This window comes from Vigna umbellata, chromosome 1 (genome assembly GCF_029865625.1).
Source record: "Vigna umbellata cultivar VRB3 chromosome 1, Vumbellata_1.0, whole genome shotgun sequence".
NCBI classification, from domain to species: domain Eukaryota; kingdom Viridiplantae; phylum Streptophyta; class Magnoliopsida; order Fabales; family Fabaceae; genus Vigna; species Vigna umbellata.
Window position 1 is genome coordinate 88,712,499 of NC_142165.1, and position 72,089 is coordinate 88,784,587.

The 72,089-nt window shown below is 32.8% G+C and overlaps 6 protein-coding genes across 8 annotated transcripts in view; 5 read left to right on the top strand and 1 right to left on the bottom strand.

The window, feature by feature from the left end:
* Window positions 1–1,782: 1,782 nt before the first annotated feature.
* LOC148206718 (extra-large guanine nucleotide-binding protein 1-like) lies at window positions 1,783–7,089 on the top strand. The gene is made up of 8 exons (XM_088104635.1): window positions 1,783–3,503; window positions 3,603–3,740; window positions 3,895–3,999; window positions 4,074–4,265; window positions 4,605–4,782; window positions 5,174–5,415; window positions 5,975–6,138; window positions 6,267–7,089. The coding sequence occupies exons 1-8, from the start codon at window positions 2,403–2,405 to the stop codon at window positions 6,856–6,858; spliced, it is 2,712 nt and encodes a 903-aa protein (XP_087960761.1). The 5' UTR covers window positions 1,783–2,402; the 3' UTR covers window positions 6,859–7,089.
* A 5,847-nt stretch (window positions 7,090–12,936) lies between these two features.
* On the top strand, window positions 12,937–18,817 carry LOC124831797 (uncharacterized). Its single transcript, XM_088104636.1, has 10 exons — window positions 12,937–13,494; window positions 14,128–14,350; window positions 14,586–14,727; window positions 14,803–15,003; window positions 15,209–15,340; window positions 15,443–15,571; window positions 16,082–16,494; window positions 16,618–16,834; window positions 16,926–17,116; window positions 18,342–18,817. The coding sequence occupies exons 1-10, from the start codon at window positions 12,999–13,001 to the stop codon at window positions 18,517–18,519; spliced, it is 2,322 nt and encodes a 773-aa protein (XP_087960762.1). The 5' UTR covers window positions 12,937–12,998; the 3' UTR covers window positions 18,520–18,817.
* A 1,472-nt stretch (window positions 18,818–20,289) lies between these two features.
* LOC148206719 (uncharacterized) lies at window positions 20,290–24,363 on the bottom strand. The gene has a single exon (XM_088104637.1). It carries the CDS (start codon window positions 23,475–23,477, stop codon window positions 20,676–20,678), a length of 2,802 nt encoding a protein of 933 aa, XP_087960763.1. The 5' UTR covers window positions 23,478–24,363; the 3' UTR covers window positions 20,290–20,675.
* A 20,939-nt stretch (window positions 24,364–45,302) lies between these two features.
* On the top strand, window positions 45,303–47,267 carry LOC124831725 (GDSL esterase/lipase At2g23540-like). The gene is made up of 5 exons (XM_047305802.2): window positions 45,303–45,681; window positions 45,971–46,101; window positions 46,203–46,451; window positions 46,532–46,787; window positions 46,879–47,267. Exons 1-5 carry the CDS (start codon window positions 45,423–45,425, stop codon window positions 47,100–47,102), a joined length of 1,119 nt encoding a protein of 372 aa, XP_047161758.1. The 5' UTR covers window positions 45,303–45,422; the 3' UTR covers window positions 47,103–47,267.
* A 9,056-nt stretch (window positions 47,268–56,323) lies between these two features.
* On the top strand, window positions 56,324–57,757 carry LOC124831726 (dof zinc finger protein DOF3.4). Its single transcript, XM_047305803.2, has one exon. The coding sequence runs from the start codon at window positions 56,796–56,798 to the stop codon at window positions 57,492–57,494; it is 699 nt and encodes a 232-aa protein (XP_047161759.1). The 5' UTR covers window positions 56,324–56,795; the 3' UTR covers window positions 57,495–57,757.
* Window positions 57,758–66,147: 8,390 nt separating this feature from the next.
* The window catches only part of LOC148206720 (uncharacterized), a 7,236-nt gene continuing 1,294 nt past the window's right edge, over window positions 66,148–72,089 (top strand). For 2 of the 3 annotated variants that reach the window (XM_088104638.1, XM_088104639.1), the window contains exons 1-10: window positions 66,148–66,404; window positions 66,515–66,580; window positions 66,881–67,021; window positions 67,110–67,196; window positions 67,299–67,904; window positions 70,089–70,571; window positions 70,963–71,024; window positions 71,108–71,213; window positions 71,334–71,413; window positions 71,795–72,089. The exon at window positions 71,795–72,089 is cut by the window's right edge and continues 35 nt beyond it. In XM_088104638.1, coding sequence (XP_087960764.1) covers window positions 66,339–66,404; window positions 66,515–66,580; window positions 66,881–67,021; window positions 67,110–67,196; window positions 67,299–67,904; window positions 70,089–70,571; window positions 70,963–71,024; window positions 71,108–71,213; window positions 71,334–71,413; window positions 71,795–72,089 — 1,992 coding nt within the window. In that variant the 5' untranslated portion in view covers window positions 66,148–66,338. The remainder of the gene's footprint in view (window positions 66,405–66,514; window positions 66,581–66,880; window positions 67,022–67,109; window positions 67,197–67,298; window positions 67,905–70,088; window positions 70,572–70,962; window positions 71,025–71,107; window positions 71,214–71,333; window positions 71,414–71,794) is intronic. The other variant, XM_088104640.1, reaches the window with a different exon arrangement.

A 72,089-nucleotide genomic window follows, 5' to 3' on the forward strand; every position in this document is an offset into this window, starting at 1 on the left:
CAATTCCTTGGAGTCGTTTCGATAGAAATGTTTCTTCAGCTGCTAAGCCTTTGATAGTAGGTAGTTCTTTTGTGGCTAGGAGTTTTGACACCCCTAGTTTCATGTGTAATCTTTGTAATGAGCATCATTTATTTTGAGTGTTCTTACTTCTAGGTTTTGGTCTTAGATGTATTAAATTTTTTCCTAGTTTTGTTTCGATTTCTCCTGATAATATCCTTAACCTTATTTCCCTGGAAGCCCTACACTTCGTGAGATTAAGTTCACGATTATTACTTACTACATGCGGATCATATGTAAATTCATAAATCAGGAGAGATTCAAACATCTGCTTCCATTTCTACTCCACTGTACACTTGATCAAATGACATATTCAATAAATATGTAATTCTTTTGATAACCTAGGGCATGCTACTTGTGCTGGTATCTCTATAAGGGTGGTGACGTGATTTTATTGAGAGCTTTTCAACTTACTTAAGAATTTGCAATGCCTTTATATGATATCATTACTGCACTAGAGATTTCAAGTGAAAATAATTCTTAAAAGTGTGGTTGGAGTGTGATTTTTCTTGATTTGTCAGGCGTTTAATAATTCTTCTATTAAAAAAATACACCTATTTTCTCCCATAATGCTATGACAAAAATTGGGACAAAACCTGCATATAAAACAACATATGAAATTATATACTTTGCTATACAGAAAAGAGTGTAAATAAGGGAAAAAGTTTGAGAGGAGGAAAATAGAATTACTTTGTATGTTTTCACTATCACCCTCACATGCAATTCCTTCCTTTTGAGCATCCCAGACTAATACATATAGATTTGGCGCTTCTGATGGACTATTCATTATTGTGGGATAAGACCTTTTTTCTTGCCTTCTTCCAGAAAAATGTCGCAGTGAACACTCTAGCGCATGTCCTATACCTACCGTCATCCAACATGCTTGGGTATACTTCCAATACATACAGAATGTCCAAAAAAATTATGCCTCTTTTACTTATTTTTCCAATATATATGTGACTTTTGAAATGACATAAACACATTTTTGGAAGATAAAAAGTTGGATCATACTGGAAGATTGAGTAAAGATAGATTAGTCTTCAAAATATTTTGGCATTTAAAATACTTGTTTCGAAATAAAATAATTGGAACCTGCGCAAATTTACTTTCCTTAAACAGCATCAGGGCTCCCATTAGCATCCACCAATAGCTACAAATTAGAGGAGAATGTCAAATTCTTGTGTATTGTGATCATGCAATAAACTCAATTGTTATAATATAAGGTTCTGTGTATCTACTTATATGTGTTGTAAATCAATTTTATCTGTAATTGAGGTGTAGTTCATTCCTGTCACTTATACTTTAGTTTAGTAATATTACTTTTTGTGGTTCAATTTCTTTTATTTGAAATTGTATGTTTTTCATACGGGTAACAATCATTGTTGGGCCTCACCCACTAAGTTTTGCTTCACCAAAAGGAAGTATCATAGAAGATTTTATGATGCTGCTTTTCCATCTGGTAGTTGACAAATTGGAAAGAAACAAGTTGTTGGATTCGGCTTTTGAAGAGGCATTCATCGAATGGGTTTATGAAGTTGATGAGATGTGATCCTTGGAATAGATCCATACACTAGTTCATGCAAGGTTCTGGTAACTCTTTCTTACTGTAGTGTAGTATTAATTGGAGTGAATGTTTTTGATGTGTGAGTAAAAGTAGTAATTGGATGTTTGGGACTTAAAAGGCTTCACGCGGAGCCCGTGGTGAGTAACCGATCGATTTAAGCCATTATGCTCTTGCGTCGCTATCTTTCCTTCTCCTCTGGCCATGGTCCCTCCCAGCTTCTGCTATCCCTGTCCATTGCAACCACAAGCCAAAAACTCCGATACTAATTGCACTCTGCAAAAGGACGCCATCTCCGACCCCACCTGCACAAAAAACTAAAAACTAAATTTAAAAACCAAACTAAAGATTCCACTCACACCTCTTTTTCGTTTTTTCCTTTACACCCTTCACAGCTGCAAACTGCTTCCGATTGATACTTTTAAATTTGAACATATCACACCAATCCCACGTAAAATCAGAATCCACACTTTTAGTTGCTGCATTCTCGGAAAAACATATCACCCTCTCTTGCTTTTCTTTTCTTGTTCCCACTTAAAATTAGGTTTCCTTTTCCTTCCTTCACTGTTTCTATTCGTCTCTTACGTTTTAAAGTCTTAACTGTCTTTATTCTTTCCAAGTACAAATAAAATAATATTCATTTCCTGCCTTTATTTTGAAACTTCAATTTCTGTTCTTTTGGTGCCAACTTCATTCAACTCATACTTTCATACTTTCATACTTTCATTCACCTTTTCTTAGTTTCATTCGTCAATGTTGCCTCCTCCTCCAAATTAGGGCAACCATGTCGCCGGTCAGGACAATGACGGTGATCGCCGATGTCCTCTCCGACGAGGAAGAGGAGTACTCCTTCGCCGTTGCGTACAGCGGACCAGACCCGGCGTACGATCTTCCCCGGGCAGTGCCGATCACCGTTGACAAGATTCCGGTGGCGACGGCAGTCGCGGTATCGCAGGTTTCTTTCTCTGACGAGCTTTCGTTGCCGGTGGTGCAACCGCTCTCGGCGCCGGAGCTTCAATTCTCGAAGGAGCTGAAAACATTGAACTCTGAGCCCACTGTGTCTCCCACGTCGGTGATCGCCTTCGACCGGAGTAACGGTGGAGGCTCTGGCAGAACCACTGTGTCTCCGACGTCCGTGATCGCTTTCGGAGACGCGGCCGCGGAAGCCAATGACGCGTGCGAGTTGAGTAGCGAAAACTCGTTTTCGGACAATTTAGGAACAGTAAGAAACTCGAGCGCGTTGTTGTTGAGGCATTCGAATTGCGAGAAGGAGAGCTTGGATTTTAACGATTCGAGCCAGCAAGATTACGCTTCCACGTTGAGTTCCGATTATCCATCGTCTCACATCTCTCCTTCGAAAAGTAACGATCCCGAACCTGATAGTGACCGTAAACGAGGACCTGTGGTTAGTATCGAGGAGGATGAATACGAAGCGAGAGAGAGGGTTAAGAGAGAGAGTGCGAGGAAGGGGAGGAAAGGTTCGTGCTATCGTTGCTTGAAAGGGAATAGGTTAACGGAGAAGGAAGTGTGTCTCGTTTGTGATGCTAAGTATTGTGGGAATTGTGTGTTGAGAGCGATGGGTTCTATGCCGGAAGGTCGCAAATGTGTTGGTTGCATTGGGTTTCCTATTGATGAATCTAAGAGGGGTAGTTTGGGGAAGTGTTCGCGGATTTTGAAGAGATTACTTAATCATTTGGAGATTAGACAAATTATGAAGGCGGAGAGGTTTTGTGAAGTGAACCAGCTTCCACCTGAGTATATTTGTGTGAATGGGAACGCTCTTTCTTTTGAGGAACTTGTCACGTTGCAGAGTTGTGCTGACCCTCCGAAGAATTTGAAGCCCGGGAACTATTGGTATGATAAGGTGTCCGGTTTTTGGGGGAAGGTACGTGTGTGTTTTTCGGGGGTATTAGTTGTGTTGAATTCTTTGGTTTTACTGTTCTGATTGGTTGTTTGTTTGTCTGTTTGTGTGTGAATTTTTCAGGAAGGACAAAAGCCTTGTAGAATTATTAGTCCGCATCTGAATGTTGGGGGTCCCATCAAACCGGATGCTAGCAATGGAAACACGCAGGTTTTCATTAATGGAAGGGAAATAACAAAAGTTGAGCTTCGAATGTTGCAGGTTTGAATTTCAATATATTTAAAAATAATAGAAAATTTTGAATGGCTCTATGATTTATATTGATTTTAATTTTTTTTTTGTTTTTTTTAATTAATTGTATCGTGTTTTGTTAAAAAATAAAAGTTGTTGAGAGGATTTTGTTTTGGTTGAGCAGTTGGCAGGAGTTCAGTGTGCTGGTAACCCACATTTTTGGGTCAACGAGGATGGTTCATACCTAGAAGAAGGACAGAAAAATACAAAAGGGTGCATTTGGGGAAAGGTAACGTTTTATTTTTTGCTTATTTAAGCCAATGTTCAATTTACTTCATTAAACTCTTTTATTTCACTTTTTAGGCTGGAACGAAGCTTGTATGTGCTCTGCTGTCGCTACCTGTTCCTTCTAATTCTAAATGTTCAAATTCATGTGGGTTTCTATCCTCCAATCTGGTTACCAGACCAGTTCCTGATCACTTTGACCATGGAATAGTTCATAAGCTCCTCTTACTTGGTTACACTGGGTCGGGAACAAGCACTATTTTCAAGCAGGTAATTTTTTATTTTATGATTGCGTGCGGCATATGTTCATCAAAATCTTCATCTCTGAATTCAATTTGAAATAAAACTAACTTGGAGAAAGTTTGTGTGAGCGGTGGTTGATGCTATGTGCTTATGCACAGGCACTTGAAGCATTATTATTTCAAACTGTTCAGGTGTTTCTAACTTCTATTTAATCGTTATCAATGTGCTGCTACGTAAACAAATTCGATGATATTACTTTCAATAGTTACTTGCATTTTTTGTCTTCCTTTTTGTTTACATGGATGCATGCTTATTGTTGCTGAAAGCCAAGAAATCAATGTATTTATAGAATTCTAAATGTGTCAGGCCAAGATTCTTTACAAAAACACTCCCTTCTCAGAAGATGAACGTGAAAGTATAAAGTTGACCATTCAGACCAATGTCTACGCCTATCTTGGCATACTCCTTGAGGGTCGTGAGCGTTTTGAAGAAGAAAGCCTGGCGAATTTAAAGAAAAATCAATCTTTTGCGCTTGACACTACAGGTATCAGTTCTAGTTTCTCCTTCTTTGTAGGGGAATCTATAGAATTTTTCTTCAGTAAGCTTTCTTCCCTACCACAATCTGATGCATAAAGTCATCCACAGTCCCAGTGTTATTCATTAAGCGTATATGTTTTTATGGTACCCTTACGTTTCACACTTAATATTTTTTAGCCCCTTCACGTAACTCATTTAATTGCTTTGAATATGAAATAATTGTATAGGAGACATTAAATATATTGCTACGTTTCCTACCAAGAGAAAAAAAAGAATGTTGATGTCCAACTGGTAGTGACAAATAATAATGCTTGCTTATTCCTGTACAAGAGACAATTAAATTTCACATTTAGGTTGTCCATTTGTACTAAAGATTGGTTGATATCATTACGGTTCAGGAACCGGTCCAAAACTTTGCGAGAAGACAATGTATTCCATTGGCACAAGATTGAAAGCATTTTCTGATTGGCTTCTGAAAACTATGGTTGCGGGCAAGCTTGATGCTATCTTTCCAGCCGCTACTCGTGAGTATGCTCCACTGATTGAGGAGTTATGGAATGATGCAGCCATTAAGGCCACCTATGAAAGAAGAAATGAAATAGAATTGCTACCCAGTGTTGCCAGTTATTTCTTAGAGAGGGTATGGATCCTTCTGTTGTTTTGTGTTTATTTTCATCGAAAGTTTAATTAATGCATGTACTATTGTTCACTTAAGTGCAATTGAATTGAATGACCATGGACACGTATTTGCTTTCTACTTTTGCTTATAACAAAAAATGTTAAGAGCACTCTGTATAAAGGAATATGTGGTAAATTTTGTGGTTATAAAAAATAATGGGACCCTCAATTAGGCTGGAATAAATCTTGATTAAATTTATAATGTATGAATGTGAATGATGACTTCAATGTATTTGATACAAATGAGGTTAGCATATAGTTTTTGGTTTCCTGGCTTGTTTGTTTGGCTAGAGTTAAGTTCAATTTTTAGGCTTCTGGTTAATGTGAGCTAATTTATCTGCTAACTAATCAAACTCAACCTGCTTTATATCCATCCATTAACACTAGAGTGCTTCAGTAATAGTTATACAAAATTTGCGCCCTTATTTTCTTTATGTTTCGTCGATACTTTTTCTTTTACTCTTGAAAAACGTTTTAGTGCCAGTGGCTTGGAGGAACTAATATTTAAATTCTTTGTTTAGGCTATTGAGGTATTGAGGACTGATTATGAACCCTCGGATTTAGATATTCTCTATGCTGAAGGAGTTACTTCATCCAATGGGATGGCTTCTGTAGAGTTTTCATTTCCTCAATTAGCTGCTGAGGATATTGTCGACACTGCTGATCTACATGATTCTTTAGTTAGGTGGGTGAAAACGTTTGCACCAATGATTACTGTGGGAATTTTTTTTGGGTAGCCCTGTTTGATTCAATTGCTAAAGCAGCTATAAAATGTTGCTGATCTGTACCATTCTTTGCTCTCCTTCATTACAGGTATCAACTAATAACAATACATGCAAGAGGGCTAGCAGAAAATTGCAAGTGGCTAGAAATGTTTGAGGACGTTGGATTGGTGGTTTTCTGTGTTTCCCTGAGTGACTACGATCAATTTTCTGTTGATGGAAATGGTTGTTGCACAAACAAGATGATATTGAGCAGGAAGCTTTTCGAAGCCATAGTTACTCATCCTACTTTCGAACAAATGGACTTCCTGTTGATACTAAACAAATTGGATGAGTTTGAGGAGAAAATTGAACGAATCCCACTTAGCAAGTGTGAGTGGTTATCTGATTTTCGTCCAGTAATTAGTCGACATCGCTCTGGCATCAACAGCAGCAGTATTAACAATAGCCCCTCCCTTTCTCTGCTTGCTTCCTATTACATAGCGGTTAAGTTTAAGAGGCTCTATTCATCTCTTACGGGTCGAAACATGTATGTCTCCTTGGTGAAGGGGCTGGAACCTGATAGTGTTGATGCAGCACTTAAATATGCAAAGGAGATTTTGAAGTGGAACGAAGAGAGACCAAACTTTAGCTTAAGTGATAACTCAATGTACAGCATTGAGGCGAGTTCATTCTCTCATTAACTGCTAGTTCAGACAACAGTGTTGGTTAAGTCATATCATCTATGACTTTGATCCTGTTCCATGTACATATATTGCTAACTAGGAGCTGTAAACACATTCCTTCCACTATGCACTGCTGTCGTATGCTTCACGCTGTTTGGGTATGTTGTATCTTAGCATGTGCTACACGGACGAATGTGTAATGTTCAAATTCATTTTTTTAATATGGTAAAGCAAGTATTGATGCTCCTATTTACGGTTCGATACTGATTTTTATTCACATCTTTTATACACATTTTTTAATCACATTATTTACCAAATTCTTTTTTTCTCATTTCTCCTAAAAGTGCGTATTTAATTGATACCTTCCTCCAATAATATATAATATAAAAATAATACCTACTATCATCAATTATGTACTATCTAACCCTGTGTCAAATATAAAAAGAAAATTATGTGTATTTTTTGGCTAACTATTTAAAAGAAATTTAATTATTTATATTTATAGCCCTCTTTTAACTATCAAAATGTTATTTTGAAAGAAAAAACATGATAGATCTATAGAACCGAGAGAAAATTATGAACCTCGAGTCATTTTATTCATGGATATATGTACGCTAGTAAGATTTTTTTTAGAGCACTAGAAACATCTTAAAATTGGCCAGTTCACAAAAGACAACCAAAAGAAACCGAACACTATGAATGAATATCCTAAAACTGGTTGTCAGGTGATATGAAGATTTAACATGAATATTTGTTGCTTCCTCTGCCGACATTTGGTCAGGATCTTGGACTCCAATCATTCGACATATTTTGCCTTCAGTGCGTCCCTTTCCATCACCAGAACTTTTCCTCTACCCTCAAGACATGGATGGATTTTCCTTTTCTACTACTGCCAATACATCGTCAAATTTTTTTCTTCTGTAGTTTCAAGGAGATTCTCGCGGAACATGTTTTGAATCAACTTGGTTTTTATTCCACCTAGAGAAAACCCTCACAAGGGTGTTGTCCAATTCAACATTGACCACATTGATAGATTCCCAAATTCTGAGTCATTATTATTTTCATGTTGTTTTCAGCTTCCTGCAAATGTAGATGCACAAACGCAAAATGGTATGTAAATATACTTAAAACATATATTAACAACTTTTTAATAATAACTATAATAGATTAATTATCACTATTTTATTTGTTTGTATATTTAAAAGGGAGGAGCTACCATATAATTAATTGTAAAAAATTGTCAAAAAAAATTATTAAAAAACATTTTCCATATACTTATTCGTTTGAAAAGAAAAACAATGTTGTACCTACACCTATGATAAAGATAATATAATTTGTGTAAACAAGTTTGGGAGAAATTTACATTTTTTAAATATGAAGGAAAAAAATTGTTTATAGGTGCTTTTCGATAATTTTAATTCAATGCAATTCAAAGTATTGATAAATAAACCAAATCATTAGTATGTGAATTCTTGTACAATGGACTAGAAAGCTATCGTTTTTTAATCTTAGACTGTTTTAGTATTAATGAATTCACTATACCAATTTGATAAAGAATGTACTTATGTTATGAATTAATGTGAGAACCATTAAAACTCCATTCAAGGTTCGTTTTAGTGGATTTCTCGTGTCAAGAAGGGAATTCAACACTCATATGCTGGAAGGCAGATGTGAACAGCTAAGTGGTCGTTCGATTTTGATGTTGGAAGAAAAACTCTAAGTTTCGAAATTTCACGCCACTCTCTGCATCCATCCTTCTTCCCCAGATTTCTGAAAATTCCATTCTCTCCTCCTTCTCTCTAAAAAGCTCTTACTTCTCTTTAAGAAATTCTCACCTTTGCTTCCTCCGATCACCATTCAGGCACCGTTTCTACTCCTCCGGTGTCAAGGGCTTCCGTTTGAGCCGATCGGTTTTGGGTTCTGAACTGGTAAGTTCTTCTCTTCACTTAGTCGTGCGTTTTCTTGGACATGCAAACCAAGTTCTGGTTTCATGTGCTGATCACTCTCCTAAACATGAGAAGTTCTGATAGTGTTTTGGTTTTTACTTGGTTTAGTTTGGAAATTTGTTGAGCGTTGAGGGTAGAAGGACTTGTATTGGTGAAACCGTATTTTGTCTCTGTGAACGTTTGGTCACGCTTAGAGGTAAGGGAAGCTTATATAATTTAATTTGTATGTTTGTTTTATTGCATGTACATTCGTTGAGTTGCTGAATTAATATGAAATATGATTGTTGCTATGTTTTGATTGTATGAAAATTTACTATGATATGGATGTATGAAATTATGAAGATAGATGTTGAGAAATGAATTGAGATAAATAATTCTAAGTATGAAATTCCCTATGATAATGTATGTTCGTTACTGAATGGTCTTTGACTGTTCGATTTTTCTCAGGAACTCGTTTAGAACTGGAATCTTTTATTTGGAAGGAATTCCTGTTGAGGATCGAGCGTCTTCGTCTAGTAAAATTTGTGTATAGGCGTTCAACCAAGGATATTCGTTCCTTGGCATTATGATATAAATTTTAGTATATCTATATGTATTAGTATGTCCGTTCGTTCTTGAACATTATTTAATTGATATCGTATATTTATCAAATCTTTCTTTTATGAATTAAGTAGTGTTTGGTCTTACACAAAGTGCTCGTATTAAGTAGTGCTCGGTCTTACACCAAGCGCTCGTACCAAGTAGTGCTCGGTCTTACACCAAGTACTTGTAATAAGTAAGTGCTAGGTCTTACACCAAGCGTTCATTCTACTTTCCGTAATCTATATTGATAATAAAAACGTTCGTCCAAACTCCACAGAATCCACACTCTACCGTGCTCGGTCTTCGACTAACATTCAGTTTTCTTGATGATAAACTCATAAATAAGCTAAGTATTTATAGCGTTCAATTTCTTCATATGATTCTTTTAAGTACTATCCTTTGAATGTCTTGCAGTGTTCGTCTCCATTGGTTTAGGTCTAGAATCTTAGTACTTGGCCTAGGCTTTAAGGTGTTAAGTCTAAACGCTCATGAGTCAGTTCATTAAATTGATTCACATTGTAAATAATGTTCGATTCTTTTAATCTTGAGAAATATTATTCTAATTGGTCTCTTCCCAACCCTATAATAACTCTCTCTCGGTTTTGATTTGTTCTGGAACTGGAAACCTCTCGGTCTCAGTCCAAGTGTTCGGTCTCGTTAGGAGTTGGAGTTTTACGATCGGTATTTGGTATCCTAAGGGATCTTCGTTAAAATTGAAGTTTGAAAATGAAAGATGATGGAATATGATGTAGATGAAATGAGTATGATTATGAACGAGTATTCCAGGGAGGAATATCGCATGAATGGATATTGGAATTTGGTAAAGTATGAATGTGGGCATGCTAAGCTGGCGGTTCATCCTGATGTTCCGTGATTACTCGTTCTCACGTAGAGAAGGGTAAGTCATATGTGGGAACGACAGGAGGTCCTAGTCCTTATGGTTAATTTGGACAGATAGGACTAACCTCGGGTGACAGCTGTTGAGGGTATCCCAGTTACTACATCACCCGGGTGCACGAACGTCGTAGCTACACAGAATTCATACAGTCCGGACAGTCAGAGTCTAGTATTAAGCTTTGCATGAAAGAGTTAATGATTTATCTTGTTTGGTTGATTGTGTGAAATATATGTTGATACATGAATTAAATTACATAAGCTTACCCTATGTTTTCTGTCTTGTCTATTTTGTACGTTCGGTTGTCTTTCTGTTGCAATGATCATCCATGTGGATGTGAGCAGAAGGAGACGAGCTGCTAGAAGAAGCGTTGGAAGAAGAAAATTTAGTCGAAGTAGAAGTTAAGACCGAACAATAGAACCGTTCGGTCAGTATTTTAGTTTAGTTTAATTGTACGATGATCGTTCGATCATCTTTTCCTTTTCTTTAGTACGACCGTTCGATATAACTCTTTTGTAAATCGTTCAGCCTAGTTATAGCTTATGCACAGTTTTGACTTTCCATTATATTGTTCGGCCGTATTTGTACTGAATCTCTTTTAAAAGACTGAGTTTTACATTGTATTTTTGGGATGTTACGGTGTGACAAATATATTCAAATCATTAATTTCTTTCTTAATATATATTTCAATAAAAAAATAATGTATTTCTTTCTAACAATTATATTTTTTATATTATTTGTGTTTATAGATGGAACGGTGGACCAAAGTTTAAAAAGAATAAATTTGGAGTAAATGAAAAAGAGGATGGAGATAAAGGTTTTGCATGGTAGCAATAAATTATTAAGAGTAAAATAAGAGAAACCAATGAAGTGGCGATGATTCAAATTGTTACAATCACCAAATTTGTTATTTCTTCTGGATCATAATTTTCTTATAATATTTAAAATTGTATTCATAATTTGTCATCACCATTTTACATTTGAATTTATCTTTTTATTATTTCTCTCTTTTTTTTGCCATACAAATAAAATAGAAGAAAGGTTACAAAAATGAAACAATTTGTACCTCTAATTTTTCTATATTGTCCTTCTGATTGTTTGCATGCCTATTCAGAAATTTGAAAAAACAAAAGAATGGACTACTGACATTCTTTTTCAAAAATTAAAAGCAAACCCTACACTCTCCAAAACCTACACTCTGTGTGCCTCCCTCATAATAAAAAAAGCTCTCTTTTAGTCGTACTTCGAAGTCGAACGCCGACACTCCTTAACCACAGTTTGATTGCTGATTAAGGGTGTTCCACTATTCTAACATCAAACGCCGACACCAACATACTGAGATCACTAACACGAGGGACTACAACTCTCCAAACAACAAACCAACACGTTAAGCAAAGAAGAAAAAGTAGAATGAATGAGCAAAGGGGTGGTGGGGTGCAACATGTGCACACAATTTTTTGAGTTTCATTTAATGCAGAAGGTATTATGGGAAACTTGGAGGTGCAGAAAGAATTACTCTTAATTAATTATGAAACTTTTGTTTATCTCGATCTAACTTCAACTTTGACTTGATTGCACTTTTCTTGATGGTTTTTTTTTTTCAATCATGCATTTTTTGATGATTTAGTAGTATCTTCTTTCGATTCCTCTATTTCATCTTACTTATCTTAATCTATGTGTCTTCTTCTATATTACTTTACCATTGCACTCCATCCAACCTCCTTACGTTGACCTATTTTTATTCATTTGATTCAATCATTTATCCATGTCCTCATCAAAAAGGTAAAAAAAACATGGATATGACCTTAAAGAGTTTTAAAATATTGGTTTTTATTTTGTTTTTGGTCACTACAAACCTCAATAATATATTTATAAAGATCTTTTGCATGATTTTAAAGTAATTTTTCAGGTTGAGATCATGAACAAAGGTTTAGTTCCAGAAGTTTTGATTATTCGTGTGATGGAATGAATTATAAAAAATTGAGGAGTATAAGATGCTTTTTACTTTAAGTTTAAATAAAACTTTGGTATATATTTTCGTTTACTTTGTTAAATTTGGTTTTATTTTTTTGTTTAATAACGTCTTAATTTTCTTCAATTTAATCTTTTTGTTAACCACACTTAAATCATTAATGAAAATGTAAACAATTTGTGTCATTTGTTAGTTCCTAATTTTTTAAATTTCTTTTAAATATTTTTTATTTTAAAAAAAGTTGCTCATTTGTCAAGTTAGCATTATGTTAAGTGACAATGTTAATGTTATATATCAAATCAGCATCGTTAGTGTTAGATGTTAGTCTTATATGTCATTTTTTTATATTCAATTTAACCATAATTTTGTTAATTTTTTAATTTAATTTTAATTTTCGTTAATTTTATTTAATTTTGTTTTAATTTTATTCTTTTTCAAATTAAAACCAAATTTAATTTTTATATAAATATTATATTGAAAATAACATAAATATAAATAAGGAAGATCACACGAAAAAAGAATCACACATGAACCATGACAAAAATCAAAATGATTAGAAGAGATTGATTTAGGAATTTTACACTAAAGAATTTTTATGCGTAATGGGCATTGCAAAATTCAGGAGTAATTAAATTATATCTGTTTAATCTAAATTTTATATTATTGTTTGGGATAAAGGGAAAGGGAAAAATGGTGCCGCTTAGAAAAACAAAGCAGGGGTTTATGTTATGTGATGCGGTAAATCCTAATCCCAAGTCCACCTATGCGCCCTCTGCTCCGTCTGGCATACGTGGCTCGGCGCCACTACAAAGCGGCGCCGCCACCGAGTCCACCCAAGGCCCCAAAGAAGCCGCAGAAGTTCAGTTTCAATGGCATAACGTGGGAAGACCCTTACAGCTGGATGTCTAAGGTGAGCGACAAAGTGGCGATGCGTCACATGGACGTGTACATGGAGCAAGAGGAGAAGTACAGTGAGGCCGTCATGTCTGACTCAGAGAAACTCCTCAATAAGCTCCACTTCGAAATGGCCTCTCGCATGCCCTTTGACCTCTCCACCCCTCCCCTTCGCTGGGGCCCCTGGCTCTACTACCGCCGCGTCGAAGAGGCCAAACCCTATCCCATCCTCTGCCGAAGATTGGCTAGCTTGAACGATGATTTCATTTCGCATAAGTATCCTCCCGCAGGGTTCGATTTCACTACGGGTAAAGCCATTGAGCAGAAGCTCGTTGATTATAATCTGGAAGCCGAGAGGTTTGGAGGTAAATTATGCTGTCACTGTTCCAGATCTTAAGTTGATTGAACCAGTCATATCGCTAAAATGGTGTACAAGGGTGAACAATTCTCACCTTTTTTAAGTTAAAACCCACATTTTACGATGGTGTCAGAATGTATCTCTATATCCTAACAATTGTTGTTACACTAGCCCTTCAATTAGTGAGGTGTCATAGCTGGGATTGGAAATTTCAATTTGATCCATGAAATTGAAATTCTCTTTATTTCAATAACTGAAATGTATATCTTCTTTTAATTGTAGTCCCCGAATTTTATAACTTACTATCTTTTATGTCACAATGATAGGACTAATGTCATTAAAAAATTCAATTTTTAGGATTTATTTACATTTTTCTAATTGTAGTGACTATCGTGATAGTGTATCACAAGTTTAAGGATTACAATAGTGTTTACTCATTGTTGTTGGTCGTATCGAACACGAGAACATTATGTAACTACCCAGATGTGTTTACTCATTATGGAACACGAGAACAATTAGTGTTTACTCATTGTTGTCTGGCAAACTTGCCTTTGGAATGTCAAATGAATCACATCTTACCTTTGATATTAGTTTTTAGTGTTATGGAGTGCTGACATTTTGTTTGACCTGACTTTTGTAGGTTATGCTTATGAGGAACTCTCTGAAGTTTCACCTAATCATCAGTTTCTTGCATACACTATGTATGATAAAGAAAACGACTACTTCAAATTATCCGTGAGAAATTTGAATTCAGGTTCATTGTGCAGTAAGCCTCAGGCAGAAAGAGTTTCGAACTTGGCGTGGGCTAAAGACGGACATGCATTGCTTTATGTTGTGACAGATCAGAAAATGAGGCCTTACCGGTGGGTGAATTGTTATCAATCCTTTGATGGCTTGGCAGAGTTAAAAGAAGGATAAAATTTATATCACAATTGAAGTTTTATCTCAGTAACCTGTGTTAATCTTTAATGTGTAAACATTTATTAGCAATTGCTTTTAAGTTGCGTCTTTAAAAGAATCCCTTACTTTACCTTATCATTGCAAACGTTGAAGTTTTTGTGATCTTCCTTCATTTCATCTCTCGGCTTGTTGTTGCAGTATCTACTACAGTCTGATTGGATCCACTGATGAAGATATTTTGCTTTTGGAAGAGTCAGATGAAAGTGTTCATATTAATATTAGGCACACAAAAGACTTCCAATACGTGACTGTGAATACATTCTCTCCCACATCATCAAAGGTAAAAGATCTTTGCTAGGAACTCTGAAAACTTAAAATCCTTTTGTATTGGATAATAATTCTAACCATTTCCTAGGTCTTTCTAATAAATGCAGCTGACCCGTTGTCTGGCCTGAAACTAGTTTGGGAATGTGATGCTATAGCACATTGCACAATTGAACATCACCAAGGTTACCTTTATTTATTTACAGATGCTCCCAAAGGGGGGCAATCAGTTGATTATCATTATCTTCTTCGTAGTTTGGTGGATGATTCTTCAAGTACAAGAAAATGGGAGGTAGTTTGGAGCATCACATTTTCTTTTTCTCTGTAGTTAGCTTGTTTCGATTTTGTTCCTCTTTTATATCATAAGGAAAACAGGTTTGTTTTTGATACAGTGAGATATTTTCTTAATATCGCTCGTTTTCATGTTTTCTTAGTTAACTTGCATGTGACAATCTGCTTTGCCTTACATGTTATGTTCGGGGTCTCATGAACTGCAGGAGGTATTAGTGGATGACCCAGATTTGATTATTGAGGATGTTGATTTTAGTGATAAGTACTTAGCACTCATTGTAAGGGAAGGTAAAAAAGTTCAACTTTGTTCAGTTGGACTACCATTGCCCTTTGGGAAGGTAATGGAAGAGAATTTACTATATCTAGTACAGATAAACTCTTGATGTAATTTTGGTTTATATTCGCATTCAATTACGTAAACCATCTTATTTTTGTGATAGGGGTCACTTAAACTGAGGAAGCTGGACCTACAGTACTTGTCACTTCCAAAACATGTTTGCCAAATTTCGCCTGGACCAAACTATGACTTTTTCTCTTCTGTCACACGCTTCATAATATCATCACCTGTGGTATGTGAATGATTTTTTTTTAATGTTAATTTCTGAAGATGGTTTCTCTTCACAATTCTGTTAACATATGTCTACCTTCGTATCATATCCATTTTGAATGACCATTCACTGGGCCTGTTAAATATGAATCCAAGGAAATTTTGAGAAGTTTTAAAAGTTTGAGCTTCCAAAAAAAACTTCATGATGTATATTTACAAGTAAGCCTGGTAAATTGATTTTTGTCGTTTCAAGGTTTTTCTTCCTGTTACCTCCTTGTTAGGTCTTTCTGGCTTATATACCAATTTGTAATATACTCAGTACTGCTTTTTACATATCTGTATCTTTCTTTATCTATGTATGTGGTCTTAGGAGGTCACTTGTTCAATCTTATAGGATAACATCCCTGTGTATATATTACTACTAGGCTAAGAGTTCAACACATATTACAATTTACAAAGTACATTTGTATTTCAACCTAGAAGAAAAACCTGATCATCAAATCCCAATATGTTCATTGCAAGTTTCTCGCAGATGCCAGATGCTGTGGTTGATTATGACCTGGCTACGGGTAGGTGGAACATCATTCAACAACAAAACATGCTACATGACCGGACAAGAATACTGTATGGTAAAAATTCTGCAAGTATTAGTATGGAGTCCTCAAATTCCAAACACTCCAATCCTGTGAATGCTAGCTTTGAAGATGACCACTTGTGGAATGACCTTTCTGAGTTTTATGCCTGTGAACAATATGAGGTCCCTTCATTTGATGGACTTTTTATTCCTTTGACTATTGTTTTTTCGCGTAACAATAAGACACAAGCTAAAAAACCAGGGATATTACATGGGCATGGAGCTTATGGTGAATTACTCGATAAACGGTGGCGCAGTGAAGTAAAAAGCCTCCTAGATCGAGGTTGGGTTGTTGCATATGCTGATGTTAGGTAGGATTCACATTATTTAGTGACCATGTACTCAATTCATATTCACAGGGATATTCTTTATTGGAAATTGTATTTTCTCCAATGTCTTGTCCTTTATATGATAGCTTTGTTGCCATGTTTCAGAGGTGGAGGTGGTTATGGTAGGAAATGGCATAATGATGGGAGACGCACAAAGAAACATAACTCAATCAATGATTACATCTCTTGTGCCAAATTTCTCATCGAAAATGATATTGTCCATGAAAACAAATTGGCTGGTTGGGGATATAGTGCTGGAGGACTTTTGGTTGCTTCTGCCATTAATCGTTCTCCTGATTTATTTCGTGCCGCAGTCTTGAAGGTGTTTAACAATGTTTGCCTGCTTTCAGGTTTTGGCTTACTTAGGCTCCACCTTAATACTAAATTACCTTTTTGTATGGTTTCTTCTGTAGGTTCCCTTTTTAGATGCTACCAACACTCTTCTGTATCCCACCTTGCCTCTTACAGCTGTTGATTATGAAGAGTTTGGCTACCCTGGGGATCACGATGATTTTCTTGCAATTCGAGAATATTCTCCATATGATAATATTCGAAAGGATGTCCTTTATCCAGCTATATTAGTAACACCATCTTTTAATACAAGGTACGTTGTTTATATCTTTACATAACTTCCTAACATCGGATCCAAGTTTTCTATGGTGTTGATTGAGTACTATTTTTGTAAAGAATGAAAGAGCTTATGTTTAAAGTGAACCAAAATATATACAGTTCAAAGTAGCTGCTGAAATGGTGTTGGATGTGTATCCATGTTAGAAACTTTGTTAGGATTTACATTTATATTCTTATAAACTGTTTTTATGTTATTTATAGTAAGTTGTATACTAAATTATAACTACATCGTATGATATAATACTTGAGTATTTGCTCTATGCTAATATCCAAACCTCATCTTATTTTCCCTTCTGCCTTGAATAAAAGCTACATTAGTTTATACTTTAGAGATTGATATTCATTTTGTATGTGTGAGCTTCCTTTCTTTTTCTGAATACCGGATTTATTGGCAATGGCCTAGTGAATTTGCAGTGGACAACATTGTGTTTTCTGATTGCTAGTATGTGGACTTGTTTTCTGTAAGCTTGGTTTTTCTCTATGGCGTCATACAAAATGAGAATGTCTAGCGTAATGTTTGCGTAAGTTGTCTATGAATTGCTTTCACCCCCAAAATATGTAGAGAAGCTTTTTTCTTTTTGCATTTCTAGTGAAAAAATATCTTCATCATTGAATTTGGGTCTGATCTGATTAGTAAGATAGACATAGGATTAAGTACATGGGGAATAAGTGAAAATCACAATTTATTCACCCGTGTTATCGGCCATCTAAATGTACTCTAAGCTGTTTATTACTTTGCAGGGACTGTCACGGTTAAGAATTTGGGCAAGTATACAAAGTCTACAAATAGTAAAATGAACTTTTAAATCCAAGTACAGAATCCCAAGGGATCAGTGTGGTGTTATAGATATTTGTTTATGAATATAAGGGTGCAAATGTACTTCTATTTTACTTCAAAAATAAAAGATAGTAACCAAAAAATTAAACTCTAAATTGAAGTGGTTTTTGAACCACCGAAAAGATGTAACAAATATGATATAGAGATGTTAGTGTTGGATTTCATAAAGTCAACCCTTATGTAAAAAGTATCGCTTAAGTTAATGTAATTTTTTACATTTTCTTATCGGATTCAGTTCGTTTAAGCGAGAAAATCCACACTATAGGTCTTTTATGTGAATATTCTTTGATGCTGCTTATGAACCTATATTCAGACAGGTTATGCCGTGCTAATGAACCATGGCTTTTATTTCATGGCTCAGGTTTGGGGTATGGGAAGCAGCAAAATGGGTTGCACGAGTTCGTGACCTTTCAATATACGACCCAAAGCGGCCAATATTGTTGAATTTGACCACAGATTTAGTAGAAGAAAACCGTTATTTGCAGTCCAAGGAATCGGCATTGGAGGGTACATTTCTCATCAAGATGATGGAATCTTAGATATCCAGCTATCATTTGCCCAATCTCTGAAATACACTCCCCATTTGCAACCTTATATGGAGTTGAAATTACACTTTGAACCAAGATCTAGTCAGGAGTTCTGCTTGGAAATACTTGCCATCCAATATTCTGGCTTATAGCCTTCAATCCTACTTCGGATCTGCTCCAAATGTACTGAACAAATTGACACTGGAACATTACTGGTTTATCATGTAATTTGAAGTGCATTACATGTAAATGTTACTTTGCGTCATCGGTTAACAAAGAGCATAGTGCAATTTTGGTGTTCATGGTGATATACACGCGTGCACGCATGTCTTAAGCTCACGGAATTATTCATATAAAAGATTGTGTAATCGTATTGCACCATGATCTTTTCCCACGTTCGACAAGAGTAAGATCGCATCAATGAACATCAAATTAATCAATTAAGTTTTGTCAGATCTAATAAAATATTACAGCCCAACTTGAATTTGCGTAGTCAAAATATCCCATAAATTATCCCGAGGCTATCCCAAATGTGGCAGATCAATTTATTTTGACGTCAGAACTCGTCATTTCGATAACTCACATTGGCAAGTGGCACACTCCTGACTCCAAAGCTGAGCTTGAAAAACAATGGAATAAATTACTCATTAAAAATACCCTTAAACCTTTCGAAGTTGCGATTTAATATTTAAAAAAAAAAATCATTTGTGCGCGGTCTTTTCTCTTTTCTTATTCATTTAGAAAACTATTTTTCCTTCATCAACTTTTAACACGCATCATATGATTTTTCTTTACATCAACACAGATCACAGGTTGGCATTCAGTACATCAATGATTGATAAAGAAAAGAAAAGAACTAATTGAGGGCTCACTGATTTGTCGACCGCTGGATGGAAAATCATCATAAAACCTCTATTCTTCTGAAACAAAACTTAGTGGGTGAGGCTCAGCTATGATTCACACCCCAATAAAAAGATATATAGAAAAAAAGCCAACCCAAAGATAGATATATATATATATATATATATATATATATATATATATATATATATATATATATATATATATATATATATATATATATATATATATATATATATATATATAACTTAACGAGGGTTCAAACAGAGGATCGCATCAATAGAATAAAAAGGTGCTGAGTCAATTAATCATTTATTAATTTATTGTTAATAATTATATACTTAAAAATAATGTAATCATCTACTTATCTTATTAAACCACATCAGTAAAGAGGTATTCAAACTTTCAAGGGTAGAGAGCACAGAATCAACCAAGCATAAGAAACTTGCATTTCCTAACCATACCATCACACAGATCGAGTTTTACTTCCAATACAGCGTAATTTGACAAGCTCCACTGTTTGCGATCTGTGGGGATTGTACACGAAAACACTAGATAACGTTTGCAGGATTACAACACAGGTACAGCAAGTTAAGCTAAAAAGGATTCATATATATTTAGTTAAAGAAAGTAAAACCCAGTTTCAGAAATAGCAAGTATTGATCAACTTGTCGATTCTTGTTCTTTCAACTCTCCTTAACAATAATCCTTATCGTCAGTCTTCACCACTGTCAATTAGTAGAAAAACATTAAAAGTAGATTTTAGGATTGACTTGTATACAAAATAACTGAGGGAGTAAAAAGAAAAGTGAAAAACAATGTTCCAAGGCATATTCATCGCCACATTCGTTCCACTTTGACTGATTCCATTTCCACGAGTTAAATGCCCAAAGTTACACCAACATTTAGGACCAAAAAATGTCAGAAAAGAGAGGACAAAGGTTACTATGATAAAGTATAGCATGACAATGAACGCTACATTTTTACAGAAGTTGGAAATCCTTTTGTATGCAATGGAAGCTAAGTATATATCAGTAGAAGTTCTACTCATACAATATTGCTTCAAAGTACACCATGGCTTCCCAATATGTAATAGATCTCTAAAGCCAACTCTACATGCAGCTCAAAAAACTAAAGGGAAAAATAATCAAAATGTAAGCAACAAGAAACATGAATTAACAAATCCACCCCGCTTGCCCTATCTTGCTTTGATGCAGAAAATAAGTTTGCGTCATTGTAGGATCTCACAAATAATCTTTCATGTTCAGTCTCCAAAATTGATTAAAGTTGCGACCAACTTTGCCATCTCATGTCTCAGAACCTTCTTCAACAGTAGGAAGACCGCCTTCTCTGATAAATGTTGGGTTGAGAAACTTAGCCACAAAAGCCCACAATTTATATACATCCTCAAAATTCGTCAGAAAGCCCAGTGAAGCCGTCACAACTTCAAGCCTAACAAAGCTACCTTTTCCATCACGCCGACCATTCTCCATTGGTCTACAAAGAGTTGTGTCTTCTAGATTAGGAGCTCCACGATGCTGTCTTGAGCTATCAAGAATCTGTATATGACTCAGAAAACCAAGACCAAGAGAAATTCCTTCTTTTTCAGCAAGCTTTTGAACAATCTCTGGATTAATTAGCCCCCTACTTCTGTCCCTCACATTGAAAGCCACAGCTGCACCTCTTTCATATTTTATTTTCGGACCGTATATGTGGACAAGACTTGCTTTTTCACCGCCATCAGAAGCAGGCAACTTCAGTTGCAGTAACGAGGTAACAAGCCAATTTATCAAAAACCGAAGTCTAAGTGTAGTTTTATTGAGACCAAGCATGTTGACATGGTCAATATGACGACACGTTATCTCTGGTTCCCTCCTGCCCCAGTCCTGTCCATCACCGTATTCTCCATCACTGGTCGCCTCTTCATCATCAAAGCTAGTTGCAGATACGTCTCCCGGTTCTAAGGTCTGGCTAAGGTACTCTTTACGATTATCTTCCATGCTAAATGACACTCTTCTTCCCCTGCTGGTCGCTTCATTCTCTTCCAAACCAAAAAACCTACCCCCGCCATAACGATTCCCTTCTCTCCTACCCAACAGCCTGAATTCACCTTCTGTTTCCCTTCTTATGGCACTCTCTTTGACATCAGCACATATTTCCGAAGTAGACCCATTCTCCAAGCTTTGATGCCGAGCAAGAGAAGTTGAATTATTCAGCCAAGATCCATTATTGACCGCTCCACTGGTTCCAGGTTCTTCCAGGATCTCATCCACATGCAGATGATCAGTACCATTACCATTTCTTGAATAATGATCAACTTCCTCCACCTGCTCTTCTTCAGGCACCTCTTTGACTCGGTCAAGTTCCTGTGACATCAGGACAGCCGCATCAAATGACAGCACACGGCGGTCCTCATGAGCACCTAGGTTTACTTCTCTGTCATCGTACATCGGGCTGCCATACATCTTGGATGCTGTTTTTGGTGAAGGCTGCTTCTGGTTCCTCCTCCCATTGAACCAGAAAGGTGGTAGTGGGGAAGCTATCTTGTGTTTATTCGATTGACCTGCACCATCAGACCCCAATGGACTCTGACCCAAATCAATCCAAAATGAATTGTCCGATGACTCGTCCTCACTGAACACAGGACTCTTTATCACGTCTCCAACAGATATGCTCTCCGTCTCCTCAAATATGGTGCTGGTTCCATCTCTTTCAGAGCTGTCTTGATCCATTTCAGTCTCGAACACATCTCTGACCTGAGCAGATGTGAATGCACCAGAAAAGGCAGGCAGCTGTGTTCCCTGACGAGTTTCAGTAGTCTTGTCCCCCAACCCACTGATTTCATCGTCTTCAATTCCAACAAATTTATCCAAGCCATCTACAGAATCACTCAAATACATTGGAAACTCCGGAGTAATCTTCACCATTCCAGACCCAGTACAACCAGACTGATTTTGAAGGCTTTGCATCACCGATTTCTTGATCAGAAGACAGCCAAAACCTGTGGGATCATATCCAAAAACCCTGTAAAATGAAGTGATTATGAAATCTGGCCGAAAGAGGGACAAGCCAAGCGAATCCATGTCCTTGGGGCCCAATGAACCGGCATCCAGTAAGACATGCCAGTTGTTCTGCTGGGCCAAGGCCATCCACTGGTACGAATACTTAGCCCCAGTCACTCTAGACTGGACTGGGAACACAAAAAGACCGGTAGCCGAATCCTTCTTCCTCTTCTTCTTGTTGGAAATCTGTTTTCTCAAATCAGTGGAACAGAGTTTGAGGGTTGGCCATTTAAACCAAGCACTGTACACTTTAGCACCTTTCTCCCTAGCACTCTGAGCCATCCAAGCAACGGACTGGCTCTCATGGTCGAACATGGTCAACAACTTTTTGTTTGTATGAAAAGGGTATGATTCAGCAAGCAGTTTAAAAGCTGATCCTCTGCTCACAGTAAAAACAAGGCCATACTCATTCTCAGGTATATTCAAATAGTCCATGATCCTAGTCTTTATATCATGCTCCACAGTTCCTCTCTCGGCACCACCATAAAGTGCATGGTTACTCAAATTTGCAGTAATCTCAGACAAGCTAAACGTAGAAGACTCCCAGTAATGAATTGTCTGAACAAAAGAGAAGAGTCCAAAACCACAGTAATCAAGGCATACCTTGGGAGACAAATGTGAGTACTCGTCAGACCTCAACTGATCAACCTTCTCAGAGGACTGGTACTTGGGGTACATGGTGAGGAACTTGGAAAATGCTTCCTGTAGGCTGGGAATTTCCTCCTCAGACTCGAAGATGCGCTCCGCCGCAAGGGCGGTGGCTCTAAGGAACTCGCGCTGGGCGTGCAGCCTGGCAAGCGATCGGGATCTCCCAAGGCCATCATCTTGGTTGGCAGCAGAGTCCGGCTGGTCTATGTCTTGAGATTTGGAGAGTGAGCCATCTTCAGAAGCTTCCTCAAGGGCCTCCCTGAGCTTGTTCTCCTGCAGCTTCCGAAGCATTGATGGGTTTCTCTTTATGTCTACATTGGATTCATCTTTCCTCCTGCTCTTCTTGTCCATGATCAGTGCAGCACAGTGAGAAATGGGCTTCCATAGTGACAGATGCATGCTCCTTTCTCCTCTTCTCACACAAACCAATCTCAGATTCTTTCCCACACTTCAAACAACACAGAACAACAGGGTTTACTTTAGCCCATCACATCAATCTACAACAAATTCAGCTTCAACAGCTTCCCCAACAAAAGATAAGGAATCTGGAATCTTTAAAGACCACACCTCCCCAACAATCTAATCTCTGAAACATGAGATTTTTGTTTTTGAAAGATAAATAAACAACTCAGCTAAACATTTCACTAGAAAATCAACTAGAAAAAGAAAAATTCTATTTTGTCCACAACCCAGAATAGAATTCAACACCCAGTTCCTCAGAGAAGGAGAGAGAACGCTAACGAACGAAAAGAAAGCAAAAGAGAGAGAAAGTCAAAAGCTGAAACCCTAGAACCCAGATCCCAAAATTTGCAAGGCAGCTCACAGCAACATGACCCCAAAAATAGAAAACAAAATAATAATAAGAGAAATGGGTTTAATCAAACTACATGTAATAGAATCCCTGAAACTCAATCAGTAACAAGACACACTCCACAAAACACCTGAATAGCCATCAAAGGTGAAGGAAGGTTGTCTATCTATTCTCCCTCTCTCTCTCTCTTCAGTTCACTGAAGCATAATTAAAGCACAGCACCCCACATCAAATTCTCTTTTACTTACAAAGTAAAACCAAAACAAACCCGTTTGATATCTCTCCACTGTACTAGTATTTTCTTAAATTGAAAACCAAAAAGAAAAGAAAAGATAAAGTAGAGAAAAGAAAAAGAGTGATTTCGATTCAATTTAGAGCAACTCCCATTCTCCCCTTTTTTTTTTTTCTCTCTCTCTCTCTACAATGTTTCAACTCCAGAAAAACAATAGTTGCTAGGAATCCAGGGAGAAGGGACATTGACTCTCGCAAAAACCAAACTTGTTAGTGATATTAAAATGATTTTTCCATTTTGCATAAATTATTTAAGAAAGAAATGAGGTTCCTTTTTGTCTATGTTGTGGTGGGACCCACAGGCTGAAGTCATGGTTAAAAGTCAAATAATCAGCTGGCTTGTAAAAGCTGTTATCTGTCCAACTGGGCAAACCACAAAGTTCAAAGCTTCCAACCCCTCAATGGGATCACACCCACCACCTCCTTCCATTATTCATTATACTTCACATTTCTTTTCTTAAATAATTACTACCATTCTAAATTAGATCATCATCTCCTCCATGTATACATAGAAAAAAAGGATTTATATGAATTTTCTATGCTAATAACTGATTAAAAATTATTTTTTATATAACATTGTAAAAATCAATAAAGTCATCATTCATAACACTATAAATTCACCAACTTTATTTCTATTTTTTTTTTAAAGTTAGTTTCCGTGTTTTCTTATATATCTCAGCGGAAAAGCAGTAATGAATTTCCCCCCAAACCCTTGTTACTTGCAAAATGTTAGGTGAAGTTATTTAATGTTACCTCATGTAAGGTTGATGTATAATATAGTAATATTCCATATCAGATGTTTCATTGATATTTTTTAATTTAGATACTTTTATAACATTTGCAAATTTAATTTTTTTTCTTTGCTTTTGTTTTTGGCTCAAAGCCAAAGGTGTTGCTTTAAGTTTCAAATTCAATTTAGTAGTATTGAAATTAGAAAGAATCTATTCCTGAAGGCCTAAAGCTAAAAGAGAGAAAATTTGAAAACGAATCTTTGATTTGATCCAGATCATGGAGCATGGTAGAGCTTATTGTTAGATTCAACATTCTAGATCAAACATTCAACACAAATGAACCTATGAAGCAACTTAGCCTCTAATGATGTATTTTTTTGGAAGGAACAACATTCATTGAGTTTTGTTCAATTTAAAAATAGTAGACTTTTTGTGTCAGTGTCTTGTGCTTGAGGATGTTGTTTATTGAGCCAGATCAACAACATCGATTTCTTTCTTTCTTTATTTATATATTTAATTTTCTGGAAGAGACAAAGTATCGAGAAATCGGAAATGGAACCCAAAATCTATAAAAGAATATGATGAAGTTGATCTGTATTTTAGTTTTCACTATCGAGTTCAGAAACAATCTCTGTCAAAAAATATTGGTTTAAAATCACAGTTTGGTCAACGCTTGCAAGCGGAGGATCAATCAAAACTAAAATTACAAAATTTCAAAGACACGTCTGCCATACTTTGTTCATCACGTTACGACATGTTAACACATTATTATAATCAGTAGTCCTATTCTTATTGTAATGCATGCCTTTTCGTATTTTTGAAAATTAGAAAATAATAATTTTAATTGCTATTAGATATTGTAATTGAAATGTCTAACATTTCAATCTTAAAATATAGGTTTAATTGATTCGGATGTTCTTATTTGTGCAATTTTGTGTCAATTAGTTTCCTGTATTTTAAAATAACTCAATTTGGTCTCTATTCATGAAAAATTTAAGCAATCCAATTCCTGTGGACGAAGTCAAAATTGTTGTCAGGTGGCTAAGTGAGGTGGCATTTGAAACCAAGCTTCTTCATCCAGCAACCATGGCAGCCCAATCACCGCCATCCTTGCTGGCAGCTGTCATCTCCAACGCATCATAAACGCCCAAGCCGCCGTCTCAGAACCACCATCTCGCACCTTCATCTTCTCCAGCAAAACCACCACAGCCATGACCATCTTCCATTGACGCTTCGTGCCGCCATCCTCACCACTTGCACTCAGAAAAACCAGAGGACCAACAACCATTCACACACAGAGACCCAATTCGAAGAAACCCATCGAACTCTGAATCGCCATCCGCAAAAGGCCACCACCACGAGCTTCTGCCTCGCACCTACAAAGAGAGGAAAACCTAAGAAGACAACCAAACAACAGAGAGACCCAACAACCACCCTCCAGGAATTGCGTCGCCATGAAGAAGAAACCCCAATCGCGCAACCAAACCTAGAACCAGCCAAGCACCGTGAGTGACTACCTTATCAGTGGAATTCCTTCTCTCGCGCAGAGACATTCTAACGGCGCAAGTTCTTTTCTTCAATCTGGCAAACCCTAATTTTGAGTGGGGAAGGGGATGACACGTGCCACGTACTTTTCAAATGAAATGTCACCTCAGCTAGCACCAGGCAACAATTTTGACGCCGTCCACAAAATTTAAAGACATGGACTGTATTGCTTCATTTTTTCATGAATAGGAACCAAATTGAGTTATTTCAAAATACAAGGACCTAATTGACGCAAAACTGCACAAATAGGACCTTCGAATCAATTAATCCTTTTAAATTTTCATTTTGTTGCTTCTTTTGATATATGGAAAAAATAAAAATTAAATAAAACGGTTATGATTATAGATAAAGATATACTTAAAAGTAATCTTGAAAAAAAATTATATATATATATACACACGCACACCCTAAGTAAAGGAATGTCATTATAGGTTGATATTATTATTACTTTGTTTAGTATATGGAAAATAAATAAATAAAGTAAAAGAAGAAAAAAAGAATGAATGAAAAAATATTATTAATTATATTCATCAGTAATAATTTTATCTATTAATGTTATTAATTTGCTTATTTAAATTATGATTATAATAAAAAATAGACTCATTAATGTGAGATGAGAGAGGAAGAAAAAACAAACAAGAAAAGAGGAGTGAATAGTTTCGTAGAGTTAATGTGTAAAATAACAGAATAAAATATTTGATATTTCACATTTTAACTCTCTTTTTTGGCAACTATGGACACGAAATGTTCCATACAACATATTCATATGAAAATAAATAGTTTTAATTTATAATCAATTAAGTAACTTTTATAGTTGAGTATCTAGTTTCATTTTTGTTTTTACTTTTTAGTGTAATAATAGTAATAATTAAACTGTGACAATAAATAAATAAATAAAATAACTTATCCTTTTACTATTTTTTTTAATTGAACATTCCCTCTTTTTATTAATTTTTTGACTTATTTTATTCATTTTTTCTTTCGTTGACGATAAGTGATGAAGAGATCATACCAGTTTGATAAATCAAGAAGTTTTAAACCAATATAATATAAATTTGTAAACCATGATGATTTGCGTCATGACATCATTTGAATTCAAATTATAAACTATTGTTGATAAGAAATATTAGTAAAGTCCGAAAAATACTAGAAAAGGTCGAAATCATCTAGATACAATATTATTTAACTAATCAAACTAGGTAATGAACATATAAAAGTAATCACCGTGTCTAAAAAACAACTAAATGAATTAAAGATGACAAGGATTATCTACATAATTTATACAATTTTTTTATCAAGAATAATATTTAAATATACAATTATATAAAACATTTATTATTAGTTTTATTGTCCATTTATTTTCACATTAACACTAACCCTTAAATATTGAATGGGGTGTCTCTATAGAAACAATTTCCAAACTGAGATTTACCAAAGAATAAAAAAAAAACTTTTTAATAATAATAATAATAAATAGGAGATAAAGTGATATTATAGAAGTTATCTCGACCTTATGATAAAATATTAGTAGTTCTATACCCAGATTTTATCTATGATAGTATATAAAACGACAACCTCACGTTGATGCACATCGAGTCTACGCAATTTTAAATAGTTTTGTTTCTTCAACACAAATTAATACTCGATATTTTTTTCTAGCGTGTAATATGACCATGTTCTGAGATTTACAAGAATTGCAGGGTCGTGTTTATAATGCAGATCTAAAGATGCTAATCATGAGAGTCCAATTTAGGTTTGGTTTTCGATCAAATCAATGTATGAATAATATTCGTATTTTAAGCCAAATTAAAAAATTACTATTTCAATAAATTGAGTAGATAATAAATTTTTGAAAGCCCTTATATATTTTAGAATATTGTGAATGTCATAAGTTGTAAGCTCTTGAATGCCACAAACTAATTAGGACAATTTAAAATATATATATATATATATATATATAAGTCTACTATTTTTTGTTTTTTCTTGACATTTAAAGTTTGTGAATTTTACAGTCTCATACATAATTATTAATTTTTTAAATTAAATTTTTAATATATAATGATGTGATAGTAGTAAATAAGTCATGAGTCGTGATATTCCTCGTGTAATGTAAATAAACCTGGATGGTGATAATGAGGCAACTACTTAACGCTAAAGATAGTAAAGTTTACTTGATTATTTAATGCTCTTGTACGTTTTCTTTTCTATAACGTCGCGTTTGGTATGTATGCGTCTAACGTACTTAAATGTGAGATGAAAAAGTTAATACAATCATATATAAAATGTCTCCATCTATAACATTTTCAAATTCAATTTCATGTTGTAAATGTCGACCTATATTCAATGCGATTAATTGCTTTTATTTTTATTTTTTTAAAACCGTTTTATCATTTATGTATCTTACTGTTTATTTTAATGACAACAAAATTTAATGGTATATCGTGGTTTAATACGAATTGTGAAATACTAAAATTACTTTATGAAAGTATGATATCTAAATTGAGCGTTCATTAAAATGTAGAAACGTTCGCCAACTCTATCAAATGCTCGTCAGTTCAACCAAAATTAAAAGCTTTCGTCAAACTACGATAATCAGGTCAGTGCATGTTAAAAGTCAAACGACACTCAATCAATCCTATCAAATCGGATTCAGCGGACGCTCAATTCAGTCAAACGATATTGGAGATGTTGCTCCCTCCACCACCGCCCCTGCTCCCTCCACCTCCTCAATTTTTTTTATTTCCAAAATCATCCTTATGTTAAAATTTTATTACTTTTACCATTTAGATTTTATAATATATTTGAAAACTTTAATTTTACACCCCCACCACCACATCTCTCACAAACTTTCTCTTATCTTCCCATTTTCGTTTGAGTTTTTCTTCTTCTCTCTCTTTTTTTTCGTTCATTCTTCTCTTCCTCACTGCTTCCATTGGTGTTGATTCCTGGTGTGGAGGAAGCGAATACACTAGAAGTGGTGGTGGCGGCGAGTACACTGGTGGTGGAGGCGAGTACAACGGCGGCGGGGCCGGAGGGGAACGAGGGCAGTACAACGGCGAGTACAACTGGTTGAAGCTCACATCGAACATCGTCAAGTTCTTCGTCAACCTTATCTCCTGGGGGAGCACGACCTGAAAGCGTTGTTCATCAGAACAATCTCGTTCAACCCCTTCATGTTGTCGATTCCAGCCGGCACGCAACCATGGAAGCGGTTGTTGGCCAGCACGATCAGGGACACCGGCAAGTTGCTAAACTTATCCGGCAGGTCGAACACGAAGTGGTTGTCGTTGATGAAAATGGCGTCGAGGTCCCTGTCGAAGAGCTCCTTGGGGACCGTGCCTTCTGAATTTACTGTTGCAAGCTTTTGAATTCAAAGTCGTTGTTGTGCTTGCATGCTTGTTTTCAATTTTGTAAATTGAATTAGAGTACAAAGCATTTTGAACGATGAAACAAAGTTTACCCGGAAGAAGAAAAATTAGGATGTTCTAAGGAAGCAGAGAGGGGAGGATGTACGGAACCGGAGCTGACTGACTTGGCTCGACGGGTCAACGACGCTTCAAGGAAAGGCAACGGTTGCGACAGATTAGAGAGGGAGCGGTGTTCAGAAGCGTAGCAGGGCTCCAGCGAGGTAGAAAAAGAGTCAGCGGAGTGGAAGAAGGAGAAGCCAATGTCATGGTCGCAGGTGGCGGAGCTTCCTTTGCCTGGTCAACCGCCGTGGTGGAGTGCTGTCATCGAGTTCGGCATTGTTGAGGTGGGCTCCGGTGGAAAGTGATTTTCTAGAAAGAGGCACCGAAGAGTGGTGATTGTTGGTGAAAAAGGGTTGTGTATTTAACAATTGGTGGTTGCAATGGGACTATAACATTGCAAAGCAAAACTATGGAAACAACCTACACTGTTTTCGGTAGACTTTGGTTGCTAATAATTTCCATGTTCCAATGAGGATTGTCTTGTGTCTGGAATAATACATACTGCACTGTCTTCCAAGGCACAGAGTGACTGCTAAAGCACAAAGACGAAGAAGACATATTAACTCTAAAAATTAAATTAAATTTGACTGAAGGGCAAAACAGAAATGAGGGAGGTGTTGGGAGCAAGGGATGGTGGTGTAGGGAACAACATCCCGATATTGGGCCAATTAACTCAACATTTAAGTAGTTGAACCAATAGTTCGAGTAGTCAAAAATATCTTACGTGAATAACGCGAATTACGCGGGCAACTAACCAAATTTTAAGAATAACGTGGATCACGGCAATTAACCGTATTTTAAGGTAATAAGTTGGTTTTACATTTTGTTTACGTTAAATACAAGAATAACGAAGGAAAAAGGTACATTTTACTTTAAGAAAAATATCACTTAAGAGAAAACTAAGATCCCACGAATCATATCTGACTTTAGCATCGGAGTATCTTTGCAGGTACCCCCACTTCCATTGAAGAAGACGTAGTGCGCCAGCAAAAGGAGTGTAAAGCAACATCTATAAAGGTCATATCTCAGTCCTAAATAATCATACTGAACTATTTTATATAATTTATTTTTGTCAAAATATATATTAACAAATAAGTGTTCATAGAAAATCTTAGTAAAGATATCGAAACTAACAATTTGCTTCACCTCGTTGTTGAAATTGTAATCCGTAGAAGTTGTGTTTAGAAATAATTAGATTACAAAAAGAAAGAAAACATAGTTATCCTTTCTTTTTACGTTAGTTGAAAAGGGGAAAAATTGCAATTGCACTCAAGTAGAAATAAGTGAGATTTGAAAAGGGGAAATTTTGCAACTGGACTCAAATTTGAAATAATAATAAGGGTTAAATATGTTTTTAGTCCCTAAACTATTGATCGTTTCTGGTTTTCGTCCCTCTTCCAAACTAAGGTACGATTTGGTCCTCAATCTTTAAAAAACGTTCGTTTTAGTCGAAAAAACGAACGTTTTGAGGACTAAAACAAGGACTAAAAACAAAATTTTGAGGACTAAAACGAACGTTTTTCTAAAGAATGAGGACCAAATCGTACCTTACTTTGGAAGAGGGACGAAAACCAGAAACGGCCAATAGTTTAGGGACTAAAAACATATTTAACCCTAATAATAATAATAATAATAATAATTATTATTATTATTATTATTATTATTATTATTATTATTATTAAGTTTTGAATCTGATATTTTTACCCATTATATACATTTAAATTTAAACGGAGTATTATTTAAAAAACTTTAGCTGATTGAAAAGTAGGTTTCTTAACTTTTTCTTTTACAAAAATAATAAACAAGTACATAAATATTACTTGGCCAATAAAATTAAAATGATGAATACACAATGTTGATTCTACAAATTATTTTTCTTTTAAAAAAATTAAATATAAAAAAGGATAAATATGTTTATAGTACCAAAGTTGAAGGTAAAATTGAAATTCATTTTTATATCAAACTTTCTTATATTTTTGTTTTCAAATTTTAAAAATAATAGAAATAGCACTTTTAATCTAGTGTTAATTTTTTTATATTTAAATGAATTTTTGAATTAATATTTGAGATGAAATGTATTAAATGGTATAAAATACTCAAATATCATCTTGAAATGCTTAAAAAGATAACTTAGTTGATTAGGTATATCTATTTAATTTTAAAATTTGGACCACTATATCAAAGTATGAGACAATGATAGATTTTAATTTCACATCAAAGTTTAAAAACTAAAAAATATTTAACCTTGTTAACAAATAATAAAATTTCAACAAGTAATAAACAATTATATAAAATTAAGGAGATAAAAAACTAAAATGTCATGGATGTCCGACCCATCATTCTTTTCTTTCATTTATTCAAAGATTGATGCATCAACAAGCATTTGAGTCTTAGAGAGGAATGATATTAAAGCTCATAAATTAGTTACAACAATGGACACTCATCTCCATATGAATGGTGATCTAATGGAATGAAGTTCAATAGGTAATAAGAAGTTGTTGTTGACTAAAGTAAACCAACTAATTTGAGTAAATTTTATGTCTCACTCCTATGACGATGTATACTATAAATTATGGGTATGTGCATTATTATGTCCTTTTTTTAAAAAAATATCTCTTAATAAACTCAATGACAATTATTGTAAGGATGTGAGTCATAAAACACCCTTTGAGATAGGGATGAAAAAAAGGGTCAAGTCCGCACAAGTTAAGCCGCCAACTTGACAAAAAAGGTAAAGTGAAGTTAGCATTTTTAACCGGGAGCCCGAACTAACTGGTCTGCCACGCTAAGTAGCCTGGCAGACCAGCCCGCCAAACTTGGCTTCATTAACACTAACATAACCCGACTTCCCTCCACCATTAACATAACTACATTCTCCTCTCATTTCCACCGTTCTCTTCTATCTCTGCGTCGTGACACTTCATATTCATTTGACTTTTCATTAACAATAACACAATCCAATTTCCCTCCCCCATTATCACAACCCTATATATATTTTTCTCTCATCTCCACCATTCTTCTCTCATTTATAGATTAACCCGACCTGCCTTTTCCCTCTCATTATTTTTGTTGAATTAAAGAATACCTATTGTTTTATATTTCGCCTCTCTTTTATGTGGTTTCAACTACTGTTTTGTCTCCTTCATAATTTTTAAATTTCTTTTGTTTTTGACAACTCAACAATTGTTTTCAACCTGTTTTCATGTAAAATTTTAAAAATTTCAATATGTTTTCATGTCATATTAGATTTTCGATGACAAAAAAACAAAAGCTAATGGGCCAACCTAGCAAGTCACAGACTGGGTTGTAAATTTTAACTCGTTTCAATTAGAAGGCCAACCCATTTTTGATCAATCAATATTGGGTCGAGCTTAAATAGGTCAGGTTGGCCAGTGTTGTTACCCATACTTTAAGGGTTTATCTAATGAGTGTGACGATGATACCATCACTACGAGACATGGACAAGTCTCTAAGCAACACTCATAAAACAAGATACATGCACAAGGTTGTAACGTGTAACCATTGATTATAACTTAAAATGAACACCGATATTGACTATGTTAATTACTAAAACTTGTTTACAGGAGATATAACTCAAGACTAATTAAGTCTCTGCATTTTTTTAAGTGAAAGTTTATAAGCAATAGGTGTAAGGTTCAAACTAAAAAAATATTTTATTTTAAAAGACGATATAATTTGTTTCATCTTATTTTTTAGATAGTATAAGGATTTCGAAAATATTTAATATAATTAAAAAATAATTAATTAAAATAGAATCCTATTATTACTAATGTTTTTGTGCAATATTAATTGTAGATGTAAATATTATTTATGGACAATGTTTTACATTTTTTATTGATTACATTTTATTTTATATCAGATTTATTACAATCGACTTTTAAGTCTCTCATACTCACAACAAACACATCAAGAATGTTTTCAATCTTATGATCCATTATAGTTACTTACGATAGAAAATTTTTAAAATGAGTCTTCATAAAATATTTATTGATATTTCGCTTTTGAAATATTTTTAAAGTATAGATTTATGTATAGTCTTTATGATTTTGTATTATTAATATTTTGATAGAATTTAATTATTTTTTATAATGCTAATAGTAATATAATAGTAGGATAGTAAATAAATTTATAATTAAATTCGTTGACTTCTTAAAATAACCATAATATACATTAGATTTTAAATAAATAAATTTCAGATTTAAATATATATATATATATATATATATATATATATATATATATATCCAATAAATATGTCACTTTTTTTTTATAAAAATCAAATTCATATCTCATGTTTTAAAACTGGATAAAATTTGGCTTTTAAATATATGTATTTATCAGATAAATATGTGAACGTTTTTTCTTTTTTACAAAAGTCAAATTCATACCTGATGTTTAAAAACGAAATTAAATATGTTTTAAAAGTAAACTCTAACCTGACTAACTACAAATCAATATTAAAATTGGTTTATACGAATGTCATTATCAGAGATGGAGTCAACACCAAATTTATGCAAAGATCATTTGCGCTTGTTTTGATTAATTATATTTTTTTTAAAATAATTGTATTGGTTATCATAGGAGAGCGTAATTGGGTAATATTCAACCCAAATTCAAAAGCAGTACAAATGGAAAAAACGAAAGCAATTGATAGTAACTAGATTTTTTAAATCATGCCTTGAATATGTTTGGCAATGACTAATTTTCTCAAGCTTGTAAAGATCGTGCTCAACTGATTTATCAGTTAAATGTGATTAGTAACTAAATTATGTAAATTAGTTATAGAGGTTTTTCAGATATTATTTAAAGCAATGTTTGAATTTATAGTTTATTAGTTTTTCTTTTCTCTTCACAACTTCAGTATATTATCTCATTATTCTTTAATGTTATGCAATTTCTTTATACAATTATTCTTTAATATTTCCTTATTTATTTTAATCATTACACTGTTTTTAAAAAATAAAAACTAATAAGAACTTTTACATTAGTTAACAAACGCAAAAATTACAATTTCATAAAAGTATATTTTTATCTATAAAATGAAATTACATAAAAAAAAAGCTAAAATAGTTTTTAGTATTTCACTTTCATTTTAATGTCAAATAAGAATAGTTATCAAAACACTAAAAAGAACAAAAAATTAAAAATAAAAAGTATAAAAATTAGATTTACGATAACTAAAAATATATTTAAACATAGTATTTTATATTAATAAAATAATTAAAAGATCATTTGTAGTATTTATGTTACAATAAACCCACACACACATACATAAATTAAAATAATTAATATTATCTTAAATTTTAAAAATAAAAATAAAAATCCAATCTTAAAAAAGAAATAGAAAAAATATTTATTATCTCTTTTATTGTCACACATTATTTCTCCAGAAAAAAAAAAGGGAGGGAAAAAAGAGAAGCATTTATGTCAAAGCACAGGTGCAGAAGCAATTATCCACACAATCTTGGAGTTAGGACAGACATATTTAAGAGGTTAGGTGAAGCTCCTTTTCCCCAAATGTAGTTTTAGTCTAATCTTCTTTCCTCATTTAAATATAAGTAAAAAAAGTATTTTTATTTATTTTATAAGTTCTAGTAAGAAATCTTATAAAAAAATGTTATAAATTAAGATTAGCGAGATTAAAAAATAATAATTTATCATTTGGTTAATATGAAATTAGATACTTCTCTTATTTAGGTTTAGAAGCCGTAACTTTTTGATTGGGGAAGGTTTAAAGGAGGAAAAAAAAAGTAAATTGTTTTTCCTAATGTAACCATTGGAAGTGACATTGTATATGTTATGAAAGATTTTGGGTATAAAGAAAGCAAATATAGTAATGACAGAATTTAAAAGTTTGGGCACTTTACTTTTGTATTTGTGAGGTCCAATGGACATGCATGAAAAAGAAGAGATATGATTTTATTTTTATGGGAATGGGTGAAATATTTGTAATGTTTCGATGAAAGGCTTAAATCATTGTAAACTATAATGACATGTAGGGATGTTGCTAGGATATGTACTTGAGTGCTTATAGTGCAACATTTTTTTATTTCACTTCTAGGTCGTATATGGATTTTTAATCATTTTATAATCATTAAAGAATTTACTTAATTTAATTAATGCTATTAAATTTATTAATTATCATGTTATTTAACTACCTTCGCAAATATTAGAATTTTATCTTTAACTTTTCCTTTCTATATAAAATATTTGGAATAATATTAAAAAAGCCTTATGTTGCACCATAAATAAATTGCAAACCTAGTTACTTTTTATAAAATAAAAGTATTTTGTTTTGTTTTATGTTAATATTTTAAAATAATTAAACTTTGGAAGTTGCGATTAAACTTAATTATGTCATTTCAACTTATTTGAAATAAGAACATTAATGTAATTTATAGAAACAAAAACAAGATTCTAAATACAATTAATTTTTTTATATTTTTTAATTGAGGAAATTGAAAGTAATTTTAAAGTTGAATATTTCACTTCACTCCAATTAACCCCAATTTCATTACAATAAGAAAAAAAAAATCTCCATTCCAAAAGTTGGTTATAGATCCAACCTAAAACCTTGCTAAAAAAAGTGAAAATGAAGGGAACCATATAGTCTAAGAATATAAACAAAAGTGGACAGGTTTAAAAGAAAACAAAAAAAGTAAGCACTCACAAGCAAAAAAATCATTATATGTAAGACTTAACCACATGAAACATTTTCTCAAATTTTTCATTTGCAAAATAGTTTCGTCTTTGAAGTTTGATGAGTTACTTATCTCTGTGAATGAACCAACATCTTCAATAACTTATAAACAAACATGACTTTTAGACACAAAATAATGGTTAAACAATATTGTAACATTAAAATGTTTTTTTTTTATTTGCAATAACCAACTATATATGAGTGGTACAAGAGGTACCAAATTCATATACATCAGAAAACAGAAAACAACTCTAAAAAAATATACAAATTATTCAACATAATACATTTGTGTCCTTAAATATGAAATCGTCCTTAGGATATACATCCTTCCACCATACTTACTTCCAAAGAAAGTAAAAAAGAAGAAGGAAAACTTGTATAAAATTTCTCCATTCCTAGATCTACACCATTTATATTCTTGTACTATTGGAGCAAAAGAATTTACCTATTACCACATAATTAAACAACACTTGTAATTCCTTCATTATCCTTAAACTATTCATAACCAAATTCCATATCCATCCCACATGCTACATTTTGAGTTTTTATTTCTTTTCATCTAGTCAATTCGTTTCTTTATCTTAGGAAACAACCCTTGGAATGGATTCCCACAATAGGAAAAGGTTGTTATCTGAATATACAACACTTGTCCACAACCAACAACCTAGTTTAACCTGGCAAATAATTATATTAACATTAAAGTTTTTTCCATGAAACATGCTTGTTCCTTTCCTTCCATACTTGCAAACCACAAAAATGTCACTTTATTTTTTGAAAAATGCTCATGGCAAAGTCATGTTAATAGAAATGCATACTTGGAAAAGAGGATATGACATTACTCAAATTCACCCATCTATAACCTGTTTTCCATACCTTGTATGATGTTTCGTAAAAAAAGTAAGTGTTGCATTGATTCTTCCTCCTGTTGACATAATGAACATAGGAATTGAGACCATGATTCCAAAATCTTCTCTGTATACAAGTTGTCCCTTTTAGTGAGATAGTACACAGATTTGACACTATATAATTAAGCATATGTTGTAGTTCTTCTTCAAAGAGAATCTCCCTTATTGTTTCCTCCAATACCCTAATAATTAGAATCAAATCATCCCTTAAGTATGCATGAAATCAATGTGTTTTCCCTTTAAAGCTAACTAGCTGTAGCTTATCAAACATGGACGAGTATGCTAGTATACCCATCAGGACTCAAGTAATGAATTCTTGTGTCAAAGATGAATGATAATAACACACGCTTCCATGTAAACAATATTCATATGAGTAAGTTTCAAATCTCCTTATCCAACTCTTGGATTTCTTATGGTTTTGTATGTTTCCATCGTACTGAATTCCATTTAATTCTGCCTCTTTGGTTTCTCATGTGTCTAGGAATGTTGACAAACATTTTGGTATTACCAATTGCTACTTGATCCAAATGCTTATTCAACCTTTTACTAATTTCTAACTTCCTTAAACCTAGCAAATCAAAATCTTTGTCTCTCAAGTTTTTTCTCTTGGGAGATAAGACACAACTTCTAACATAAATGTTTAATGTTTGTAAGTTTTGTTTTTTTTATATACTACTCAACTTTTTCATTTCTATCACATGAGAAACTTTTAACTTATACTTAAATTTTTAATGGGTTAGGTTTTATCACAATGGAACATATTTTTTTTATTTGAGACACCAAAACAAACCATAAACTATAATACTATAATATCACTATTAGAATTTTTTACTAAAATAGATTGACGAGATCGAAGACTTATTAAATACGAGTTGTGCACATAGAAATTTGACACTATTTTTAATGTAAAATCTTAAAACTTAATATTTGTGCGTTTTATTTTTTTAATATACCATTCAATATTTATTTTTACTTAATTTAGAGCTTCTAACTTGAATTTCTAAAAACTTATTCAGAAAAATAATATCTTAGGTAGGAAACATAAAATGTCATTCAATGAGATAATATAACAAAAAAAATGATAGGATTAGGCTCTTACAAACTTTTTTGTGAACCTGCTATCTAACTATTGTTCTTCAAATTGTATTTTTGCCCGTGGATGTACTGCTGTTTTTTTTTAAGAATGGAAATCTAACCAAACTTTGTTCTTTTGACATTGAACTCTATACCGTCTACACCAAATATAAATACAACCTTAATTTACTTTAATGTAAAAAAAACTAATTACTTTAAAAAAGTCGTAAACCAACCACTTCACTTCCTGTCTAGGATTCCATTATTAATGATAATGCACAAAGCCCTAGAAGTTAAATTGATAAAGAAAAAGGGTATCTTGACTACATTACATTTTACTTTCTATATTGGATTTGAGGAACAAATTGACCAATGAGTTAGCAGTTGTATCCTTCAAGAATAAAGCATTGTTCTTTTCCTTGACAAATGAGTGATGAAGAAAAGTTAGAGGGTAGGTCAATTTTTATGACAATTATCCTTAACTCTTCTTTGACCCAACTTATCTAATGTGGTCCTCTAGAATTTGTTTTCAATGCTGCTAAGCAATTTTCTTATGCATGTTTTTCAATTTTAACCTTTTCATGAATCTTCTATAATTTATGTGTGCAATACAATATAAAATATCACAAATGCTTGAACTCCTTAAACTAATAAAAAACAACTTTTATCAATAAAAATAATGACCAGTTTTATTGATTAAAAAAATAACATCTATGTATTTTAAGTACTTATTTGATCATTATCTTTTATTTTGTTTATTTTCCTCATCTTTCTTTCCTTTCGATAATCTGTTTAAAATACTGCTTCATTTTTGTAGCGTTTTCTTTAGACAGGGATTTTTTTTCCCACATTAATAAGTGAGTGAAAGTATTAATTTAGTTACAATTTAAATTTTCTTTCACAGAAGTAAGACAATCAAATAAACTTTGTTCTTTTCGTATAATTAAAGTTGTTTTCATTTTGCTCTTTTAATTCTTGCACAAAACTCTAATGATAAATAATATATATAAATAAAAAAAGTATTTTTATTACTTAATTATTTCCTAACGATTGTAATTAATAGTATAACTATTGTTTGATTTCATCTCTGAATGCAACTTCTTCAAGCATTATTGGTTGACGCCCTTTCTATGTGATATAATATAAAATTGCCATCACAAATATAATTTTATGTCACTTTTTTCAGATTGTTTGAACTATTTGCATTCATTATCAATAATACTTTATAAATACTATATATAGAGTGAGTTATTTGAATAAAAAGAATTCAAAAGTTCCTGGAAATAAAATAACACCATTTATGTAATGAATATGATGAGATTTCACAAAAATGATGTTAAATAAACAATTTTTTGAACTTTATTGGATCTGAAAAGGGGTAAAATGATACGCTGTAAGAAAAAGGAATAGAAAAGCATGATGAAGCTATATTGGTTTAATGAGCTTTAATGGATATGGACATCACGTGCATTACTACAGACAATAATTGGTATAATTTGGTGACCAGTTTTGAATGGAAACATGATCATAGTCTCATCACCGGTCGACCAAGTTATATTTAGCAATGGTCAAAACGAAGAGGGAAAGTGGAGTAGTGTGAGAATGATAGATGAAAGATGAATAAAAGAGGTTGGTGTACATGATGCATCATTCCAACGAGAATCTTTTTTCATGAAATGGTTAGAACAGATAGAACCAATGAAAGCAGAGACAAAGAATTGTGAACTGATACAGAACATACACTCAAGAACACAACCACTCTGTCCGACAGAGGCAACCCCACTTTCTGAAAAAACAATGGTAAAGAAAGAGAAACCTTTGCATGTCTGAGAGACTTCAAATGAAAGAAGGGATAGAAAGGGACTTGGTTGAGTGGGATGATGGGGCCTCACTTACCTACACTTCCATTAGTGTGCTCTCCATCTACACCAAGCTACAATCAAGTGCTTTAGACTTCCACCATTCTAACTTTTTCCCATTCACTACTCTAAATCAACAATCATCTTGCTTATCTTCATCTTTTTCATTTTGACTTTTCTATCATATTCAATGATCGCAAAATCTCTTGCTGGCTACATTCAAACCATGCTATCAATTCCCCATTTATGGATTCATCACTATCTTTTACTTAAACAACTCACCTTTTTGATCAAACACACTTTAATAAAACCTTAAACTTCACATATTCTTTCAAAAACTCTACTCCCAAACTTAATTTAGGTAACCTCACCTATTTTCATTCATATTGCTAAAAAAAACAATAACAACTTTTTACTATCTTTATATTATAGATGTAAATTATCTCTCTATTCGTTGACCAACCTTCCATCTGTCTTTCCTACCTATTGAAAGTTTCATGTCAACTAAAGATAAAACTAATTTATAGTATATAAATGAGTGCAAATCTCACCTTACAAATTTGTTTTGTGAGATTGATTTAAGCTTAAAGTCTATTTCTTACCATTCCTTTCTATGATTTATTTATATTTAATTTACAAATATGAAATCATATATTTAACCTAATGTAGTTAAGAACGTGAATTTATTTATCTATTGTTTTTATGAATATAAATAAATGTAAATCAATTCATGCATTAATTTTTTTTAAAAATAAATCATTGCGGTTTTTGACTTAGGGATACTTGTTTTTAATCTAGAATAAAGGGGTCCGTCGTGAATGTTAAACAGGTAGAAAAAGTATTTTTGTGGTAAAGTAAAGATTGGTTGTATGCATTGATGGGATAATGGGCCCAGGTCCAAGTTAGGTTGAAACGGGCCTGTATCGTTTCTTTTTGGTTGCACGTGTGTGTCTCTATTCTACGTTTTGGAAGCTAATAACCAGTCCTCACACCTCATAGATTATTAACATTATTGGGCCTTTTTCATTTGGATCATCATCATCGTCAATACCATGGAAACCTTCCTATTCCTAACGTATGTGCTTCGAATGGACCCAAAGATTAAAACTTTCTTGTTTTGTTTTCAATCATTCATCAATCATCAAGAGATACTTTCTTTAGCAGGTAACATGTCACATAGGAATTTTAAGGCGAAAAAATAGAAAATTATTTTTTTGGATAATACTATTTTTACATGATGTAATGTAAGTTAATTACTATTAATCTATTATTCATTTCTTATCACTTCACATTTTTTTTTCCGTGTCAAATAATTCTTTCTATTATAATTTCAACAAAACAAAAACCTGAACCAATATTATCGTAAAAATATAATAATATAAATAAATTAAGTAAAATGATCATTCGCCTATATGTTCAAATAAGATTCGTACATATATGATTGCTTTTGATAAGAAGATATTTTTTCATATCCCAGTGCAGATATCAGATAAAATCACCGACCACAAAAGTGCATAAATACCAACTATCACTGTAGGAGTGTTTTTGGAAAAATTAAGAGCATGTTTATCTTTATTCTAATCAACTCAGAGTTTTGCCAAGATAATTAGCTTGAAATCAACCCCGACCCTATTAAAATTTGTGATATTCGAGACAAAATTTGCACTTTATATAAAACACTACCTATCAAATTAAAAATTTTCATTATTGATAATTATTTTAAAAAATCATATCTTGTAAAAGAAAATATTAGGCTTTTATACTAAATTGAAATAATAGCAAGTAAAATCCTAAATTTGAAAGAATTGAGTAAGAGGGCCTGAATGATGAACTCTTCAAATCCTGAGGCAAAAAAAAAAAAAAACAAATACATTTGTTTGATAAGTATATATATAAAGAAAAATTTTGGCAAAAACAAATTAAGATGTGGATTCATTGATATTTGAAAAGACATGCATTGTGGTTCAGCAGCACCTTGGAAATGGTTTACATTGTGTTTTACTTATACGTCCAAAACAAACATGTATAGATAGATAAGCATTAAGGACATTACCAGCATAAACATTAACTTCATTAATTAATCTAATAAAAATTCCACAATATCATATCACCATTCCATAATTTCTTGCAAAAGACATTATGTTAAAATGTGAAGAGCTCTGCTGCTATTTGTTCTGATTTTTTTTTCTTTAAACTACCTTTCTTGTGTTTCATACAACGGAATAACTTTGATGATTGTCCTATCGATAGTATTTTCCTAGGCTTTAAATCTTATACAAAAATGTTACCATTTCTTAAATCTCAAAAACTATTATATTGATATATCTCCTAATGTGGTTTTTCATGAGTCTTCTTATCATAAACTTTAGAAAACTCATAACTCTTTATCTCTTCCTATGCCATCCCATTCTAATCATAGTGATTTTTTGACATCTTTAACTATTTATCATTCTTCCACTTTACTTGATTAGGTAATTATATTCCTAACATCAATATCCTTTTTTCTACTAATGATCATCGTACTATTTCTATTTATTTTTAATCAAATTAGTGTTTTTGTTAATGATGTTTCTGATCATTTAAGTATTCTTCACGATCACATAAAACACCTATTGAAATAACGGAAAACATTAGAAAAGAGTAGAATAATATTGTGGAAATCTTTTTGTTAAAAGACATTTAACAACTTTGATAATGATTAAAAAGTCTACACAAGTTGTTAGACATTTGATTTGTACAACAATCTTTAACATACACATTTAAAGATAGATAATTTTTCAGGAGTTTTATCAAAGTTACTGTAGTATTTTAAGAAGGACACAACCTTTGAAGAAAATTGACATTTCGTAACAATTGTGCATGTCAAAGATTAATTTTGAAAAAAAGGTAGTGTTTGTAAATAATATGTTTTCTGAAGGTAAAACAATAAACACAATTATTTTATACTAGTTCCCTCAACTGAGCTAGATCTGGTTCTCCTCTAAGACATCTTAGAGGGTTCCGTTATAATCTCAACAAAATTACAACTAAGTATTAGCACTGCTCCTGGTTACACCTAGTAAATCCTGGTAACATATGTTATATTGACTAGTTGAATTTCACCCACTTCTGATTTTCACTAGACAATTCTGGTATATACTTGATACGTTGCCTAGTTTGAGTTTCACCCACACTTGGTTTCTACTAGACAATTCTGATGACTTTGTTACGCTGCCTAGTAGACGTTTAACTCAACTGAGTTAATAAAAAAAGTATTTGAATTCTTTTCAGAATGTACAATGAATTATATTGTTTACAAGTCTTAGATCATAATTTTCACAAAGAGAATATGTTTATGATATAACTCAATCAATACCTTATAAGATTTTTCTTCCTTCTTACAAATGTAAGCTTATAACTTTTTCGTAAGTATATTTTCAGAGTTTATAATTGTAAGAGTATGAACTTTCTTTTATCTTTCATGTGGTTTATGTGTTTATTCTTTTAGTTACCAATAACTTTTAGTTTATAAATTGGTCTAAATTTGTCAATGACTAATTATTTTTTGTTACTAAAATTGTTAATTATTTATTAATTTTCTTGTACTGTAATCCCTGATATGCATTTTTCGATCCAATTTTACGTGTTAAAGAATGAAGAACAACGAATCTCATAATTCACACTATTTACTTAACAATTATAATACAACAAAAATCTTTTATCAAACTTGTAAAATACCCGCAGTTATTTACTTAACAATTATAATATAATAAAAATTCACGTCATTCTATAGTTACCAATTAAGATTAAATTGTATAATTTTTTTAAAATTGAGTCCAAATTGACACTTTAAAAAAACAGGAATCAAAATCTTGTAAAAAATGAAAACACATTTCAAGTTAGCATGACATTAAATGCTAAATAACTTTTTAGTCTTACAATCTTAAATATACCATTTGATTTTGTTTTTTCGTCTAAAATAATTCAGATGTATTTACAATCTTAACTTTTTAGTCTGCAATTGAGTTTTGCAAAAGAAAAGTTTTGAATTTCGATACTCATCAAACGTTTTATGAGATTGAGTTCAGTTTTCAAATTGAAAGGACAGAAAAGAAAAAAAGGCATACGGCTGCAGGAGAGTTGAGAGTGGAGAGAGAAGTTGATGATGGTTTAGATTAGATGTCGTTGATCTTCATGGTTCCAGCACTGTCAGGGGACTCCACTTTTCTTTTCAATCTTCAATTCATATCTTCCCTTACACGTTGAATAGAGAGAAATGAGAAACTAATAGAAAAATGAATCATCAACAATTATGAATTACTAATACTTTCAAATTTTGTACAAGTTTAAGATTTACTGTTTCTTGGCCCATTTGTGACGAGAACCTCTTCTTAGCTTTGGGCCTTGTTATTAGCCCGGTTCAGCCCCTTCAACCCCAAAAAGATTGTTCACAAACCTTCAAAAATAGAATAAAATTTCAAATGTTTGGAGTTTAGAAGCAGTTGGAAGGATAAAGAAAAGGGAGAAACCTGGTTTTCTTGAGTTGTTGAGTGCAGATGGACTGTTGTATTACTTTCCAATAACATGAAATTAGGAGTTAAGGGTTGGTTTTAATGTCTTATAATTAAGATCATAAAAAAAAGACCAAAGTCCCTCACAGCTTTCTTCTGTAATTAATTGTCTTGTCGAATAGGTCATCGTGGATAAAACCAGGCACCCTGTGACTTTGTCTACAAAATCAAAATCTTTAATTGATGAATTCAACAGCAGGGTGAGAAATATGCACAGATGTTGATGACCAACCACATGAAAATCTTTATTCATCCAGTGCATTCCTTTGGAATCTTATTTTTAATGAGAAAAGGGTCAAACCAAATTAAAAGATGATCACAAGTTTTCTCACGCGAAGGGGAAAAAAGTGGTCCTTATAAGGCTCTTGGCAGAGCTTTTCAGTTGCAGCCATGGCTTTCCATTGTTATGACATGTTGGCGCTTGTGTTTTTTCTAGTGAACATTAGCTTTTATGGAAGTGTAGATGGTCAGAAAAACGCTTTAGGAGCCTCTTTCATATTTGGAGATTCATTGGTGGATGCTGGAAACAATAACTATTTGTCAACTCTTTCTAAGGCAAACATCCCTCCCAATGGAATTGATTTCAATGCCTCTGGGGGAAACCCCACTGGCCGCTACACCAACGGAAGAACCATTGGTGATATAGTTGGTAACTTTGTCTTCTTTCTCACATACCAAGATCTTTGTGTGTACCTATTAGATTTTCCTAGTTAACAAACAACAACATTTTCAATTTTTCAATCAACAACCTTACATGCATAATATAACTTATATACTACTAAAAAATATTGACAATACTTATATACCGTATTTGTTTTAACATATATTAAAGTGTGAGGAATGACGTTGAAAGAATGGAGATTAATATTGAAAAACGTGTCTCGTGTCTTTTCTTAACATAATTAATGTGTTGCTGTTTATATTTTAATATTTTTCAGGAGAGGAATTGGGACAACCAAATTATGCTATACCATTTTTAGCACCAAATGCAACAGGGAAAACCATACTGAGTGGAGTGAACTATGCTTCGGGAGGGGGAGGAATAATGAATGCTACTGGAAGGATATTTGTCAGTATTTTTTTTTTCTCTGCTGTCTATTCCTTACTTAGTCTTAATCATTCTGTGTAATAAGGAATATAACTGTGTGGAGTCAATAATTTTGTTTTCAGGTGAATAGAATAGGAATGGATGTTCAAATAGATTACTTCAGCATAACAAGAAAACAAATTGACAAACTGCTGGGTGAATCAAAAGCTAAAGAATACATAACGAAGAAATCCATTTTCTCTATCACCGTTGGGGCCAATGATTTTCTCAACAATTACCTTCTCCCAGTTCTCTCCATTGGAGCCAGAATTTCTCAAAGTCCAGATTCTTTCATAGATGACATGATTACTCATTTCAGGGCCCAACTCACGGTAACAACCTCAATCTAAATTTAAAGCCAAATTCTATAATCGTTATAAGAAAATTAATTGTAAATTGAATTGAATGGCAGAGACTGTACAAAATGGATGCCCGAAAGTTCGTGATAGGAAACGTTGGGCCAATAGGATGCATACCTTACCAGAAGACCATAAATCAGCTGAACGAAGATGAGTGCGTGGATTTGGCCAACAAACTGGCGCTTCAATACAATGCTCGATTGAAGGATTTGGTTGCCGAGCTAAACGACAACCTACCCGGTGCCACCTTCGTTCTCGCCAATGTCTACGATTTAGTCTCAGAACTCATAAAAAACTATAAGAAATACGGTAGATAATTGCTTTGATTTTATTTTTATGTGAAAAAAGTGTTATAATTATTTGAGAAATGAAAAAATGATATAGAAAGAAAAATTTGCAGGGTTCAGAACAGCAAGTAGAGCTTGCTGTGGAAATGGGGGCCAATTCGCAGGGATAATTCCATGTGGGCCTACTTCGAGTATGTGCAGTGATAGGTACAAGCACGTGTTCTGGGATCCTTATCATCCAAGCGAAGCTGCAAACCTAATCCTCGCTAAGCAGCTACTTGACGGAGACAACAGATACATATCTCCTGTCAATCTTAGGCAGCTCAGGGATCTTTGATCTTTCATCTTTCATCTTTCATCTTTCATCTTCTTTTATTCTTCTCTTCTCTTTCTCTACCACTACTTTTCTTTTTCCATAACATCTTTTCTCGTGCTTTCATTATTCACTGCAATTCACATAACGTAATTTACGACCGTAATTTCTCCTTTTCTTTTATTATTATATCTGTGGTGTGATTCTGAGTTTTAATTATGTTGACATGTTAACAAACAACACTTGACGACCCTGTCCCTGTGCACAAAAAAAAAGTGAGTCGCTATAGTCTGAATCAGACATGGGAAATTTTCATTTTCTTGTCGCTCCTGATGGTGACCATTTTGCAATAGATTATACCAAGTTTATATTTTCCACAACTTCCGCGCCTTGGTAGTTTAAAAAGTCGTCTAACCAAACCAACCTATTATTTCCTTTTTGGAATCTTGTATAATAGTCACAATTCCACTTAATCCCTCTATCACCCAAACAGTGCTACTCAATGCTTAAATCATAAATTTATACGTGATTCATGTTAATCATCCTAACCTATAGCCAATTAGTTTCTACTAATTATTGTGACAAATATCATTGCACTTTTAACTATGTGTAATTTTTTTTTCTGTGTGGCCCACTTTGTACCTTAGTTTAACCTACCAAGTAGACAGTTGTGGTAGAAAGAGGTAGGTGAAGAGCTGCCATGTAAAAGGATTGTTGCCAAAATTAAAAATAACAATTCTACAGAGAAAAATACTATAAATACCGTAAGGATAAGTATATTTTGACAACATTTTTTTTTATAATATTTTAACATTATCTATGTGTCATTTTGTGATTGGTCCAAAATTACTCTATAATCAATAATAATAATCATAAATATCAATCAAAGAATAACACGTAAATGATGTTAAAATATTGTTAAAAAAATATTGTCAAAGTATCATTATCTATACCATAAAACAATCTAAGACGTTGTAAAAGTTTGGATCATAGTTTTAGACACATTCATGAAGATTCTCTAATGTTTAGACATACCTTATGCTTCTTATTTTGTAAGGAAAAATTTATAAAAACAAGTAAAAGTATTTAAATATATGTCTTTTTAAAAAATAAGATTAAAGAAAAATTAATATAATTTTTATAAATTATTTAATAAATTAAAAATGTTTTAATAATTTAAAACATGAACAAAATATGAATACGAGAGGATAAGTATAGAAAATGAATAAATATATATGTTCATTTCCATTCACAAACTCAATTTGAAAAATTGAGGTATTCAATCATTTCCAAACAACATGCATGAATGGAGCTCATGAAAAAAAAACAAATAATGACAAGTTTGGAGTAGAGGAAAAATTAAAAGGAAAGAAAAGAATAAATAGAAGGTGTCTAACTAATATGAACAAAATAAAATATAATAAGTAAATATCATAAATAAGAAAATGAAAAAATAGAATAAAAAAAAGAAAAATCACAGTACTTATAATAAAGTTTCTTATAACCTACTTGTCTTGTATTTAGGTGAAAATCTACCTGTCTTGTATTTATACACACAACTTAGTTCATAATGCACTAGGGTTAGGGTTAGAAAATTAAAAAATATGTTTTCTTATTAAAGTAGCTTCTTCTTTTTTTTCATACATAAATTAAAAGATAAAATTGCCGAGAAACACAAGTCCTTCACGAGCTTCATTGATGTTTGCGAGAATATGTTTCTCCATTCTAAGAATGTATATTTATATGTATTGTAATATTATAATTTTCTTGTCTATTTCAAATTCAATTACTTAAAAGTAAGAAATAAACATGAATTAAAATATACATTTTATTTTATGTTTGAAGAAATATTTGCTTTTTCTATGTGCCAAAACACAATTTATTAAAAAGAAATTAGAGGGACAAATGTAAGGCGTTGGTAAAAAGCAATAGGAACCTACACGTTATATGGACTGCTATTGTCATGATCTATTATGTCACCTGTTCTTCATAGATATTGGTTGCAAAATTGCACCCTAATTTATGTTCACTGCATTTCATATTTCCTTTTGTGAATTATTTCTGGAAATCTGGAAAAATATTCTAAAAGTCTGTTCTTAGAACTGGTAGAATAAAAATGGTAAATGTTTTAGGTCTGTTTTTTTTTAAGAAAAGTTAAAATGTTGTATTATAACATTTCTTACTGACTCTTTTGTAAACCAAAATTTTGACGATTGTGCACCTTCTTTTATTGATTTTCTTAGTTTTTCATATAATATATGATTAATTTAATCTGATACCAATTTCTAAGTGTTTGGTCACCACGTCTCTTCAAAAAGAGTCTTATATATTCACCTCTATACATTCTTCAAAGTTTCAAAGTTACTGCTTGACAAATAATTCCTCCACTTATTTTTTCTTTTTCTTGCACGAATTTTCGAGGCAAGGCACATAATAGTTCAATGAATGGGATTTGTCCATCAAATTCCATTAAGTTGATGTTTAGGTGGTTGTTTTTGTGATGATTATAGATTGATATTATACGATGACTGGGATGGAAATTAACCAATATATGCTCGGCTTGAAAATTTGTGGTATGTCAGGAGCATGTGTAGGAAAGTCTTGGATAATTTTCAATTTGCCTGTTGCATGCGTTGAATATCAATATTCTAATATTTTTTTAAAATTAACTAAATCTAATAAGTTGTGGATTACAATGCCTAAATGTAGAAATAAAGAAACCAAAACAATTTATTAAAATAATTAAAACAAAATAGATTTATAGAATCTAGAAGCTTATACAAATGAGTATTTGAATGAGTAAACAGTGAACTGTAAAATAATTATATTATATTATACTAAAAATATTAAATAATTTATAATAAAAACTGAATTAAACTATTTTATAGTTTATTTTTATAAAATTAAATATTAGAATTGACTATGGTCTAAATTTGGTCAAACTTTGTCTAGTCAGTCATTTTCGATCGAAATTTAGTCATATTTGATCAAATTAGCTTGAACCAAAATTCATCTAAATTTAATTTAATTGATCTCGATTAAAATTTGGTCAAATTCAATAAAATCGACAATAATCATAATTTGATTGAATTCGACCAAATCAATGACAACTAAAATTTAGTTAAACTTAACTAAGTTAACTCAATCAAAATTCATCCAAATTTAATTCAATTACAAAAATTCAACCCAATCGAGTGAATTTGAACATTTTTCAGTGTAGTATAATAGGCTAAAACAAAAAACAATTCATTTTAATTTGTCTCCATTAACTTTCTAATCAATTCAGTTTATATATGTATATTACATTTTCATTTACAATTGTATTTAATACTTTAATTGAGTGGAATTCATTTTCTCCAAACTTAATGACAATAGAAATAATAATAAAAAAAGATAAAAAACAAATAAAGATTTTGGTAATTAAAGAGACTTGGTCCCTTGATTAAATAAATATAATCATGTATGTATACATTTAATTTTATATTTTAAAATAAAATAATTATCAATTTTGATAATATGTATATGTAATGTATTCGTATATGTAATATATATAATATTGCTTTTTTGCTATTTTTATTATTTTTCTTTTGTAGCTTTTCAAGTAGGGATAACTATAAATTTTAATTTAAAACAAAGCATTTGAACATCATGGCTTTCTATCTTTTTGAGGTTTGAACTCAACACCAAATGATATTCTTTTTTGTCACGCCTTTGTGCATTCGTTTTGTATCTTTCTTTGGTTTTAGAATATTGATTATATTTTAACTTTTTTTAAATATATCGATTCAAATTTATGTTATTATACAAACGTTTAAAAGGGAAATAATGTTATCGTTTTTAATTATATGTTTCTTAATTTTTAAAGCTTAAAAATCAATTCAAAATCTATTCACTAACACATATAATCACTGAGATTTTTAGGTCACATGAGAAAATAATCAATATAATATTTGATAGTGATTTCTTATTTACTTTAAGATTAACCAGTGTAGCAAAACTTTTTTATGTTGGTGAAAAAGGAATTTTTATTTCGGTTTTGGAACTAGCATAAAACAATTAGTATGGAAAGTTTTCACATTCTATGTCAGTTATACTACAATAGGCATAGAAAGTCTCATTTTTATTTTATTTTCAAATTCTCCATGAAACCTTAATTCCACCAAAGACAACATGTTTTATCCCGACTTCATGTCCATCGTCGTTGTCATTCATTTCTTACTTTGCTTCCCGCGCCTCTTCATTCACTGATAAGTGTGAAAAGAGTTGTTTTAACACTTATAAATGAGTTCAATCTTGTAATTATTCATGTTGCTCCTCAGTGAAAAGTTGTAATAGGGAGTAGATTGTTAGGTAAAATATTGTACAGGAAAGGGTGCATCATTTGGACTATATCAGCCAATTTTCGCAAAGCGAAAGCCAAAATTCGCACTGCCAGTAAAAGGAAATTCGCATAGCGCACCAGTACTTGTGCGATGAGCGAATAACATCATTTAAATGACAACAGTTAAGAAAATTCGCATAGCGCACCGATACATGTGTGCTGAGCGATTAAGTGGCTTTAAAAGACGTGACAGAAAGACATAAACTATTTTCTGACACACGAACAAAGCGAGAAGTATGGCGACACATTAATGTAAATTTCCTGTGCAATATATGTTTCTGTTCTTGTTCTTTTCTTGACTTGCTTTTGATTATACGGAAGTATAATTCTCTTTAAAAGTTCTTTTGTACTCGGAAATATTTTTAGAATCAGAAACGTAAGAAAAGAAACTAAAAGTAAATACGCTAGGAATAACTTCTGTGCTTTTGGTCATTCTCAACATATGAATTTAATGCAAAATTATTTGCTGAATTAATTAAGGAATTAATAGTTCAATAGATAATTTTAAAACTTGTTTTAAGGAATTAAACCAAGATACTCTTATGTAAAATGCTTGAACAGAGAATGTATGTTGTCCAGGATTTTATTGTAATGTTAGTCAAAGACTAATTCTAGTGATCTTTTATCATATTTTTCAATCTTAATTATTTTACGTTGTTAATGTCATGCTAATTTCCAAATTGAAATCACAAATGTTATCATCAATAATTGATCTTGATAAATAATTTTAGTTGAATAACGTGACTCAAATTCCCTTCGAAGAACGATACTCTTAACTTAATTCACTGTATTACTTGAACAATTTGGTATACTTGCAAAAAAGATATCATTCACATCCTTGAGGTTTACATTTTCACCGACCCTTTCTTCACCTCCAATATCATTCTTGTCATGCACTTCCTCGCTAAGGAGGTATGAGACTCATATGCCAACATAGCAAACACAATAAACACATTGTGTTATTGTCCCAATAAACACAATAAACACTAATACAAAAACCCAATAAACACAATAATATATTAGAATTCAAGGTTAGTCAGAGCAAAACGAGAGAAACTTGTACAACAAGAGCGAGAGCAAGAGTGACAAGAAAGTGCAGCGAGATAGAGAAGACGAGAGGCACCAACAAGAGGGAGAAAAGGAGGGTTAGCGTGAGGAGGAGAGTAGTGTGAGGGATGAAAAGTGTGAGAAAAACACTGAAGTGCAACGTGAAAGGGAGAAATGAAATAAAGATTTTTATGCTAGTTATAGTAAAGAACTAACATATATATTTTTAAAAAATTTAAAGTAATATACACACCCACTTTCTATGTTGATTATAGATATAATCGACATAGAAAATCTTCTAGTTTATTGTGTTATTACAAAAAGTACCACCGATCCCATTTTATATGTCAGTTCTATATATAATTGATATATAAAGTCTTTTACTTTATTACAAAATTACCATTGGATCCACTTTTATGTTAGTACTAGTAATAACCAACATAGAAAGGCTTATAATTTTTGTCACCATGTCATTTATTACGTTAGGTGGATTATAAACAGGATAATAAATCGTTATAAAAAGTGATTTTTGCAATAATGCTTCTAGAACACATTGTATAAAGTTTTAGAGATAGTTTATGAGTTAGTTAATTTAGTCTATCTTCCACGTACAAAAGGATACTAATAAAGAATATTCTAATTATTAGAAGATTTGTAGGACTTTTTGTGTGTGATAATTAAGATAAGATATCATCTCTACTATAGAGTTCATCGACAATAACAATTTCAAACAAGCATTGAAATTATGTCACACGAAGCTTTGTATGAAAACAAGTACAACACACTTATTTGTTGATATCTCATAGAGAAAATTTGTTAATTATACTTATTTTTTTAAATAAACCATTGGAATAAAAAAATGAGAGATTAAAGTTTTCTTTTAAGTAAGAAAAAGTCCAATATAGATCAATGAAGAAAACCTTTGGATATATTTGTTTATAATCATGTGTTTTGAGTTACACATTCCACCGGTGTAAGAATAATGATCAAGTCAAGCAACTTAATTACTAATTTTTAATTTCTAGTTGTAGTAAACTGCATTCCATTGATAATTTTAGTTTTTCTTTTAATCAACACATTAATTTAATTTGTCGTACTTCTTTCTTTATTCAACTTTCTCAACATATTTCAAATATCTTAGTTGAAGAAGTATAAAACTAATCCATAACATATTTTATAATGGTTCAAAATCTAAGAATAAGTTTAAGTCTGAGATTGAAAATGAAAAACTAAACAACATATATAAAACTGTAAACTTATTTCTATAAGGTTTTTAGTTAAATGTAATGTCAATTCATTGATTGAACTTATGTCTCATTTTTTTTCTTTGATGAATGTTATTACTAGAGAACAAAATATAACTGAAGTTAAGAATTTTTTTTAAACTCAAACTAGTCTACATTATAAAATCATAAACAAAAATAATTGTGGTCCATTCAAGATGCTTTGGGATCTCAAATTTGATAATTATATTTGAAACACGTAAAATGAGATAAATAGAGTTTATTCTCAACTTATCCTTTATAAGTCGAGATTATTTCGTATGTACTTGATAATTTACTTTTAACTGATTTAGTATAGAAATAAATGATACATAGTTGGTGGAAGAAACCCTCTTATATATATATATATATATATATATATATATATATATATATATTGTTTTGGCAGGATTTAGAATCCTAATGCAAAACATTCAAAGTTGTCTGCTCCGATGTCTAGCTGTGCACTCTTCTCTCTTCTCCTTGTCCAAGCCGCGGGAGAGGGTGCAAATACTACCTGTACCCTTTGCGGGGGAGTTAATGAGCTTACCGTTAGATCTGACTCATTAACCACCAATGAATGACAATATTAATTGTCAATAAATGACAATTATTTTCCTTAACTCCCCGACAGTTATTACTATTAACTACCTTAGAGGTATCATTGGTCGGACTGATTTTACCGATCGGTCGGCTCTGAGCCCATAGTAATATATATATATATATATATATATATATATATATATATATATATATATATATATATATATATATATATATATATATATATATTATGAAATTGTATTTTTTAACTAATATTATTTTCCGTTGAAATAAATTAGTACATACACGAATTTTGAATGCAAATGACATAGGTCATAATTTTCAGACCCTGTACAAATATCCATATTATAATTATTTGGTCTGGAGAGGGTTTTCTTAACCATTTTGGTGCAAGTGAAATGTTGGCACGAGATACAATATTATTTTTGGTCAAAAACATAAATAGAAAATTAATGTGAGGCTAGTCCAAAGTTGACAAACATCGACGTTCAGACATGTTGGCATTGAATTGTAAAAGGGGATATATTTATTTTGTGTGAATGATGATTAATAATTTTGGTTGTAGGAGCAATAATACGTACCCCACTCGAAGAAGAGAAGCGTGCAAAGTAGCAATTTGATTTTTGAAGGAGAGAAAGAGAATCATGTGCGTGCAGAAAAGGCCAAAAAGAGGTGATTACAGGTCTGTGGCAATGGCATGACTAGGGAGACGGAAGGCAAAGATGCAAAAAATGTCAGTGATTTAATTATTTCGGATAAACACAAAAAACACAAACGCAGGGTGTGCCACGAGAGAGAAGATGATAGCGATTGTGGGTGTTTTGGGTGCTCCGAGAAAGAAACAAGGGTCACCACTTTCCAAGTTTCCAAGTTTTGTTTGGGGAGTGACAGCGACCCATGATTCTTTCTCTCTCAAGGAAGGGAGTTATGGATAGATCACTTTGGAAGGCGCGTGCCTGTTCCGCTCCTTGTATCACCGACAACCACCGGTCTGTCGCTGACAGGTGTCTCTCCTCCTTCTACCCCACCGGACAGGAACACTACCGTATGATCGCTATCAAACGGTCAGCACAGTGGTGCTTGTGCAGTTGGGGAAACCACACTGTTTGGTAATGGCTACAGTGAAGCGGAAAATCCGGTGGAAGATAGAAAGAATGGGTACGGAGGAGGAATCTGATGCGGACATGACGCGTCCGAAATCAGAGGGGAGACCCAATTATTGCTCCCCACGCTGCCCGACACTCATAATTCTGTCGCTTCTGTCCCCACCCACTCCCTTCTCCCTCTTCTCTCACTGTCTCAATCTCATGCTATTTCTTTTCCTATTCTTCTATCCTCTGATATGCAACTCATTTTATTTCACCCGCCTCCTCCCTTCAATTTTTGTAGTACTCTCAACCAAAATCCATCAGGCTCATAAGTTTTTCCATAGCATAATCAAAGTTAGGTTTCCAAATTGAAATTCTCCGTCAACACAGCAATTAATAACAACTGCATGTCCCTTGAAAATCAAATCAAATTATTCTTATAGTATATGCATTTTCTACATGTGCTGGTAATGACATTTCCATAGCTGAATTGGGTTACGTTTGCCTAACTATAGGAAAAAATTTACAAGCTAAAATGAGTAGAGTGTGACATTATCCATAGTTGTTAATAACAAAAAAAATCGAACTTCGAGGCATACAGACAGACAGCATAGATGGGCTAGATTAGCGTAGGCCTAGGAGCTCTACGTCAAACCCGATTGAATAAGGAAAAGACAGGAGAAACGAATATATGGATATAATATTGCAACATGGCATGATTAGCTTGAGAAGTTGGAAGAAGAGGTAATCGTGAACAAAATCTATGTTTATTTATTTTTTAATGAAAACAGTTGGGTAGTTTTGCATTCCATAATTATTGCTACTCCCTCAAAGGCAGAATGCATATAATGGCCCTGCAAGGGCTATAATACCGGACAAGATAACGCTGGGACTACTTTATGTATACTTGTAATTAATTAAGTCGTTGTGAAGAAAACAAAAATAGTTTGTTTGATTGATTGGGGGAAGAAATAGGGGTTTGTGTAAATTGTGTTTGTGGGTTGGTGGTTTGTGTGTGTGCAGAAGGCGCAGCCCTATTAGCCGACCCAAGTAGAGAGAGGCTGTTCTGGAGCCGACTGAAATGTCGTGCTTAACAGAACACTGTAAAGCTGATCCCACTCTGCCTCATATAAGCCTCAGAAGATGTCTCTGTTTCCACCACAGATATTCTCTCTGACCCGCTTTCCTTTCTCTTCTCAATTCCTTTCTCTTCTCAATTCCTTTCCACCTCCTGACTCTCTCCTTCCCCATAAAACCCCACCGCATTCACATCTCAACACCCCAATCCTTCTTCACTCACCACTTACTCCCTACATTCATCTTCCCATAACAAACCCAACACTCAACTCTTCTTCCTCTTAACCCATTACACAACATGCCATCGTCCAACTCCGGCGAGAGCCGCCGACCAGTCAAGCCCCAGACCTCCGCCGGAGCACCGCCACCTCCAGAGCAAGAAAACCTCCCCTGCCCCCGTTGTGAGTCAACCAACACTAAGTTCTGCTACTACAACAACTACAACTACTCCCAGCCACGCCACTTCTGTAAGTCCTGCCGCCGGTATTGGACCCATGGTGGCACCCTCCGTGATATCCCCGTCGGCGGTGGCAGTCGCAAGAATGCCAAGCGTTCACGCACCCACCACACTGCCACGTCATCCTCCTCCTCCACCATGACGTCAGCTCAGGAGCACGCTCTACCTGCATTGGCCCCTGTTCCAACGACCCAAGGAGGCTCCATGCACTTCGTGGACGGTGACGTTAATAAACAGAACAACGTGAATGTCTGCGGGAGCTTCACCTCTTTGCTGAACAACACCCAGGGCAATGGGTTTCTCGCCCTCGGCGGGTTTGGACTTGGGCTCGGACACGGGTTCGATGATATGGGCTTTGGGATTGGCAGGACGGGCTGGGGCTTCCCTGGAATGGTGGATGGTGCCAACATGGGCAGCGGCGTTCCGTCTTCTGGATTGAGCCCATGGCAGTTAGAGAGTGGCGAAGGTGGGTTTGTTAGTGGAGACTGTTTTTCGTGGCCTGGGCTTGCGATTTCCACACCTGGGAATGGTCTCAAATGAAATGCTTCTTTTTATTTTTGGTCTTTTTTCTGGCTTGGGTGCAATGGTGGGTGTGCTTATGGTTTGAGTTTAGGGTTACTTTTTCCTGGGTATAATCATCTGTGAAATTTGAACTACAACTGAGACTTCTCTTTTCCACTTTAATTTTTCGTTTTTGTTTTTTTACTTCTTTGAATTGTCCAGTGCTGTGTATCTTTACTTGCTTACTGTTAATTTTTGGCTACCTGTGTGATTCAATTAGTGGCTGACGTAGTGTTGTTTGCTCTCTGGGATTTAAATATTTCTGAAATTGGATTGGTTTTCTCGCGAAATTAAAGCAGTCATGGCTACATGAGTGTTTCATAAACTCATTATACCATTATAGGTTGATATTAAATATAAGATAAACAAAACACACCAATTTCTGATGTTAAAGTCTGTCTTTTATGTTGGGAGACCAGACTTAGTCCAAGGGAAAATAATAGTACGACATTATCTCTTTAAAATTGTTAAGATCATAGTGAATTCTCCTATTTAATGAATTTCAATTAGCTAGGTGTTTCTAAATAATCTTATTCTGGAAAAATATTTGAAATAACCTGTTTGTGTAACTTTTAACGCCGTTGAAAAGAGAAGGAACACTCAAGCATTTGTTTTATTAGTGTATAATGTATAGGGACCTTTGTTGTTTATTTGACTGTTTTGCTTTCCTAAAGTTTAGCTGAAAGATCTCTCGATTTGTGTTGTCTTGTTCCATTTGTTTTTTCGACTTTAGGATTCCAGTAAAGTTGCTTCTCTTCAGTTCTAAGTTTGGCAGTGGTCGTGTCTGAAAAAACGGCTTCAAAGGCTATGATAAATCCTTCTCAATAAGAGCCATTACTCGTTTTTTAATGCTTAATTGGTGTTAGTGTCTGTACTCACAAATTGCTTTCAATTGCCTCTGCCCTTAGTGTTGGTCTTGATGCTTTAAGCTCTGAGAAAATAAAATGAACTAAAATTTCCGCAAGTATCAGAAGAGAAAGAGGTTAATTTTTGACTAAATGATTTTCGGAAGAATTGGTATTTGTTAAAAAAATAATATTCTCAAGATAACCAAGTGTATCATTATATAAGATGTTTTGATAACAAAACAACCCCACCAAAGCATAGTTACATTCGAACTAATTGTATTGATAGTCTACCACACAATTAATGTATATAAAACAGTTGCCAAAGCAGATAGTCTACCAGTGACTTTTGTGTACAAGCTTATTGTTGGATGATTAAATCATTTGAAATTAATGTTTGTTATATTTTCATTCTAGAATTATGTGTGCTATTTAAGTTTTTTTATTTGTAGTTATTGTTCGGTTAATTTAATTAATAGGTAGTTCTATTTAATGTTGCAGATGTTGATGTGTGTGTATATAGTATCTACTTTATTAAGTAGAATTATTGATAAATTTTAGTATTTACTTGTTAATATTGGTAAATCCATCATACTGCATAAAAAAGCTAAAATTGATTTTTAAATATAAATTAAGAAATTTACAGAACATAATTAATAATAACAGAACATAATTAATAATAAAAATTTAACTTATTACATAATAATGGCATAAATCAGTATATGAATATAGCATATATCAATTATGACTCTAACTGACATTATATGTCTAAATTTTTTCTTGAGTTTTAATTGATGTATAAAATCTTTCATATTTAACATTGATGACATTGACATTTGATCATTCGCATAGTCTAAAATGTCAGAACGCAAAGTTCTTCATAATATCTCAGGTGTCAAATTCATATTTCTCTTTACATTCTTTAATTTCAATCTTGGTTAACACATCACTAACTCAATATTATTTTTTTATTTTGTAAATATTCCCTCTATGTTAAAGTCAAGCATGATTGATTTTTAATTGTCATTCAAATATTATTTCTAGGTGAATAATATAAAACAATGTTAGTTTTCAACTGTAATTGGGTAGGATTCTTTTGTTAACATCAATAAATACAGTTTTTTTTTTTGTTAACATCAACATATAATATGCAAATTGATATTAATATGCATTATCTTTTTGTTTATATTGTTAATTACTTATACTTTGTGAGTCAAAACAATTTTTTACTCAATATTTACGAATTTTCTCAACTGTGTTAATGGACTATTTTTTAATGCGTGTAAATCAAGTTTTCCTTCTATTGAAATTTATATTAATTATTATTTAGTATATTTTTGGTATAACTAAAATCTTTCATCTAACAAAAAAAAATTTAATAACTTTATTTATTTTTATTTAAATGATTATTTACAAAATTAAACAGTTTAAATAAAAGTAGTTTAAATTTAATGTTTTTTTTAAATCATAATTTTTTCTTTTGAAGATAATATACTCTAAAGAATATAAAAGTATTATTTTTAATTTATATCATTACAATGTGCATTGGGTTAGTTGTGGTGAGTTTATTTTTGGGTTGAGTTAGTTGTGGTGAATGGCCTTATCTCATTGAACCTATGTCTCTTGGATATCATAAAAAAGAAGAAAAAAAAAAAAATATATATATATATATATATATATATATATATATATATATTAGTTTACTAACTTATATAACTTCTTAAATTATACTGTATTCATAAAAAAAAAGACAGACTTTCAACACAAAAATATTTTAATAATTTTTATTTTTAATTTAAAAAAAAGGAATAAAAATTATTCAAATATCTTTAATTTCAAAATTTATAATCATAATATATGAGAATATTGAACTAAAATTTAGTAATTACATGTTATTTTTTTAAAATTGTTTTTGCATGTTATATTTGAATTACTGAAAATAAAATAAAGAAATGAAAACGTTGTCGTGACTAGCTTGTCGGCAAGGCAGGGAAATGGTGAAGTTTCAAAGTTTTAAAACCAGTGAAGTCTATTCTTCTGCCATGATCTTCTGTTACCACCATTTTTTTTTCTCATTGATGTAGTAATATTTCTACTCCGTCTTACATGATGCCAAACCTATTCTTGTCTTTTTGAATAATGCTATTTAAAAAACAAAATCAGGTGAAATAGTTTCAAATAAAATAATAATAATTCAATAGATTTTTTTAAAGTAATAATAATAACTGTTTATTTTTTACTTACTTGTTATATATATATATATATATATATATATATATATATATATATATATATATATATATATATATATATATATATATATATATATATATATATATATATATATATATATAATACTGTATTCTGGGAAATAATATACAAAGTGATGGTGTCAATTTTTGCGACATGATAGAACTCAGGGGACTATAGTTTAGTGTTGGGTTATTTCAGTGGACATACATAGATTTGGATTTACTTAGTCATGAGATCATCTGATGGTATTTTTAACTTAAAAGGTTAATATAATAGATTTAATATATAGACTACAACTTTAATATAATAAATTTCATGTCAAACTTTCAATTCCACGTTATTAAGATTTAGAAATTGTGAAAATGTGATATTTTATGATAGTCCATCTATACTTTTAAAATTTGTGTAAAAACAAGTCTCAATCATATTTCACAGTTTTAGATCAATTTTATTAAATGTTAAAATAAATTAAAAATAAGTAGGTGCATCATAGGTTATTTAAATTTTAAATAAAGATAGTATTCCAACATAACAACTTCCACAAAAATCTTACATTAGAAAAGTTAAAAGCAAATTATAATCAAGAGTGATTATCTTACAATTTTTGGGAAGTCGATATATCTTGAGAAGCTTAGTTTCATCGACTTTCTGAATCATTCATAGCGTCGAGCGTTCTTCTTTTAACCTTGTTTCTGATATTCACACTTCATGGATGGATGATGTGTTTGCAAAATACATTTCAACACCCAAATTCGTAAGGTACATCGGAACCTTGTAAAATGTGAACGACTTTCATTTCCCTTAACAACTGTATTATTTATACAATAATTATAGGTTTGTGAACTCTCATCTAAATGGGCTAGGGTGAACCCAATAGTCCACTTACCTTTAATGTAGATTATGTCAATCTAAAGAATATCATGATAGACCTACTTGTGACCGGATAGGTAGAGCTAGGCTTGTGGCCCTATTAGAGGCTATTTGTGATCGAATTAGTAGAATCTGACTTGTGATCAGACTGATAGAGGTAGACTTGTGATAGAACTAGAAGAGGTTGACATGTGATCTGTTTAGGTTATGCATAGTACAATAAATATTATTATTGAACTTTACATCAATTAAAAATTAAAGAACAATTTAATTTTAATATATAATTAAGAGTAATTTAGTATATAATTGAAAATAATTTTCATCTTATAAGTTCATTTATCCATAAAAAAGATGTTATAAAGGAAGCCACTATAAAGAGGTTTGTGATAAGAACATCATTATGTGTTGTGGAGTTATTAACAAACTGTTATTCAGCTAATCCTATTGTCAAGCTTTTCAATATGATATATTTTTTTCTCTCTTATGTTTCGTATCTTCTATATCCTTTTTCTTTAATTTTTTTTTAATACATAATATACACTCTTTTCTGAAAAACTTTGTAAACGCTAACTTTGTAAAAAAATTTGATATAAAAAAAATCACTTCCTTTGTATGTTTTTGTATTGTTTGGAATTTTAGTTTATTACAAATCAAGTTTGCAATGACTTTATCTACTATCTAAACAAAGTATACCACTCTCATAGTGTGAATAAGACACAATGCTGAAACATTAAGTTTAGAAACTTCAGAATTGAGAAGATTATCTTCAAGGATAACCATATAAATGTGTTTACGAAATTTTTATCAAGATTGATAGTGCTTTATTACTTTCTCATTTGAAGACAAGAAAAAGATGATGTTGAGAGTTATTTTATGATTTAAAGTCAATGTAGAGAATTATAGTTATTGACTTTAAATCTTGTGGAGCAACTGAATTTTTAATCATTGAAACATCTAGATCGCCTAATAAAAGGAAACATAAGACTATCCACCAAAAACAATTTACTAGTGTTAAGACTAATTAGAAAATTTTATGCATTTTAATTATAATTATCTTAATGATTTTCTATTATTCTTTAAAAATATATTAAATGTGGTAGAATATTGTATAAAACCTTCCTCATATAAATAAAAAAGTTTTTCTTCGATTTATATCATTTTGTTTCTTTTATTGGTTTGTTATTATTCAGAACCACAGTAAACAAATGTCAAAATGTATTATTTTACGTAAATATTCGGTATTTTTTAATTTTCTTTGAGGAAAATTTATAATTAAGTGATATCTAAGTTTACAATGCTTTTTAGAATATTTGATTCATAAATCAAATTAATTTAATTTATCTTAAATTATCTTTTGGTTATAATTATTCCACTGGAAACTAGATTTGCACTATTCAAATCAAAGAGAATAATTGAGTTAAGGAGTTTGTTGATCTGGTAAAAATATAAACCAGATAAAATTCTTATCACGCAACTCGAACATGAAACAAAATAATATTATAATAAGGAGAGGTTTGAAGAGTTAAATGGTAACATCATAGTCAATGATCGCTGTGATTCAAAGCAACTCTGTTTCGTGTTCAACATGTCTACTAAACAGCCAACATGTGCCAGGCCTGTGGTCTGAATTCATGACTGAACCATTATTCATCCTCTGTACAAGATTTTATCACTAGTTTTTGAGGGTGATTTTTTTTAAAAAGAATATAAGTAGACAATACAGTTTTCTTTATCTAGTTTTTAGACTATGTTCTTAAGATGTGCAAAGAATGAAAAAAAAAGAGATTAGGAGTACTAGTTCTTTTAATATTTTAAAATTGATTTAGTTTTTACACTAGATAATATGATAGGAATATGATGGTCTTGGAAACACACCATCTAATATGCATAACAGTCTTTGTTGGGTATCCAAATGTGAGTTTAAGTCTCACATTGGATAGAAATAAGAGAGTAGAGCAGTATATAAAGATGAAAGATTCATTAACTCATTGCCTTTTAAAGTTTTGGGTAGAGAGTGATGTCGATCCCTTATATAGTTGGCTTAGATGTTATTGGTGTTTGTATAACTCACAGGGAACCTCCTCCTCAACATAATTTTAATTACTCATTTCACAACACTACATTTTTCTTTTATGAAAATCTTAACTCTCAATAATATTTTCTCTCTCTATGATTTAACTTTTATCTTTTTAAATAAATAAAAAAATCGAAATAAGAATTAAATATAAAGTTATGTGTAGTATGACTTGTTTAAATTGAAATAAACTAAGTTAGTAATTTTGTTTTGTTTTGATGGTTGATGAGTTGTTTAAATTTTATATGTAATTCTTTAGTGTAGGATAAGAGAAAATAAAGTTATTTTCCCATATAAAAAAAATTAAATAAATTTGAAGTATGTTATATGGTTATCCAAAATTATGTGTTAAATTACAGTGGTTTAAACCCTCCAATGATTCTCATATTTATGTGGGAATCTCAGTTCGGTCCTCATATTTGAAACTGTCCTGGGTCATAATATTTGTAAAATTTAACAAATTTTACCCTATCTGTTAAATTGTCTTAAACGGCGTTAAAGTCTGCCGATGTGGTGATACTGATATGTGTAATCTTATTACGTGGAAATAATTTTTAAATAATGACGTGGAATTTGATAACTTTTACTGCCACCTCATCATCCTTTCCACAAAAAACCTAATTTCATAACCCTTGCCGCCGTGCCGCAACTTTGCCTTAGTGCCGCAACAGTGCCGCAACTGTGCCGCCACCATCATGCCACAAGGCCGTTGCGTATCCCTAATTCGTTCTCCTCCATCAACACATCAACTTCTTCACAGTAGATACATCGCCTACCTTGCCTCAGACAAGAGCCGCCATCAACAGCGCAAGACTTCACGCCACCACCCAATTTTCTCCATCGCATTAGACCATCACCGGAACGCCAATGACGCCTCCATGGCCGCTGCGACTCGCAAATCTCCACGAACGCATCCATAATCTCTGTGAGCCAAATCGCAAGCCTCTTCCATGGCATTCTCAAGAATCGTGCGGCCCACGCTCACGGCAAGTCACCATTTTCGCAACTCGAAGCCACCAGAAACCAATCCAGAATCATGCTCTCCCCACCATCAACACTGACCTACAATCAGAAAAACCCCAATCGCAAATCGTCGCGACCATGCACCGCTGTCACTGTGTTCGTCTCCTTCATCTCCACTATCGCACATACCTACACAACAAAACCCAATATCGTTTTCCCCAATTCTCTTGCAAACCCTGCGCAGTCATCTCATCACCAGTCATCTCATCACCACCGCATCACCGTTACCACTAAGCCTCCACCTTTGTATCCCGGTAGAAGATTCCCTGCAAAATCTATTCATCAAGATTTCCTAATTTATACCATGAGTTTGATTCACCTGTATCATCTATGAAATTGCAAAAAGAGAAGCACAACCATAAATCTCCATGGCACGACAAGGGAGAAGAGGCAAAACCCTATTCTTGCATGCGTGACGGTGCAACAGTAGAAGCTCCTTTCCCCCATCAAAAATCCTAATTTTGGGTAGGGAAGGGGCTAACACATGTGATAATTTTTTAATTTAAATAAAAGTTCCACATAATTAAATAATGCACATTAGCATAAACACGTCATCACAGTTTAACACCGTTTAGGACAACTTAACGGATATGGTAAAATTTGTTCAATTTTACCGATATTATGACCCAATTTAGACAGCTTCAAATATGTGGACCCAACTGAGATTCCTACATAAATATAAGGACCATCCGAGGATTTAAACCAATTATAGTTTAATGTGTCTTTATGATTTTTTGTATGATTAAACTGAGATGAGGTTGATATTAGTATTTGTTAAAAAATAAAATAAAAAAAAACAAACACTTTCTATGTTGTGTTGGTGAAAGGAACTCTTAAATTGAATTTTGGAATTCAATTTTGAAATTCAATTTTGAAATTCAGTATTCAACTTAAATTTCCAAACTCCATTCGAATCTAAGTTCAACTACAAATCTTATCTACATATTATCAATATATATATATATATATATATATATATATATATATATATATATATATATATATATATATATATATATTATTTATATTTATTGTGGGATGCTAATGTTAAGGAAAAGTGAGTGAGGGAATAAATATAAAGAAAGTTAATTTTTTTTATCCTAATGAGAAAGTCAATTTGGAAATTTAAAAAAACTTAGGAAAATAGGAAGAAAACTTGGAGGTGCATAAGGAAGCCCTTCCCTTTCAGTAGTATCCCATGCAGCCCATTTTTGAGTCTGAAGCTAACCTCGTCTGTCTTTAGATTTTATTAATTTATTCTCGTAATTCTCTGGTATGTTATAATGATAAGAAATAGCTTTTGCAAAATTCTTATATGTTTTGGAAAATAAAATTGACAATGTGCTAAAAAATTTATCAATTTATCTCAAGATTTCAGAATAAAATTATCATTATGAAATAAAGTTTTTTTTGAAACAATTTAAATTATATTCTTCAAAAGTTTCTAGAAATTTTATTCTGAAACATACATTTTAGAGTAGTTTTGGTAGGCTTTTAATATTTATTAAATGCAAAACTTTAAAAGATTATTTTTCATTTCAATTCCAATGAATCGGAAGGAGTAAGAAGCAATCAATAAGCAAAGAGGAACCGGGGATTTGTTCAAATATCAGCTATTGTTTGTAGTAAAGTACAAATTGAAAAGGCAATTGCCACATTACACGTTGAAACGGCAGCGTTCTGATAACTCTCTCGGCACCCAGTAGCTTGCTGCAAGACACCGCAAACAAATCCAAGTCTGACAATTGCGCCGGTGAAATGTCTCCGGCCGCTGAACTTCAGTGGCTCTGCCGCCTTATCGACGACTATCTCCGGCCCTACACGGTGTGTTTCACTCTTCCACCTCCAACGCTACCCTTTCCTTCGTCCTTTTTTTCTTTTTCTATACATGTCAACTCATTCCGTTAACCAAACACGCTTTCCTCATGCCTCAGGAACCATGGGCCTCTGTCTCTATTTCCAAAGAGAAGGAGAAGGAGATTCTAATCGCTTCTTCTCAGGTTTTGCTTTCTTATATTCAAAATACTATCGGGTTAAATATGTTTTTAGTTCCTAAACTATTGACCGTTTCTGGTTTTCGTCCCTCTTCCAAAGTAAGGTACAATTTAGTCCTCAATCTTTAAAAAACGTTCGTTTTAAACGAACGTTTTTTAAAGATTGAGGACTAAATTGTACCTTACTTTGGAAGAGGGACGAAAACCAGAAACGGTCAATAGTTTAGGGACTAAAAACATATTTAACCCAAATACTATCAAATGTAAGGCACCTGATTTATTTATTTATTTATTTTTGCATTTTAGGTCGTGACAAAAATTAAGCTTCGGATTCGTGAATTTGATTCTTCTGCAGAGCTGAAACGTGCTCCCGACGAAGAGCAATGGTGCGGTTCGAACCAGCATTCGTCCGTCGATCAATGTCTGCCTAGAACCGTCACTGAGATGGTAAATGTTAGGACCAGATTTTCATCGACGCACTTTTGTATAACGTCGTTGTTGCAAACATAATTCCGTGTTGTTTTTGGTGACATAGATGGTTTTGTTGACTGTCAAGAGCGAGTTTGTTCAACACGTGGCTGTCAATGCTCTTTCCTTAACTTCACGGTTTGTGCACATAACGGTATGAATGTAGAAGTTAGTTTCCTTGATGAATTTAGGTTACACATCTGAGTCTACCATGTGATTCCCTGTTTTGTTTGTCCTTCCGTGTAATAATATGCAGGGGAACAATTGGGTGAGGTTTATTCATTTTTTATGCTGTTGGTTGGAAATGGCGATCACTAAGATGATCTCATGTTCGTCTGGGCCTTCTTCTGGAACTGAGAATAGTGAATTTGATAGTTTTGATGTTGAGTTTCTGATGCAATATGGGATTAAGGATTTTGATTGGTCTACTGTGGCTGGTGTTCTCCGAGTCCTGCGAGTTATATGTAAATATTTAGAGGAGGAGGACTATGATGATGGCCTTGTCAAAGTGTACCATGACTCTGTCAACTCCTGTCTTTTAAAGATGCCGTGGGATTTGTTGGACAAGTTCTGGAGTTGTGAGTTTGGTAGCATGAAAAACAGCTCTTCTATCAATCAAGTGCACCTCAATAAGTTCAGTGTTATGGAGCCTGTTATGATTTTTCTTGGGACTTTTCTTCAGTTTCTATGCTCCTTGGTTGACCAGAAGGATCTAGTGGAGACTGATTGTGATTCTATTGATAAACATCCACTTTTTATTACAGTAGTGAATCTTGTACCTAGACTTGCGAAATGGTGTCTCCGCAAGCAAGAAGATAATACTGAGAAATGCATCATTAATTACTTGAATCACAAGCTGCTGGTAAGGTTCATCCACTTGTACAATGAATGAGCATGATAATTGAATTTTTGGTCACTTGTATTGGTATTGGTCATTGTTTCCATTTTAAATTTAATGGAAGAGTAGGTTGTTATTATAAAAATGCTTTTCGTCATGTAGGGTTGAACAAGTAAAATCTTATTGCTGACAGAATTTAACAATATGTTCCATTTTAATTTCAAATCTAGTTTCTTTTTGGCATGATAGATATGACCATCTAGATAATATTATGGAGTTGATATGTCGTGTCAGTATGCTTTTTATGTTATTACGCTAGATTTGTACTAGTTTTATTGTAATTGACCTTGACCAGTGAAATGTAATGAGAGGCCAGGTTAATGTTTTGGATGGCTATTATTCAGAGTATCATTAGTGAAATATGTTCTCCTTTTCCCATCTGAACTCTAAAATTCAGTAGTATGCGTAGTCTTCGGCTGTATAGTGTTGGAATTTTTTGTTCATACATGGGTATCAGTGTCCAGGTACTTGCGCTCAATTAATATTATATTATCCTTGGAAATAATCTCCCACCGAGTCTATATGGATTATAAGGAGATCGTATCTACATTATCCTGAAAATAAAACACTCATAAATTTTCTCAAAAAAAAATAAAATTGTTCTAACTTATTCTAAACCTCGTCCTCTAATTAGAACATATAACATTGGCATAATGAATAGTTGAGTCATCCCCACATTCCAGTGTAAAGAAGACATGTTGCACCAATTGAAGCTTCAGTGTGCTACTAGAAGAAGGGTTATAAAAAGCTTAGGGGCCATTTGGTTTTAGAAAATGCATTTTTGGATTAATTTTTGTTTTTACGTTTAATTACAAAACATCTTGTTTTTATTTTCACTTTGTTTCTTGTTTTCAAAAGTTTATGCTGGAAACAATGAAAAGAAAAATGACCAGAAAACTTGAAATGTTTTAGCACTTTACCAATATAAACTTTTGAAGATAAGAAGAAGAAATGTTTTTGTAATTAAAGATGAAAACTGATATTGGAAAAAAAAAGTTTTTAAGCCAATAGTCTTTTAAGTTGTTATTCATGTTTGCCATAAAATCAATGTCTGGAGAAATAGATTGACTTGCACCGCTGTTGATCTTTTCAGAAAACAGTTGCACACTGAAGTCTTGTTTGAATGTTGGTTGAAAAATAACATAGAATTTGGGTTAAGGGTCTAATTCAATTCTATATTAGTTTGTAACGGGAGGACTATTCATACTTCATAAATTCTTTTCAATCCCCTCTAGTAGATATGGGACTAAATTTGACCCTTGAGGCTACAACTAAAGCAATGCCTAAAGATGGAACAACAATGCCTAACTAGGGGGACACAGTCAAGACTGACCTAAAGCATGCCCTAGCTTAATCTGTAAAAACCAACTTGTAAGATAGGATTACCAAGGTTTATAAGCTCTATTCCAGCCATATGCTTAGTTGATTTAAGACTAAACACCACAATTGAGACTGCAATTAAGACAGACTCCAAAGAGGCCACAACTATCAAAGGTTAGGGGTGATCTCAGTTTAAGACAGCTTTCCAACAATAGCCGCTTCCCCATTTTGGGTTGGTTGCTGGGTTCACTACCTAAAAAATTTAAAAATTAAAATTTATTAATTAATTAAAAAAGGAACAAATATTTGAAATAGAAAAAAATGAAAATGAGAGAAAAGCTTTTGTTTTAAATATGACAAATTAAATTGGCAATGATATAATAAAAGTCATAACATAATAATCAAAGTTATATATCTTTTTAACTTTTTATTTATAAAACCCTGATAGGTTCAGCTTGTCCTGGCCTGCTTTGGATGGTGGGTTGGGTGGGGCAGCAGGTTAAGTGGGTCGTAAAACTCAACCTATCTTGCCAAAATTGATGGGTTATGCTTGCTGACCTGTTGGGTTGGAATTGTTTTGCTAACCCTGTTACTTGTTCTAGTAACTGGTCTGGTAACAGATATAGTAATCCTTTTATCATTTCATTAGCAGGGAGATATTTTTTGTTATCATAAGTTTCTATTTATTACTTCTTTGCTTGGAGAAGTTTAAAGTGAAAAAGAAGTGAAATTACTTTGAACTTAGAACTTTGTTAAAAGACATTTTCTAGGTTGCTATGTTCAGAGTGGAAGGCACTCTTAACTATTTATTTACCATGTTTTATGCAGATCCTGATGATCAGACTTGGTTCACTCACAGGTCTAGATTGTCGAATCCCTTTTTCTTGGATTGAACTCCTTCATAACTATTTTGAAGAGTTTTTGCAGCAACCCTTAACTCAATTTCACTCTGATCAAATTAATTGTCTAGAAGGCTCTCCATTTTTAGTTAGTTTGTCTGATGGAGAAGCATGTCTGACACATTCTGACCACCTACAAAGACAAGCTGTTTACCTCTTACTGGCTTGTTCTTTCAGTTTGATCAGTCAAAGAGGAGAAAATGCAAACCACTGTAATTGTTCAACTTTGTCCTCCTGTTTCACCACTAAACCAGATTCAGAGCATGATTGCTTCTGCATGAAAAAGGGATTTCTAGAACTTTACAAGTGGATTCAAAGACATCTTCCTACTGCAATCTCCATCAACCATGATAATTACTTGGAGATATGTATGGACTTCATGTCATCTTTCCTCCAGCTATATCTTCGTGAGGTTTGTCTATCCGTACAGCTTGTGTGTGTATTAGTTTATGGGTATGATGCTTGTTTGGCATGGTCATTGTCTTCAAAACATTTTTAAATTCTGTAATTATAGGATTTTATGACTACCAACGGGTATTTGATTTAGTTACTCCGTCAAGTTTGGGTAGCTCATCATGTATTGTAAACTGTTAAGCTCGGATAATTTGAAAGAGTCCAGTGTTCATATCAAATCATTTCAAATCTTAATCAGACATTTTGAGCATGTATTTCCATTCTTCTTAGGTTGGAAATATATTTGTGAAACTGAGGTATTGATGAGTGTTATTTTTCTTTGGAGTTTTGAATCTTTTAATGACAATATCTTGAAGTTTCATTGGTGTTATTTATCACTTGAATGGCAGGATGATCTATTGTTTGAAGTGCTTTTACTATTGTTTAGTATATCATCCTGTCTCCAGCAACAGTAAGAAATTGTTTCAGTGTTTTGCTATTTTTTATCAACCAGTTAATGTAAGGATCAGCTTTATTGAGATTTGGATGATGTAGGTCTGAAAGAAAGGATGCTGCTTATCAAGATGTAACGAAAGATTTTCCTTTTGCGTTGTCAGACATTTTTAATCCAGTGTACCATTTCCATCTGTTCCTTTGCGAGGCTAGTATTATGCACTACCTTAGCTCATGAAGATGGACACCCCATTGCTGTCCGCTTTATCAATTAGTTTATTTTGTAAAACTTAAAAGGGGTTATTATCTTGTTCTTATTTATCTGCAGATACATTATGATCATCAAGTGCTTCTAGATTATCTCATTTCAAAAGATACTGGAATAAGCTCTGCTAAATATCTTTTAAGGTAGTTCATTGTAACTTTATTGGATAACAAAATTTCCTCTTTCCGTGATTACAAATAAACTTGAAAAGCTATAATCAGATCTGGTTGTGTCAACCTGTTTTCTGTGAATGCGAGACCTTTTGAACATATTCCTCTGTATTTCTGAATATCCCAAGGTTATAGTTTGGCCTCTTGCTTTTCTATGATTCATATAAAAGAAAACTCTGGTCAGCTCCATATTTTTAAAGATTTTGTTTTAGCCTAGAATTATTTTTTTCATTTATAAATTCTGGGGATTAAGTTCAGGGTTCAGAATCATCAGATTACATTGTTAATTCTTTTACTTATCCTGACTTGTTACTTAAAAGTTGGCTTTTACTTTTTCTCTTTTGCACGTTGTAGATGCTTGCATTTGATATGCAACTCATGGAAGTTATTTGTGGAATTTCCATTATTTGGAGAATTTTTGGATCAATCATCTTGCAAGAGAAGAAAAATTGTAGGGGATGGTCTGCAGTTGCTAGCAGATGGAATGCCTACGTCAGTTGACAACAGTGGAAGTACCATGTTGCTTATCAAGAATTATAAGGAAGATAGTGGATGTGGCTTCAAGCGTTACAATATCAAACCATTTAAGAAAGCTGCTGAATGTTTATTATCTTTGAGCAATTCTGTTTATAATCTTCATCAAAAGAAG

What these genes read in the sequence shown, in the direction of transcription:
- LOC124831797 (XM_088104636.1), top strand. Translation starts at nt 12,999, where the DNA reads ATGCGCCCTCTGCTCCGTCTGGCATACGTGGCTCGGCGCCACTACAAA. An exon ending in TCATAATATCATCACCTGTG is followed by an intron (nt 15,572 to 16,081) that starts GTATGTGAATGA and finishes AGTTTCTCGCAG; the next exon opens with ATGCCAGATGCTGTGGTTGA. An exon ending in ACACCATCTTTTAATACAAG is followed by an intron (nt 17,117 to 18,341) that starts GTACGTTGTTTA and finishes TTCATGGCTCAG; the next exon opens with GTTTGGGGTATGGGAAGCAG.
- LOC124831726 (XM_047305803.2), top strand. Translation starts at nt 56,796, where the DNA reads ATGCCATCGTCCAACTCCGGCGAGAGCCGCCGACCAGTCAAGCCCCAG.
- LOC148206718 (XM_088104635.1), top strand. Translation starts at nt 2,403, where the DNA reads ATGTCGCCGGTCAGGACAATGACGGTGATCGCCGATGTCCTCTCCGAC. An exon ending in AAGGGTGCATTTGGGGAAAG is followed by an intron (nt 4,000 to 4,073) that starts GTAACGTTTTAT and finishes TTCACTTTTTAG; the next exon opens with GCTGGAACGAAGCTTGTATG. An exon ending in CTACATGATTCTTTAGTTAG is followed by an intron (nt 6,139 to 6,266) that starts GTGGGTGAAAAC and finishes CCTTCATTACAG; the next exon opens with GTATCAACTAATAACAATAC.
- LOC148206719 (XM_088104637.1), bottom strand. Translation starts at nt 23,477, where the DNA reads ATGCATCTGTCACTATGGAAGCCCATTTCTCACTGTGCTGCACTGATC.
- LOC124831725 (XM_047305802.2), top strand. Translation starts at nt 45,423, where the DNA reads ATGGCTTTCCATTGTTATGACATGTTGGCGCTTGTGTTTTTTCTAGTG. An exon ending in AACCATTGGTGATATAGTTG is followed by an intron (nt 45,682 to 45,970) that starts GTAACTTTGTCT and finishes AATATTTTTCAG; the next exon opens with GAGAGGAATTGGGACAACCA. An exon ending in AAAAAACTATAAGAAATACG is followed by an intron (nt 46,788 to 46,878) that starts GTAGATAATTGC and finishes AAAAATTTGCAG; the next exon opens with GGTTCAGAACAGCAAGTAGA.